The sequence below is a fragment of the Ziziphus jujuba genome, chromosome 11, assembly GCF_031755915.1.
Source record: "Ziziphus jujuba cultivar Dongzao chromosome 11, ASM3175591v1".
NCBI lineage: Eukaryota > Viridiplantae > Streptophyta > Magnoliopsida > Rosales > Rhamnaceae > Ziziphus > Ziziphus jujuba.
In genome coordinates this window covers 4,068,731-4,127,044 of record NC_083389.1, presented here as the reverse complement: position 1 = coordinate 4,127,044, position 58,314 = coordinate 4,068,731, and the positions used below count along the sequence as shown (strand labels likewise).

The 58,314-nt window shown below is 34.9% G+C and overlaps 4 pseudogenes; 1 reads left to right on the top strand and 3 right to left on the bottom strand.

Moving 5' to 3' along the window:
* Window positions 1–25: 25 nt before the first annotated feature.
* Window positions 26–1,087, bottom strand: LOC125419669 (photosystem II protein D1-like; annotated as a pseudogene).
* A 10,514-nt stretch (window positions 1,088–11,601) lies between these two features.
* On the bottom strand, window positions 11,602–14,606 carry LOC125419372 (DNA-directed RNA polymerase subunit beta''-like; annotated as a pseudogene).
* A 16,094-nt stretch (window positions 14,607–30,700) lies between these two features.
* Window positions 30,701–38,078, bottom strand: LOC125419629 (photosystem I P700 chlorophyll a apoprotein A1-like; annotated as a pseudogene).
* Window positions 38,079–48,590: 10,512 nt separating this feature from the next.
* LOC132799940 (protein Ycf2-like) lies at window positions 48,591–52,978 on the top strand (annotated as a pseudogene).
* The last annotated feature ends 5,336 nt before the right edge of the window (window positions 52,979–58,314 follow it).

Genomic DNA, 58,314 nt, shown 5'->3' with positions numbered 1-58,314 from the left:
TTCAACATACACTAATACCAAAGTCTTATCCGTTTATAGACGGAGCTTTGACCGCAGCTAGATCTAGAGAGAAGTTATGAGTGTTAAGTTCATGCATAACTTCCATACCCAAGTTAGCACGGTTGATAATATCAGCCCATGTATTAATTACACAACCTTGACTATCAACTATAGATTAGTTGAAATTGAAACCATTTAAGTTAAAGCCATAGTGCTAATACCTAAAATAGTGAACCAAATACCTGCTACAGGCCCAGTAGCTAGGAAGAAGTGTAAAGAATGAGAGTTGTTGAAAACTAGCATATTGGAAGATTAATCGTCCAAAATAACCATGAGCAGCTATGATATTGTTGGTTTCTTCCTCTTGACCGAATCTGTAACCTTCATTAGCATATTCATTTTATGTGGTTTCCTTGATCAAACTAGAAGTTACCAAAGAACCAGGCATAGCATTGAATAGGGAGCTGCCGAACACACTAGCTACGCCAAACATGTGAAATGGGTGCATAAGGACGTTGTGTTCAGCTTGGAATACAATCATAAAGTTGAAAGTACTAAAGATTCCTAGAGGCATACCATTAGAAAAGCTTCCTTGACCAATTGGATAGATCAAGAAAACAGCAGTAGCAGTTATAGTAGGAGCTGAATATGCAACAGCAATCTAAGGGTGCATACCCAGACGGAAACTTAGTTCCCACTCATGACCCATATAACAAGCTACACCAAGTTAAAAGTGTAGAACAATTAGCTTAGAAGGACCACCATTGTATAACCATTCATCAATGGAAGCCGCTTCCCATATCGGGTAAAAGTGAAAACCCATCACTGCAGAAGTAGGAATAATGTCACCAAAAATAATATTGTTTCCATAAAGTAGAGATCTAGAAACCGGTTTAGGAATATCATCAATATCTACTGGAGGGGCAACAATGAAAGCAATAATAAATATAGAAGTTGCAGTCAATAAAGTAGGGATCATCAAAACACCAAACCATCCAATGTAAAGACAATTTTCAGTGCTGGTTATCCAGTTACATAAGTGACCTCATAGGCTTTTGCTTTCGCGTCCCTTTAAAATTGCAGTCATGGTAAAATCTTTGTTTATTTAATTATTAATCATCAGGAACTCCCGAGCACATGAATTTTCCGTAAATAGATAATCGAGGGCTTGTTATTCAACAGTATAACATGACTTATATACCCATGTCAACCAATATTCAACATCCATAGATATATCAAGGTTTTTATCTATCTAGCTTCATCCATTTTTTTAATAAAATAAATAAATAAATTGAATAAAAATAAAATAAAAGTAAAATAAGTTACAAAATTTGGATTAAAATTTGGATTTAATTTAGATACATGTGATTCCAATAGAATAATTAGAATGGGTTGCTTGGCATTTGAACCGGCAACTAGTCGGATGGAGTGGATAATTTACTTCATATAGTTAGAAAATAAAAAATAGGTAAAAATCAATTCCCACCATTCTTGCATTTTTCATTGCACATGGCATTCCTTATGTATACATCTAAAATCCAGCTCCTTCCGTAGACAAGCCTCTAAGAAAGTTGAATATTCAGTTGATTAACCCTTACTCTTACTACATGAAAATTTCATAATAGATGACTAAATACATTTTTTGTTATCTCTTCAGCATTTATGGATAATTTCCATTTCCATGGTTGAATAGCTAATCATTCATGACTGACCAAATCATTGATGCAAACAATATCCAAATACCAAATTCGCCCTTTATATAACCTTCAAAAAGTCGAATAAATTCTTGGAAAAATCAAAGAAAGAACCCCTTCTTGCTGCATAAAGAACTCTTCCAATAATTCCAAACCTAGTCTTCATACAGTACTTTTGTGTTTACGAGCCAAAGTTTTAAGACAAAAAAGTCAAAGTATATATTTTATTCGATACAAACCTTTTTTAGGATCCACTGAAATAATGAGAAAGATCTGTACATATATGGGGAAATCAGTCGATAATCTCAAAATCTGACGAATCGGCCTAGGTCCACTTACTAAAAGGATGTCTTAATGTGTTACAAAATTTCATTTTAGCCAATGATCCGATCATTGGGCTAATTAGAACTAATTTATCAAGCTTCTTTATAGCATTATGCATTATAAATGAATTTTCTAGCATTTGACTCCGTACCACTAAAAGATGATAGCGTAAAAAGTCTAAAGAATGGTTGGCTAATTGGTTTATATAGCTCATTCGTGATTGGGCCCACATGTAAAAATGAATGGCCACAAAAGGACAAGAAAATATTTCCATTTATTCATTAGAAGAGGTGTATCTTTTGAAACCAAAATTGATTTTCCTTGATATCTAACATAATGCATGAAAGGCTCCATGAAGAACCATAAGACCACCGGAAAATCATTAGAAAAGACTTCTCGTAGAGGATGTTTTATTTTTCCATAGAAATAAATTCGCTTAAAAAATACCCCAAAAAATGTTAATTGTAAATGAGAAGATCAATTACAGAGAAAAAGTAAGATGGATTCATATTCATAAATAGCAGAATTATATAGAAACAAGAAAAATCTTGAATTACTTTTCAAAAAAAAAAGAAATATATTTTTTTGGAGTAATAAAACTATTCCAATTATAATACTCGTGAAGAAAAAGCTGTAATAAATGCCAAGAAGGGGCATCTTTCGCCCAGTAGCGAAGGGTTTAAATCAAGATTTCCAGATGAATGGGTTAGGATATTCATACATCTGATACATAATTTAAATGGTTCTGAGATCTATCTAGTTTGAAATATCTTTGAAATTCTTCCATTTGAAATTTGATTTGAACTGGAGATAAGGGGTCTATTGGGTTATCAAATGATACATAGTACGATACAGTCAAAACAAGGTATTATAGTAAGAAAAAAATAGATACCTCAGAAAAAGGTAAGACCATCGACAGACGCTCTATCCTCTATTTTTTCATCTAAGAGGTTTATGTTCAGTCTAAGATAACAAGATGGTTAGAAATCCTTTATCTTTGCAATCCAATCACTTTTTTGATTTTGAAAAAAATAAATAAATAAATAAAAACTCTTTATCAATATACTGCCTTCTTCTACACATTTATCTCCACCTCATAGTGGAGAATACCTAATAGGTAGGACTCATAAAAAATGGATAATCCCTCATGGAAAAGCCTTTCCCGCATCAAGAACTACTATATTTTTAACATCCAATTAGTTCTGGTAATCATTCAGATAATCATTCAAAAATGAAGACCAAAAGCTCATTACTCTTTGTTTCCCTATAATTGGGGCCATAGTTGGGCTCAATCCATTTATTCACTCGATCCGACTTGAAATTGATTTTCCAATTTCTTTTTCCTGCCACACCAAGAATTCAATCAATTTAATATTCTCAGAATTCTCCATTGATACGACTTGCTACTTTTTCCATTCATTCCTTACAGGATAAGTCATGATCTTACAAACTCTACCGGTTGTATGGACGAATCCATTGCTTCATACAAATGTGTTAAAGATGCTAGCCGCACTTAAAAGCCGAATACTCTACCATTGAGTTAGCAAACTGAATAAAAGAATTAAAATGTGTAGATACAATCAGAATACCAATAAAATAAATAAAAAGGTTGAATTGCATGACGTAATTGAATTTGAAATGGCAAAACAAATTGTATCATACAAAAAAAAAAAAAATCTTGTATTACAAAAAATTCAATGAACGCATTCCTTGAATGAAATCAAATCTATGGCACGAAGAAAAGTAGATCCATTTATCCATATTCGAATTATATTTATTTGATACACTATTGACAATATGAGTATTTGTGAAAACAATACAATGGAGAACTAGAAAAAAATAAAATGTTATAAATTCAAATTAAAAAAACAAGGACTTGTGTTGGATTGGCACTACATAGCTAACTGACATATAGACAAATAAGGTATAAAGATGCAAGAAAAATGTAGTAACGAAACAAAAACAAAGAAGTAGAAAAAAGCTCGGATTTAGTCAATCAATCAATATAAGTAAAAGAAAAAAGCTTAATCCCCCTTTTTATTTGTTCATAGGAATCCAACTAACCCCCATTACCATTAATGGTAATACCCAAAATCAAAAGTAGGAATAACAAATTAAAAGAGACTAGTAGAGAAAAGACTATACAAAGCTCTCTACAAGTGATCTCCACCTTTTTTATTTATATATTTCATTTTGATATATTTCATTAATTTTTCATTAATTGACTATTGTTTCGTGATTAAGGGTAAGTTTCGTAAAAACCCCCGCTTTCTTTGAAATATCATGAACAGTTCCTGTAGGTTGAGCGCCTTTTTCAAGGAAATATAGAATAGCAGGAACATTTAAATAGGTATGATTCTTGATCGGGGTCCTAAAAATCCATTTTCCAAAGATCTCTTCCTTCTCTTCTAGATTGAACATCACTTGCAATGATTCGATAAATGGTTCATTGGGATAGATGAACAATCCCCCCTAGAAACGTATAAGAAGTTTTCTCCTCGTAGGGCTCAAGAAAATTGGAAATTATATCTATGTATACAATGATAAGGTCAAATATATCCATAAAATAATCAAATCACCTAGACTATGACTTAAATACTTATTCTTTCCTCCACCAACAAAATTATTCATATTTACAATTTGTACCCTCATAATTCAAGTTGGATCACTCCCAAATAACTCAAGGAAACCTTTTAATCATTTCATTTATTGAGTGGTCCCTAACCCCCCTTTTGACTGTCTCTTTTAGAATCTCTTTGATTCTGCACTCTGATCTAGTTATTGGGACAATTGAAAATGGTATTTCCTTGTTCCAAGATCCTTTATCTTTGCCTTGAATCATTGGGTTTATTGCAGCCTGTGCTATTGAATTTGCTACTTTATTTTTGGTACCAACAATTAAGAATTGTTTTCCCCTACTTGCAACATCAAAAACTAAATCACAAGCTTCTGCCAAAAATGTAGCAGTTCTGGTAAGATTTATAATATGAATACCTTTACACTTTGCAGAGATATAAGGTGCCATTCAAAGATTCCATTTCCTAGTACCATGACCAAAATGAACTCCTCCTCCCATCATCTCTTCCAAATTGATGTTCCAATATCTTCTTGTCATTTCTCCCCACACTTCTTCTGTTTTTCAGTTTTTTGTTGGAAAAAAAAAAGAGAAGCTAAAATAGAAATAAATAATTGTTTTCAAGGAACCTTCTTTTCTACCGAAGATTGGCCATTGATACACGATCCAGACCATTAATTTCTTTCTATTCGTTATTATCATTATTTCTATTACCAAATTAAATGACCACAACACAAATAGAAAAGAGGATGAATCTGCTTTTAGGAATCATTAAATACTAAAAACGATTTTTTTGATATATCATATTGTTGGGGTGAGAAGGTTATGACCAAGAGCAAGCTAGCTTGAAGTGTTAGCAACAAGCAAGCTTTTGGTGATGCTCTTGGGAATGGTTGTGTGTGAGTTGTGTTTTTAGGTTTTGGTTATGGTGTTTTCTGGTTTTTAGGGTTCCTAAAGTGTTCTAAGGTGTTGAAGAAGAGATAAGAAGAAGAGGAACACGTTGGCTTTTGAAACTAAGGCTTGGATGTGTAGCCATTTCATTCATTTTACAATATAAGCTTGAAATTACAACTAGTTCACACATGCCAAGCATGTGAGCTTACAAAATGAGTAAAGTATTTGAAATTTAAAAAGTAAAATGGTCAACGCCTAACTTTTCATACACAAAAGAGGTAAAAACCAGCTGCAACATGTCTATTCCAAATATAGTAAAAAGTGGCACATGGTTTGAACTAAGTTCCTATTGTTTAACTAGTTTGGGTAAACAACCAAACTAGCTTCACCTACTTAGTTCCCCTTTGTATCTACTTATAAAACTTGGTTTGAAGAATCCTTGGTCATCAATAAATATTGTTCCAAGAGCTAGGAAAGTTCTGGAACTGGATCATGGGCCAAACAGCTCCAAAACTGGCCCATACTCTGCATACTGGGCCCATCAGATACAGCAATCTGTTTGGAATAGAAAATAGACTTTCCCATGTCATTGTGACCTCAAATTTGAACCCTAGTCTTCTATATATGTCTGTAGAAATCCCTCCAAATTTCAGCCCAAAAATCCATTTGCAACCTGAGATATAATATAAATAGTGGAGCTATGTTGCTGGAAATTATGAATCCAGCACCATAGGCATTTCAAGCATAACATTCCTACTCTTTTGTGCATAATTTTGCCTATAATTTTGCATACATAACTTAGGCACAAAACATTATCAAAATATACCTTGCATCAATTAAAAAACATACAAAAAAATATAAACTCATAAAAGGAAAGGATTTGATACCAAGGTGTGCATGCTAGCCGATGACATGCACCATCAAGTGGCAAAATTGTCACACTTCAACACTCCTCCTTGGCAATTTTGTATGAGACATTGAGAAGTCCTCTCAATATCTCAAATATCTTCTTTCCCAATGGCTTGGTGAAGATATCCGCCAAGTTCTCCTCGGAAGTCACATACTCCAACTTCACTTCACCACTTGCTTCAAATTCCCTTAAGGAATGATACTTGACCGGTATATGCTTGGTCCTCCCATGTTGTACTGTGCAATTGATATTGCTGAAGTATTGTCACACAATATTACCGTGGCTTCCTCTGGCTTCAAGCTCAAGTCCTCCAATAATTTCCTAAGCCAAACACCTTGATTAGCACAACTTGAGCAAGCAATATACTCGGCTTCCGCGGTGCTTTATGCAACGGTTTGTTGCTTCTTGGAATTCCATGAGAAAGGACCATTTCCAAGAGTGTAAATGTAGCCCGATGTGCTCTTGCTATCATCCAAAGAACCAGCCCAATCACTATCACTATAACCAAGCAAAGCTTCATTCATGCCATCCTTGTACCATATACCAAAATCACTAGTACCTTTCAAATACCTTAGGATTCTTTTTGCACAACTAAGATGATTTTGTGATGGACTATGCATAAATATTAACAAAACAGCCACACTAAACATGATATCCGGTCTAGTAGAGCATACATATAAAAGGCTACCAATTAAACTTCTATAGATGGAAGGATTTACCTTTGGAGAATCATCATCCTTCACCAACTTGGTGCCTTCATTCATAGGTGTGGCAACGCTATTACAATCTTCCATGTCAAACTTCTTGAGCAACTCCTTCACATAGCTTTCTTGAGATATGAAGATGCCCTTGGATGATTGGACAACTTCAATTCCAAGAAAGTATTTCATCTCTCCAAGGCTAGACATCTCAAAATTCAATTCTAGCTCACTTTTGAAATTGCTCACTTCTTTCTCATTACCACCGGTCACTAGAAGGTCATCAACATAAAGAGACACCAACACCATGCAACCATGAGTCCTAGTATACAATGTAGGCTCATTAGGACTCCTCCTAAATCCATGCTTTGTCAAAAAACCATCTATCTTGGCATACCATGCCCTAGGAGCTTGTTTAAGGCCGTACAAGGCCTTGTGTAGCTTGTATACCTTATCTTCACTTCCTTTCTTCACAAAACCTTTGGGTTGCACAACATAGACCTCCTCCTTCAATATTCCATTCAAGAAGGCTGACTTCACATCAAGGTGATATACTTTCCAAGACTTTTGTGCCAAAATTGCAAGAAGAAGTCATATGGTTTCCATCCTTGCAACCGGTGCAAAAGTCTCTCCATAATCCACACCGGCTTGTTATGCATATCCTTTGACAACAAGCCTTGCCTTGTGCTTATTTATGGACCCATCCGGATTGTACTTGGTCCTAAAGATCCACTTCACCCCAATAGCATTCTTTCCCTTCGGTTTTGTTACCAAGCTCCAAGTGTCATTCTTGTTTATCACATCGATTTCATCTTGCATGGCTTGTCTCCACTCTTTTCTTGCCATAGCCTCATGGACATTGATTGGATCACTCAATGCCACATTACACCTTTCATAAGTCTCATTAAGAGGTCTTGTGCCTCTCACACCATCACCAATCTCCAAATCAGCCCCTATGGAGATTTCTAGCTCATTCTCATCATATTCATCATCATGGGCAGCACTTTCATCATTTCCTTGTTCCTCATCATTATCATGAGCTTCAAGCTGATTGTTTTCATCCATACTAGCCAACTCCTCCTTACTACAAACCCATTTAGCTTCCTCATCAACTTTCACATCTCTACTTATCACAAGTTTCTTGGTTTCCAGGTTATACACTCTATATCCCTTGGTCACATCACTATAGCCAACCAAAACACCAACTTGTGACCTTTCATCAAGCTTTCGTCTCTTCTCTTGTGGTACTAGGATGTAACTAATGCTTCCAAATACCCTTAGATGATCAAGAGAAGGCTTATATCCAAACCAAAGCTCAAATGGGGTTTTACTCCTCAAAGACTTGGAGTAAAGCCTATTTTGGATGTAGATGGATGTATTAACTCCTTCGGCCTAAAACTTTTTTGGCAAGCCACTTTCAAACAACAAACATCTAGCCATCACCATGATGGTACGGTTCTTCCTTTCACATACACCATTTTGTTGTGGTGTGTATGGTGTAGTGAATTGATGAACTATACCGTGATCCTTACAAAGTTGTTTGAAAGCCTCACTTGTGTATTCCCCACCATTGTCCGTCCTTAACACCTTTATAGTGCAACCGGATTGATTTTGCACTAACTTCATAAATTCTACAAACTTCTCCAAAGCTTGTGATTTTCTTTCAAGGAAATACACCCAACACATTCTTGAGTAATCATCAATGAAAGTTATGAAATACTTGCTGCCATTTAAGGATGGAACACTCATAGGACCACAAATATCTAAATGTATAAGTCCTAGCTTCTCCTTTGATCTCCAAGAACAAGATTGAAATGCTAGCCTAGTATGCTTTCCTTTTTGACACACTTCACACACATGTTCTTGCTTCTCCACCAATGGCATGTCTCTAACAAGTTCATGTGTGCCTACCATTGACTTAAAGCTAGCATGGCCTAGTCTTTTATGCCAAAGTTGAGAGGTGTTCTCAACTTTGGTGTTCAATGCAACTGATGCACCATTTTCATCCATATTCAACCTAAAATTCTTGTTCTTCATTCCAACACACATTAATTCATTTCCATGTGGACCAACTATAGTGCATGTCATGTTTGAGAAGTGTAATGCATATTTGTTCTCAAGCATTTGACCTACACTAAGTAAGTTCTCACATAAAGAAGGTACATAGAGAACATCATGGATAGTTTTGATACCTTTGGTGGTGTGTATCACCACATCTCCTTTGCCTTTCACTTCCATCAAGGCTCCATTTCCAATTTTGACTTTGTTGTGGCTACTCCTATCCAAGTTTGTGAACCACTCATGCTTGTGAGACATATGGTGTGTTGCTCCACTATCAATGATCCATCCTTCATCATTCTTGATGCTACTAAAACAAGTAGCAACAAACAACTCTTCGGATTCACTATCACTTGCATTATCTTTAGCAACATTTGCTTGTTGCTTATCTTTCTTGTTTGCCTTGCATACTCTATCCACATGACCCTTTTGTTGGCATTTATGGCAAAATGCATCCGGCCTCCACCAACACCTTCTTGGATGATGATCTCTCTTCTTGCAATGGTGACAAGGTTCATAGGACTTCCTCTCGGGTTTGCTAGTTTCACCTTTATCCTTTATGACCTTAAGCTTGTTCTTCTTTTGATTTTGTGTCTTTTGATGTTGTTTAGACACAAATGCAGCCTCCATTGATTCTTCATGTCTAATCCTCCTCCTTTGCTCCGTAGCTTGCAAGGCATTCACCAACTCGGTCAAGGAAATTTCATTTAGGTTCCTTGACTCCTCCAATGAAGATATCTTAGCTTCAAACCTCTCGGGCAAGGAGACCAACACCTTCTCCACAATCCTTTGGTCACTTAATCTTTCACCTAGCACCCTAATTTGATTCACCACATTAAGAAGCCTTGTGGTGAACTCCTTAACCGTTTCTTTGTCTTTCATCTTGATAGTCTCAAACTCCCTCCTTGGGTTAAGGATTTGCATTTGCCTTGTCCTTGCACTCCCTTGGAACTCATCTTGAAGTTTGTCCCAAGCTTCTTTGGCACTCTCACATGCCATTATCCTTGTGAAAATGGTATCACTAATACAAGAATGAATGGCGATGAGAGCCTTGAAACCTTTAGCCAATTCCTCCTCATGGTGCTTGATTTGGTTGACCGTTGTCCCTTGTCTCAAAGGATCGGGTTCTTAGGGATTTATGGTGAACTACCAAAGACCATAAGCCTTCAAGTAGGCTTGCATCTTGATACTCCAAATGTTGTAGTTCTCCCCATTAAAGATAGGAGGAGAAGGAGTTGAAAAACTTGAAGAAGCCATGTGAATGTTGCTTTCTAGTATGAAGGAATATGAAAATATATTTGTGCTTTCAAGTATCTCTTCACTCTCAAGGAACGAACCAGCCCAAAAACCTCAAAAATCTCACAAAAATGTGCCTAGCTCTGATACCACTCTGTTGGGGTGAGAAGGTTATGACCAAGAGCAAGCTAGCTTGAAGTGTTAGCAACAAGCAAGCTTTTGGTGATGCTCTTGGGAATGGTTGTGTGTGACTTGTGTTTCTAGGTTTTGGTTATGGTGTTTTCTGGTTTTTAGGGTTCCTAAAGTGTTCTAAGGTGTTGAAGAAGAGATAAGAAGAAGAGGAACACGTTGGCTTTTGAAAATAAGGCTTGGATGTGTAGCCATTTCATTCATTTTACAATATAAGCTTGAAATTACAACTAGTTCACACATGCCAAGCATGTGAGCTTACAAAATGAGTAAAGTATTTGAAATTTAAAAAGTAAAATGGTCAACACCTAACTTTTCATAGACAAAAGAGGTAAAAACCAGCTGCAACATGTGTATTCCAAATATAGTAAAAAGTGGCACATGGTTTGAACTAAGTTCCTATTGTTTAACTAGTTTGGGTAAACAACCAAACTAGCTTCACCTACTTAGTTCCCCTTTGTATCTACTTATAAAACTTGGTTTGAAGCATCCTTGGTCATCAATAAATATTGTTCCAAGAGCTAGGAAAGTTCTGGAACCGGATCATGGGCCAAAGAGCTCCAAAACTGGCCCATACTCTGCATACTGGGCCCATCAGATACAGCAATCGGTTTGGAATAGAAAATAGACTTTCCCATGTCATGTTGACCTGAAATTTGAACCATAGTCTTCCATATATGGCTGTAGAAATACCTCAAAATGTCAGCCCAAAATTCCATTTGCAACCTGAGATATAAGATAAATAGTGGAGCTATGTTGCTGGAAATTATGAATCCAGCACCATAGGCATTTCAAGCATAACATTCCTACTCTTTTGTGCATAATTTTGCCTATAATTTTGCATACATAACTTAGGCACAAAACATTATCAAAATATACCTTGCATCAATTAAAAACATACAAAAAAATATAAACTCATAAAAGGAAAGGATTTGATACCAAGGTGTGCATGCTAGCCGATGACATGCACCATCAAGTGGCAAAATTGCCACACTTCAACACATATAAATTCTTTGAAATGTAAAAATCAAATAATTCCTTGTGGTCCAATAAAATGTCTTTCATTTCCCACTCAAATAAATTCTTCTTTGAATTCGGTCCCAATGGTATCATCCCCCCTAGAACAACGTTCTCTTTCAGACCATTAAACCAATCGATACAACCACGTAGAGCAGCTTTGCTAAAATGTTAGCAGTTTCTTGAAAACTCACTTCGTTCGTTCCGCTCGTAACAATCCAATTAGTTCTTTCGGTGAAAAGACATTCGACATTCCATATTTTTAAACCAGCACTTTTGATGTTATTTGACAATAATTTCTATATGTCTATTATGGATCTGGATCCTCGGCCTTGATAAACCTTTTGGATCTTATTAACCAAAGAGATATGAGTTTTCACTATAGTTAGCTCAGCACCAATCAAGAATCCCCAAGGAATTCTAAGAACTCTTGATATATGTTCGTTCCAGCTCTCAACCCTCTTTTCTAGGTTCATCCATATTGAATCAATCGAACGAACTTCTAACACTTGTTCCACTTTTGGAAGACCCTATGCTATATCACCATATCTCGATTTTTCATATATAAATGTAACTAATGTATCTCCTTTGGAAAGTATTTCTCCATAATGGCCATGAACAGTTGCTCCTAGAGTGGCCAAATAAGGCTTTGCTGATCTTATTACTACAGAGTCAATCTGAACAATTATAACTTGGCCTGATTTTAGGTATGGCCCTTTTTTAGCTATACATACATTTTCACAAATAAACTGCCCCAGGATAATTATTGTAGCTGTTTGTACACAGTAATTATGATCATAATTATGATGGAGAAAATGCCAATTTAAGTTGAATGGATTCAAAAGGATGTTATTGCATGGAACGAAATTATAAATTCTCCCCGTTTTCATCCATTAAACAATATTTAAGTGCTTGAAAAGTATGTTTTAAATTGTCAAGTTCTAACTATTTAGTTATCGAGATCTGATTATGAGTTTTTAAGAGGTAATTATCAATTTGAGAGGCTGTTCCTAAAGGGCCTAATGAATTCCTAATTGGAGGATCTCTTTTAATTGATTCTTTTATTACATTGTAATATTTTACATCATTGAATGGACCCATTTGAAAACAATTAAACGATGACAAAATTATCAAAGATTGGGATTCTTTACTTCTATTCAACAACGTACAAATAGTTCCTTGATTTTGGTTAAGTGATTGTTGAATCGTTTCCTTGGAATAAATAGAATAAAATGGAATGGTATAGTTTGACCTGTTATCAAAGATCAATCCTGAACCTAACGGATCATTCCTTTTTCTGATATATGAAACATGGGATTTCACTAAGTCGATTCTTAGGAAACCTCGAATCAGACCATTTGTCCTTACTTCAACAAAGGAAGCGTGGGCCTCTTTGATAGAAGAAGTTTTTTTGTCTTGGTCCTAATTCAACACTAAACAAGTCCGAACTAATTGAATGCTTGTGCCAAAAATTCCCCTAATTGGTTTACTGTTTCCATAAAGAATATAATTTGCACCTCTAAGTTCTAGATTATCACTTTCCTGCAATAGGTCCTGAGGAAAGAGTGTTTCTAAATTTATACCGTCTGCTATTTCATATATGATTATGAGTTGAACTAGAACAAAATATTTTTTCTTGGTAGGTGTGATCCATTGGACATAGATCCAATTTTTCAAATTTTTTTGTTCCTTACATTTTTTTTAACTATTCCTGGCAGTATCAAGATGTCGCTGTATCAAAATATCTTATCCATCTTTACAAGAAAATGGATATCTCCAGACAAGATTTTAAGTTCAATCTTTTTTTTTTCCCTTCTCCACTCGTACCAATCCACCTACTCGACTTCTTATATTTAAAGTGATTCATGCATCTACTCCAATGATACTATTGTTCCATACCATTATGGAAGAATATTCGGGTAAAATATACACTTCCTCAGGAATGAAAAAAAATCGATCTACTCTTATTTAGTATTTTGGCTTAAATTCTTTGACTCCTTGCTACTCAAGAAAATCCTACTTTTTTTAGGATTGAATATAACCCTATCATCCCATATTCAGTAATTCCTAAACTTTTTCTTCTGTATTGAGGATCATCAAAATAAGCAAAAATAATATTTGTATGGAAAATACCATTTATCGGTATTTCAATCGAAATAGTAGGATGAGGCATTTGTTCTTTCTCTCTTTTTTTAATCCACTGGGATGGAATAATGAATCTATTTCATCATCCCTTTGCCAATAAAACTAAATCAGAATTCTCGTGTAGAATAGAAGAAAATATGAAATTACAATGACCTTTATATAGGATTCGATTAATTTTTTAATAATAAAAAATGTTACTTTCTTTTTTACCAGAAAGACCCAAACTAACAAATTTGTGTTTTACTTGGTCATTATTTATTTGATTTCCTAAAAGGCTAGAAAATATTTGATATCTTCATATCTGAGAATCAACAAATCCAACTCTGCATTGTTCACAGAAGTTTGGTTCTACTTTTTCATCTCCTATTACTTGATAATTTCCACAAGCATAAATCCCACTTTTTATATGCCCAAAAATTCTTTCACAAAATTATCCATCTTTTTTCGGTTTATTAGTTTTGTATTGAAAAGTGTAGGATTTTGTCACCTTTCCAATTATCTTTCCATTAGGTAGGATTTTTTTGGCCTAAGCACTTATTTGTTGAGGAGAAACTGATCCGATTCGAAGTTGTTGATGTTTATACCGATCGATCATAGAAGAAAAATTCTAACTCATTCTGATTTAGCATCCTTCCTATTAATCTGGAAGTTTTTCTCAGACACAAGGGAATGATTCAATTCCAGAGCCAAAGATCATAATTCCTGAACGCACAATCAAAAAGATTCTAGAGCATCCTCTAGTTTAGTTATTATTCCTCCAATGATTGTTGTACTTCCTGGCGAGCTCTAATATGATCAGATTTATAAGTAAGCATCTCTTGTAAAATATGAGCAATACCAAATCCCTCCAGAGACCAAACTTCCATTTCTCATATTCGTTCCCCCCCCCCCCCCCCGCGCCCTGCTTGGCCCTTCCTCTAAGTGGTTGTTGTGTAACAAGTGCATAATGTCCGCTAGAACTTCCATGCATTTAATCATCAACTTGATGAATTAATTTCAAGATATAAAGCTTTCCTATTATAAGAGGTTATTCAAAAGGATCCCCCATTCTTCCATAAAATATTATGCTTTTTCATGGATACTCAGGTTCAAATACCCATGGATTCGTTGTTTACTTACTGGCTTCGTATAATTTAGAAAATACTAGTTTTCTTAAAGCCTCTAGTTCATATCTCTCATTAAAACGTGCTATTCGATAATGTCTATCTAGCAGACTTCCCGCCAACCCGAGAGAGCATTCAATATATGGCCTACATTCATTCATGTGGGGTACTCCTAATAGGTTGAAGACCATATCAACAGGTCTTCCATCTTGCGAATAAGGCATATCTTGTCTAAGTAAAACTTTTGAAATGGTACCCTTATTTCCATGTCTTCCAACTACTTTATCCCCCACTTTAATTTCACGCTTTTGTGAAATGTATACACGAATCGTTTATGGATTATAACTAGAGCCCTTTTTTCTGAATTCATTTCACATCAATAACTCGGCCTCTACTACTGATAGGTAACTTTAGACAAGTTTCCTTTGAAGTGGATACCTAAATGCTGAGGATGGCTTGTAATAATCTATCTTCCGGAGCATACAATGATTCTTTTGCCATATGGGGCGTTAATTTACCTACTAAAATATCACCCATATCCACCCAAGACCCTAACATCACAATTCCTTTTTTGTCTAAATTTCGGAGTAAATGGGCTTCTAGATGCGGTATTTCATTAGTGATTCTTTAAGGACCGTGACTTGTTACATGAGTCTGAATTTCATATTTCCATATGTGAAAAGAAGCATAAATATCCTCATATACCAGATGCTCATTAATGAGCACCGCATCCTCAGATTTGTAACCTTCCCATGGCATATAAGCTACTAATATGTTTCTTCCCAAAGTGAGTTCATCGCCAACTATAGCAGTATCATTCGCTAAAATCTAACCCTTTTAATACGTTTACCTCGTGCAACTTGGGTTTTTTTATGCATACAAATATTTTTGTTCGAACTTTTATATATTACTAATGGAATTCTTAGAGTATCCCCATTGCCTGATAAAAGGATCTTGTCAATATTGATATAAATTATCTTTCCCTCGTGTTCGGCTAGAGTGAGAACCTTAGGATATGGAGCTATTTGGCGTTCCAACCCAGTTCCAACAATGTACTTTTCCGATCAAGAAAGAGGAATTGCTTGACGTTGCATATTAGAACTCATTAAAGCTCGATTTGCATCATTATGCTTGATAAAAGGAATGAAGGAAGCTCTAATAGAAATATATTGGAAGGGAAAAATACTTCGAAGATGAACCTCTTCCCATTCAATAGTCAGGAATTATTAACGGTATCAAGCTGGAACAACCTGTGCTTCCTGAATACCTTGATTCAATGCCAAAGAATTCCTTGCCACTACCATATAGTATTCATCTCTACTTAGTGATAAATAAAGCATCCGTATTTTTTTTTATCTCTTAGAGATTTCATAAAATGGGCTTTCTAAAAACCCCTAATGACCACACCTCGCATAAATTGCTAAGGAGCCAATAAGTCAAATATTGATTCCTTCAAACATGTCAATAGGGACAATGCGTTGATAGTGACTAGGATGGATATCTCGTATCCAAAAACTGGCAGTTCACTCTGTCAATCTTGTAGGGCTAGATAACTCAATTTTCTACCATGAACTATTTGTGTGAATGGATTAGTTTGATCGAAAACTTGAGATAACGGGTTTAATCCAAAAAAAGATTCATAAGTATTTGTTAATGGAGTTGAAGTTAGCAAATTTCGAGGAGTCGGTATCAATTTGTGCCTAACTGCTCCACATATAGTTCCTCTAACCATATTTTCTAAATGAACCAAGGCCAATCCAAATCGATCTTGTAAGAGGTCTGCTACCGAATGGATATGTTTATTTTTTAAATGATTCATATCATCAAGCGTACCCATTCCGAATTTCATTCCAATCAAATGATCCGCAGTGACTAATATATCTCGCGGTAATAAAAATGTATTGTTCTGCGGTATATCAAGATTTAGTCTACGGTTCATATTTTGTCGACCAATCATTCCTAACTCACATATTTGTTGAAAGAATTTCTTTTATAACTCCATACATAAGGATTCAGAAAATACCGGATCTCCATCTACACAAGTAAATTGTTGACAAAACTCCAAAATGACATTTTCTTTTGACTTAATTTTTTTTTCTCCTTCTCATTCAAGAAAGACAAGAAAATTTCAGGGTAACAAACATTCTGTAGAATTCCTCTTAGACTCAAACCCATATCTGATGATAGAACTATAATAGATATTTTCTCTTTCTTACACACACAAGCCCATATCCTTGCTTTTCTATCAATCTCCATTTCTAATCTTGCTCCTCAATCTGATATTATGGTGCTAGTATAGACTGAAATTCTGCTATTGTCCAATTCTGACCGGTAATAGATATCAGGGCTTTGTAATGTTTGATTGATCACAATTTTGTATATGCCATTTACTATAGAAGTTCCTAAGGAATTCATTAGAGGAATGTTTCCAATAAAAATTGTTTGTTCTTGCATATCCCTACTAGTTTTCCAAATTAATCCCGCAAATATATATAATTAAGAAGAATAGGTGAGTGATTCATATACAGCATCTTTTTCTTTTATCAACGGTTCTACCAATTGATATGTTTCCACAAATAATTGAAATTCAATTTCTTGATCTGTATATTCAATTTTTTGAAACTTATAAAATTCTTCTGTTAAGCCCCGATCAATGAATTTACAAAACCCTTCAAATTGTATTTGGTTAAATCCAGGTATTGTGGACATTTCCTTAGTTCTACCTCCAAGCATTTTTTTATTTCTCATTTATAGAAAAAAAAAATCCCATTATTTGCTCATTCTTCATCAAATCATATGGATAAATGTAGCAATGATGGAATTGATATTCTGTTTACTAAACCACATGAAATTTGACCTAACTCCATATAATATATGGAATATATGAAATACGTATGAAGGAGGGATAACGAGAATTTTATACTCAAATTGTAATTTGCAACAGATATAAATGAAAATGATAAATTCCACTTTTTCTTATGGAGTTTTACCTATTTTTTTAATCGAATTTGTATAATAGGATTGAAATGTGTAAAAAAGATGATATTTATTAAACACGTGTGGATATAAACAGAACTATCTATCTGCACTCTCCCTCTTTTTTTTATTATATTGTTTTGTTGGGGACAGAAAGAACCTATCATGCTTTATCAAATTTTCGACTTTCAATATTCGATCTATTCGCTGGTAAATTGTAAAAATTGAATTGAAGAATGATAATTTCCTTAAAATTTCCTAAAATTACCTATAGGCATCATATACAGATAAGATACTCGATTTATCTATTTAAAAAATTTATGTTATAGGGTTTACATATACCCCTAATTGTCGTTATAATTGAAACTGAGAAGCATTTTTTTTTTTATTGAAAAGAAAAAGATTAGTTATGTCTCAATTTGGATTTTCTTAGATCATTAGGGAAATAAAATTTCGGATTCAAATTCAAAAACTATTCATGAATTGACAGTCAATAGTTAACGGTTCATAATTGTCTTGAATTTTTGCTTTTGTCACTGAAAATCCACATCCACATTTGGTTTTTCACTCGAAAAGGGAACGGAATGTTTTCATATATTTTGTATCATTTTGGTGGTATGGCTGAGTGGTAAGGTGGGGGACTGCAAATCCTTTTTCCCCAATTCAAATCCCGGTGTCGCCTGATCAACAAAAGAATCAAAATACCTTATTTTGGTTTGCTGATAAAACTTACCTATTTGTTTTTCCAACATAAGCAAGCGGAGGAAAAAGACTTTTGGTATTTGCTTGATTCTAAGCATCCGAAGGTTTTTTTCATTCTTTAAAATGCTGCAAATACTTGCGTCTAAGATTTAAGGAAATATTATAGTATTGAAAAAGAACTAGTAAATATTGATATGATAGCCCTTCCACTACTAATGCAGTGTCTATTGACTGGATCTTGAATTAGATTGGATAGCCGAACGGGGGAATCTATTGAAATTATTAGTTGCGGAAAAGGCTGAAGATACTTTGTATACATACTCATGAAAGTCTTTGAGTACTCCGGGATTCATTCAATATTAATTAGATTGAATGGATAATTGGCTTTAACTTATTTATATATGTATTTAATATATATATATTTATTTGAATATATTATGTATTTATTTATGTATTTATTATAATATATGAAGAATATAGAAATATTTTTCCATATTTTACTTATATTGAACATCTAATTTCTATTTATAATATAAATTTATAACTAGTAATTATAAATAAAATACAAAAAGAAATTCTTACTTTAATCTTTAATATTTTTACTTTAATCTCTAATCAAGAACATGTAATAGGATGTCTTTGATTGTTTCATATAGCCAATCGAAGATGTAAATCAAATGGGCAAGATAGGAAACAAAGACATAAGGGTATGCGGTAGATAGTGATCTATCGTGATTCTATATTTTCACACTTTTGATTTAATAAAAAATAAAATGAAGGGAACCAAAAGAAAGAATAGGTTTTATTATTACTAGACGTTAATAACAGCCCTTTGCTACTTCAATCAAAAGGCTGTCCAACGTATTTTTCTAGTGCTTAATATTTTCTGATTATACCATAAATCTTATAATTATATGAACGTGTTATAATTGGATTTATTGGATTGTTTTATCAATAGTGTTGGGTTAAAACCCCCTGTTGACTTTGCGCCAGTGATTTTTTTATTATTAGTGAACAATAATTGAATAGTTAGTTCATATTCATAGAAATAGAGGACATAATTCACATCGATATGGTAAGTCTCATTTGGACTGCTGCAATGGTAGTCTTTACATTTTCCCTTTCACTTGTAGTATAGGGCAGAAGTGGACTCTAGAAGTACTACTAATTTAATCGAGGAACCAAACTGTATCAATTGTTTTTATAGATCTTCCTGCAAAGCCTTTTTTTAATTTTAATTTCACTGTTTAAATTAAAATTCCATTTTGAAATGGAAACAAAAAACATCTTCATTTCAAAACGGTATTTTATACTAGTGGCGTGAATAATATATGAACTCTTTCAATCAAAGAAATATTGCAATTATTCCCATGTTCTTTCAAAAGGAATACAAATGGTAGGAAATTGATTCCAACCGTATTCTTCATAACTTTTCTATTTCGATGACTCGACTCTTACCAAAGTTATATATGGGCAATCGGAAAGAACAAACCTTTTTTTTTCCAATTTTTTTTTTTACTGTTAAAAGAGAAAAGAAATTTGTTATTACATGGATACACATTTTTTTATGGGAAACAACATAGTGGTTGTCCAATGAGATACTACAACTCCATATAATAAAATATTGCCTTGGGCGAGTGACATATTGCACACTTACCGCTTGTTTTATTATGTGGTTTATTATTTTATAGATTTTATTTATGCTATGCTTGCTTTATTGAACTCATTTCATATCATGATTCAAAGGTTAAGAATCGATGAGGATTACTACTCCTTTTTGAAATTCGAAGAAGTTCCCACGGAAACCCTCGAAACCTCTATCAACTGCTCATTCAATTACTTCTTTGTCGAAATGCTAACAAACATATTACTTGCTTTTATTTTATCCATACCCTTTTTTCCTTCATTGGTTTTTTTTCTTTCTTTCAATGGATATTGGGATTCATATTAAAAATAATCCAAAATACAGGAATTAGAATCGTACGAATAAGAGTTGTCTTTCGATTACTTTCGATTATTAATTGGAATAAACACAAATTAAATAGAACTAGATGAAGAAATATAATTGGGACATGACACTATGTAATTTATATTTGGAATTGATATCTATATATATATATGAAGATAATAATACAGATTGATATATATTAAATTAACCTATATCTTCAGGCAATAAACTTTATTCAGTACAATGACAATACTAGATTGTATGGTAGAAAGAAAAATATGAATCCTTCTTTCTACCATACTATCATCTCTCATAGAATGCTACTTATCCTATTTTGTTCATTTCATTCATTTAATACACGAAATTGGAATCTTTTTCGTTTTATTTATTTTCTTCAATCATTGATAAGAACTAAAAAGTCAAGTTTAATTCAAATTAATTGCTCTGACTTACTGTTTTTACATATATTATAAGTAAAAAAGAAGTAGGAACAAGATGAACAATGCAGTAGCAATAAATGCAAAAATATTGACTTCCATAATTTCATCGTTTCATTTTCTTTAATTAGCAATAACTCAGGATTTAATCCCATAGAGATGATAATCTTTCGTTTGTAAATTCAATGGGATGAATTATGTCTCGATGTAATCGAGTCAGATCAATATCATAAATAAGAATATCTGGGCTATCAAATCGATTCATCATAAAAAATTGAATAGTATAACATAGGAAGATCTTTTATCCATACCGACTTCAAAGGTTGATTCTTGATCCAATTAGAAATTCCTTATATTAATTTAAATTTTGATTTATCATTCTTTTCCATTCTTTTTTTCTATAACTTACCACCTTCCTTGTACAATCATCTGATGAAGTATCATCTAACCGCCTTTACACTTACCTTACCATTGATTTTAACCAAACCTAAACAAACAATCGAAATGAAAAAAATGAGGAATCTGGTTGGGAATGAAATTTGATTATTTATACTCCCTTTCACACAAAAATGGAGAGACGAATTGATGTATTTTTGTTATTTAATTGGATTTAGATCCATCAGGACTAATAGGGATCGAACCCGCAGCTTTCGCCTTGACAGGGTGGTGCTCTAACCAATTGAACTACAATCCCAAGGAAATAACGTAATAAAATAAAGTGTACAATATATCTGTTATTAATGATTTCATTCAAACACTTTCGATTTAGATTTTCAATTAGAATTGTCATGTTGGAACAGAGAAGTGAGTGATATATTTCTATCCATACGGATATGGGCTTTAGGGAAAGCGGCGTGGATTACTAATAATCTTTTTGTTATTTCCAAATCAATTGGATAATCAATCTTTCAATGGAAAAGTTTGTTTTCTTTATTTTACTATTGTCCTTAACCTTCACACTTACCGATCCTGATATGAATCTAGATCATTAGAAAATTCAAAATTTGTTGGAAAAAAAATAAATTAAATAGAGTAACTAAATAGTGGCAGAGATATATAAAAAACTTTTACTATTTTGCTATTGGGATCGAGCATTTGATGAAAACAACAAATGGGTTATATCATGGTAGATTGGCGAATTATTGGGCATAGCTGGATTTGAATTAGCGTAGACATATTGCCAACGAATTTACAGTTCGTCCCCTTTAACTGCTCGACCCAGGACAGGAAGAAGCAATTTCATGCTTATTGATAGTCCACGATCAACTTCCTTTCATAGTACTTACCCCCAGGAGAAGTATAATTCCCACTACCTCCTTGCAAGAAAGATGTCCTGAACCACTAGATGATGGGGGCATACTTGCCCGACCGCCACTATACTATGCCCATAGTATGAATAGTTTTTTGAAATTGTCAATATACAATATAATAGAATGGGAATGGTATGACTTAATATAAAGGATAGCACTTTCCAGTGAGTAATTGGTCTACTAGAAAGGGGAATTAAACCCATTCTTACGCTTTCATTCGATGATTTACTCATTATTAAGATCAGGCGGGCATATTTCTACCTCACACTAAGATAGGGAATTCAAATAAAAAAAATGATAAGTTATTGATTTTTTTTCTCTAATTTTTTTTTTCGTTCAGAGGACAAGTCGAATTTCTTTATCAATGATTGCTTCTATAAAATATTTCAAAGCTATGATAAATTGGTAGGTATATGTATCATTCAAATGAATTTTGCTATAATGGAAAATAATGGAAAGAAATTAGGTTTGGCCATTCTAAAAAATAATTCATTGCATTGATATTTATCAAATCCAATATCAATAGACCTTTTTTTTACCTACACTTACTAGTATATTCTATACTCACTAGGTAAATCAAATTCCAGCCCAAAAATCCATAGTCTTATATATATTTCTGTAGACATTCCTCAAAATTTCAGCCCAAAAATCCATTTGCAACCTGAGATATAAGATAAAGAGTGGAACCATGTTGCTGGAAATTATGAATCCAGCAGCATAGGCATTTCAAGCATAACATTCCTACTCTTTTGTGCATAATTGCCTATACTTTTGCATACATAACTTAGGCACAAAACATTATCAAAATATATCTTACATCAATTAAAAACATACAAAAAAATATAAACTCATAAAAGGAAAGGATTTGATACCAAGGTGTGCATGCTAGCCTGTGACATGCATCATGAAGTGGCAAAATTGCCACACTTCAACACTCCTCCTTGGCAAATTTGTATGAGACATTGAGAAGTCCTCTCAATATCTCAAATCTCTTCTTTCCCAATGGCTTGGTGAAGATATCCGCCAAGTTCTCCTTGGAAGTCACATACTCCAACTTCACTTCACCATTTGCTTCAAATTCCCTTAAGGAATGATACTTGACCGGTATGTCCTTGGTCCTCCCATGTTGGACTGGATTTTGTGCAATTGCTAGTGCTGAAGTATTGTCACACAATATTACCATGGCTTCCTCTTGCTTCAAGCTCAAGTCCTCCAATAATTTCCTAAGCCAAATACCTTGATTAGCACAACTTGAGCAAGCAATATACTCGGCTTCCGCGGTGCTTTGTGCAACGGTTTGTTGCTTCTTGGAATTCCATGAGAAAGGACCATTTCCAAGAGTGTAAATGTAGCCTAATGTGCTCTTGCTATCATCCAAAGAACCAGCCCAATCACTATCACTATAACCAAGCAAAGCTTCATTCATGCCATCCTTGTACCATATACCAAAATCACTTGTACCTTTCAAATACCTTAGGATTCTTTTTGCACAACTAAGATGATTTTGTGATGGACTATGCATAAATCTTGACAAAACAGCCACACTAAACATGATATCTGGTCTAGCAGAGCATACATATAAAAGGCTACCAATTAAACTTCTATAGATGGAAGGATTTACCTTTGGAGAATCATCATCCTTCACCAACTTGGTGCCTTCATTCATAGGTGTGGCAACGCTATTACAATCCTCCATGTCAAACTTCTTGAGCACCTCCTTCACATAGCTTTCTTGAGATATGAAGATGCCCTTGGATGATTGGACAACTTCAATTCTAAGAAAGTATTTCATCTCTCTAAGGCTAGACATCTCAAAGTTCAATTCTAGCTCACTTTTGAAATTGTTCACTTCTTTCTTATTACCACCGGTCACTAGGAGGTCATCAACATAAAGAGACACCAACACCATGCAACCATGAGTCCTAATATACAATGTAGGCTCATTAGGACTCCTCCTAAATCCATGCTTTGTCAAAAAACCATCTATCTTGGCATACCATGCCCTAGGAGCTTGTTTAAGGCCATACAATGCCTTATGTAGCTTGTATACCTTCTCTTCACTTCCTTTCTTCACAAAACCTTCGGGTTGCATAACATAGACCTCCTCCTTCAATATTCCATTCAAGAAGGCTGACTTCACATCAAGGTGATATACTTTCCAAGACTTTTGTGCCGAAATTGTAAGAAGAAGTCTTATGGTTTCCATCCTTGAAACCGGTGCAAAAGTCTCTCCATAATCCACACCAGCTTGTTGTGCATATCCTTTGACAACAAACCTTGCCTTGTGCTTATTTATGGACCCATCCAGATTGTACTTGGTCCTAAAGATCCACTTCACCCCAATAGCATTCTTTCCCTTCGGTTTGGTTACCAAACTCCAAGTGTCATTCTTGTTTATCACATCGATTTCATCTTGCATGGCTTGTCTCCACTCTTTTCTTGCCATAGCCTCATGGACATTGACTGGATCACTCAATGCCACATTACACCTTTCATAAATCTCATTAAGAGGTCTTGTGCCTCTCACACCATCACCAATCTCCAAATCAGCCCCTATGGAGATTTCTAGCTCATTCTCATCATATTCATCATCATAGGTAGCACCTTCATCATTTCCTTATTTCTCATCATTATCATGAGCTTTAAGCTGATTGTCTTCATCCATACTTGCCAACTCCTCCTTACTACAAACCCATTTAGCTTCCTCATCAACTTTCACATCTCTACTTATCACAAGTTTCTTGGTTTCCAAGTTATACACTATATATCCCTTGGTCACATCACTATAGCCAACCAAGACACCAACTTGCGACCTTTCATCAAGCTTTCATCTCTTCTCTTGTGGTACTAGGATGTAACAAATGCTTCCAAATACCCTTAGATGATCAAGAGAAGGCTTATATCCAAATCAAAGCTCAAATGGGGTTTTACTCCTCAAAAGACTTGGAGTAAAGCCTATTTTGGATGTAGATGGATATATTAACTCCTTCGTCCCAAAACTTGATTAAGAAACTTTTGTTCTTTGAGAACACCTAAAACACCATTAGAGAATTGGTTGTTTTAGCTTGACTTATCAATAGGTTTTCCATCCCCTATTGTGGCGTCTACATTATACCAAGGTTTCTAACCACAAGTTGGTTAGGGGTTGAGGTCCATTCCATTAGAACTTGAACTTAATTAAAGATCCGGGCTAATATAATACGGGTTTAGGAGCAGGTCGTCCAAGGTTCGTATCAAGCATGGCCTAGTCTTTTATGCCAAAGTTGAGAGGTGTTCTCAACTTTGGTGTTCAATGCAACCGATGCACCATTTTCATCCATATTCAACCTAAAATTCTTGTTCTTCATTCCAACACACATTAATTCATTTCCATGTGGATCAACTATAATGCATGTCATGTTTGAGAAGTGTAATGCATACTTGTTCTCAAGCATTTGACCTACACTAAGTAAGTTCTCACATAAAGAAGGTACATATAGAACATCATGGATAGTTTTGATACCTTTGGTGGTGTGTATCACCACATCTTCTTTGCCTTTCACTTCCATCAAGGCCCCATTTCCAATTTTAACTTTGTTGTGGCTGCTCCTATCCAAGTTTGTGAACCACTCATGCTTGTGAGACATATGGTGTGTTGCTCCACTATCAATGATCCATCCTTCATCATTCTTAATGCTACTAAAACAAGTAGCAACACGCAACTCTTCGGATTGACTATCACTTGCATTATCTTTAGCAACATTTGCTTGTTGCTTATCTTTCTTGTTAGCCTTGCATACTCTCTCCACATGACCCTTTTGTTGGCATTTATGGCAAAATGCGTCCGGCCTCCATTAACACCTTCTTGGATGATGACCTTTCTTCTTGCAATGGTGACAAGGTTCATAGGACTTCCTCTCGGGTTTGCTAGTTTCCTTTATGACCTTAAGCTTGTTCTTCTTTTAATTTTGTGTCTTTTGATGTTGTTTAGACACTAATGCAGCCTCCATTGATTCTCCATGTCTAATCCTCCTCCTTTACTCCGTAGCTTGCAAGGCATTCACCAACTCAAGCAAGGAAATTTCATTTAGGTTCCTTGACTCCTCCAATGAAGATATCTTAGCTTCAAACCTCTCGGGTAAGGAGACCAACACCTTCTCCACAATCCTTTGGTCACTTAATCTTTCACCTAGCACCCTAATTTGATTCACCACATTAAGAAGCCTTGTGGTGAACTCCTTAACCGTTTCTTTGTCTTTCATCTTGATAGTCTCAAACTCCCTCCTTAGGTTAAGGATTTGCATTTGCCTTGTCCTTGCACTCCCTTGGAACTCATCTTGAAGTTTTTCCTAAGCTTCTTTGGCACTCTCACATGCCATTATCCTTGTGAAAATGGTATGACTAATACAAGAATGAATGGCAGTGAGAGCTTTGAAACCTTTAGCCAATTCCTCCTCATGGTGCTTGATTTGGTTGACCGTTGCCCCTTGTCTCAAAGGCTCGGGTTCTTGGGGATTTATGGTGACCTCCTTAAGACCATAAGCCTTCAAGTAGGCTTGCATCTTGATACTCCAAATGTTGTAGTTCTCCCCATTGAAGATAGGAGGAGAAGGAGTTGAAAAACTTGAAGAAGCCATGTGAATGTTGCTTTCGAGTATGAAGGAATATGAAAATATATTTGTTCTTTCAAGTATCTCTTCGCTCTCAAGGAATGAACCAGCCCAAAAACATCACAAATCTCACAAAAATGTGCCTTACTCTAATACCACTTTGTTGGGGCGAGAAGGTTATGACCAAGAGCAAGCTAGCTTGAAGTGTTAGCAACAAGCAAGCTTTTGGTGATGCTCTTGGGAATGGTTGTGTGTGATTTGTGTTTTTAGGTTTTGGTTATGGTGTTTTCTGGTTTTTAGGGTTCCTAAAGTGTTCTAAGGTGCTGAAGAAGAGATGAGAAGAAGAGGACCAGGTTGGTTTTTGAAAATGAGGCTTAAATGTGTAGCCATTTCATTCATTTTACAATATAAGCTTGAAATTACTACAAAATGAGTAAAGTATTTGAAATTTGAAAAGTAAAATGGTCAACACCTAAATTTTCATACACAAAAGAGGTAAAAATCAGCTGCAACATGTCTAGTCCAAATATAGTAAAAAGTGGCACATGGTTTGAACTAAGTTTCTATTGTTTAACTAGCTTGGGTAAACAACCAAACTAGCTTCACCTACTTAGTTCCCCTTTGTATCAGCTTATGAAACTTGGTTTGAAGCATCCTTGGTCATCAATAAATATTGTTCCAAGAGCTAGGAAGGTTCTGGAACCGGATCATGGGCCAAACAGCTCCAAAACTGACCCATACTCTGCATACTGGGCCCATCAGATACGGCAATCTGTTTGGAATAGAAAATGGACTTTCCCATGTCATTTGGAACTGATATTTGAACCATAGTGTTCTATATATTTCTGTAGACATCCCTCAAAATTTCATCCCAAAGATCCATTTGCAACCTGAGATATAAGATAAATAGTGGAAACATGTTGCTGGAAATTATAAATCCAGCAGCATAGGCATTTCCAGCATAACATTCCTACTCTTTTGTGCATAACTTTGCCTATACTTTTGCATACATAACTTAGGCACAAAACATTATCAAAATATATCTTACATCAATTAAAAACATACAAAAAAATATAAACTCATAAAAGGAAAGGATTTGATACCAAGGTGTGCATGCTAGCCGGTGACATACATTATCAAGTGGCAAAATTGCCACACTTCAACAAAGCAATAGCATGATGAACTAAGAAATCTCCGGGTCCTATTATTAAGAATAGTGAATTACTATTCTCATTAACAGCATTTAACCAACTAGGCAACCATATGTTTCAACCTGTATTGAACGTGGGACCTTCATTGAAGATAAAAGTACATTGAACCCATATGAAGTTTTACCATGAGTCCATTGTATCCATTGGGCAAATACAGTGATGTGATTCCGCCCGAGGCCGCTCAACCGATAACCCGCTGTGGTGTTAACTCGACACGGATGAAGACCAGGCCAATCACAATAGCTCAAATTAAGAGATTTAAGGACAACCTGGGAGTATTTATACAGGGGGTAATCAATCTTAACAGAGCTTGTCCATACTTGAAGATACAAAGCCTATTCTAAGCATCCAAGTGGCGGAAGCCGATACGGACCCGGGTGACTGTTTTGGTACATTTTTGGAGTCCGGGAAGCATGAAATGGTTCCAATGCTTTATGGGTTCAATACATATGCCTAAGAGGTCATGGAATCAAGTTAAAGCAGCCTCAAATGCAATCAAAAAGGACTTGTACGGACAGCCTCAACAATTTGGCCGAATTTGCTGTATTGCTTGCTGGCTTTACTGTATTATACTGTATTAGCCTTTTCTTATTTTTCCAAGCATGGGCAACGTGTGGGACTTCATATTCAGCTTATTTGGCATCCTACAAATCATCTAGAAGCTGATTTGAAGCTCAAAGAGGTCAAAGATTGATCAAAGTCAACTTGATCAAAAAGGCTAGCATTTTTAGTTTCCTAATTTGTTTTTACTTTTTGTTTTAGGAAACTACCATTACTTTTTGGCTTTTATTTATTTATTTTCTGGCAAAATAACTTTAGGAAGGTTTTTATTTTATTCTTTTCATTGTAAATTAATTAATTCCTAATTTAATATAAAGGAATTAATTAATCAAACTTAGATTAGGAAAGGAAGTATAGTTTCAGCCAACTAGGTTTCTTTATGTGTGGTGGCTGGTTTTGTTTATGTTCTAGGGTTTTATTTCATGGCTTTGTAGCCTATTTAAAAGGCTTATTTTTCAATAAGAATACAACTTTGATTTGATTAAGAAAATACTTGTGAGATTAATTATCTCTTTGTTCTTTGAGAACATCTAAAACACCATTAGAGAATTGGTTGTTTTAGCTTCACTTATCATTAGGTTTTCCATCTCCTATTGTGGCGTCTACATTATACCAAGGTTTCTAACCACAGGTTGGTTAGGGGTTGAGGTCCATTCCATTAGAACTTGAACTTAATTAAAGATCCGGGCTAATATAATACGGGTTTAGGGGTAGGTCATCCTAGGTTCGTATGATACAGGTTCAATCAAGATTTGTTTATTCGAAGCACCAAAAGCAAGTATGACATCATTATGAACATAAAGTCCTAAAGTACGGAACCCTAGAAAGAGGATGGCCCACCTTAAACGGGAAGTAATGGCTTCTTTGTGGTCTAACATTCTTGCCAATACATTATCGTCATTCTGTTCTGGATTGTTATCTCTAATAAAAAATACAGCTCCATGAGCAAAAGCCCCTGTCATGATGAATCCTACAAAGTATTGGTGATGAGTATATAAAGCAGCTTGAATAGTAAAGATATGTGCTATGAATGCATAAGCGGGCAAATAGTACATGTGTTGAGCAACCAAGGAAGTAATAACCCCTAAAGAGGCTAGAGCAAGGCTTGATTGAAAATGAATCGAATTATTTATTGTGTAATAAAAACCTTTATGTCCATGCCCCAGTTGTCCCCCTAGAGGAATATGTTCTTCTAAAAGGTTTTTTATACTATGCCCAATCCTGAAATTAGTTCTATAAATGTGACCAGCAATAAGGAAAGTAAATGCAATAGCTAAATGATGATGAGCAATATCAGTCAGCCATAAACTTTGCGTTTATGGCTGACTGATATTCCAGCCCTTTGGGAGGTACCAAATAAATGACTACTGGAATTGGAGTTTTAAGCATAAAGATTCCACTGACCTGTAAAAAGGGGGCCTAATCCTTGGTAGTGCGGCAATACATCTAAGAAATTATTCCAACGAATGTATTCCCCTCTGGCTCTCGGAATAGCAGCATGAACTAAATGTTCTTGTCCAAGCCAAGGAACTTACTACAAATAGTCCTGATAAATGATGAATGAGGTGTGATTCGACATTTTTAAACCAAAAAAAATGCTCGGTTTCCATTTCAGTTGTAGGTGTAACCAACCGGCTATTAAATATATGGTAGAAAGAAATAATAAAAAAAGAGTTCCATTATGAAGATCTCCATTGGTACTTAAACTGATTGTATACCACCACTGATAAACACCAAAATAAGTGATATTCACTGGGCCAAGAGCACCCCCCTCCTCGGCGTGAGGAAAAGCTTCCACAGCCGATTGACTAAAATGAGGATCCCAATTTGCATGAGCAGTAGGTTTTACCCATAAAGGGTTCTGTATCCATGCCTCAAAGTTTCCTTGCCAAGCTGCATGAAATAGATTTCCAAAAGTCCACAGAAAAATTATTGTTAATTGCCCAAAATGGGAAGCAAAAATATTCTGATAAAGATGTTCCTCATTAATATCATCATGACTTTCGAAGTCATGTGCAGTAGCAATACTAAACCAGATACGATGAGTAGTGGGGTCTTGAGATAAGCCTTAGCTAAACCTTGGAAATCTTAATGCCATAATGCCTTTCAAATCCTTCTAGCCATTATCCTACTGCAATCATTCTTGCGAAGAAAAATGCCCACGTTGTGGTAATTCCACCCAGAAGGTAATGGGTTACTCCTACAGCATGTCCTTGGACAATGCTCAAGGCTCTAGGCTGAGTAGTAGGAACAACTTTTTGATGCGAATCTGCCGGAACCCGCTCAATCGACAATCTGCAGGGGTACCAATTTGATACAGCTGAAGACGGGGCCGATCACTAGTGCTCAAGCTAAGAAGTTTAAGGAAAATCTTGATGCCTTTATCCAGGGATTAATTCATATTCAAAATGGCTTGTCAATACCCGAAGATCCAAGAACTATCTTGAGCATACAAGTGGTGGAAGCCGGTACGAACCCGGGTAATGGTTTTTGTGCAATTATGGAGGCCGGGAAGCATGAAATGGTTCCACTATTTCATGGATTCAATACATATGTCTAATAGGACATGGAATCAAGTCAAATCAACTTCAAAGTCATCCAAAAAGGGGTTGTACGGACAGTTAGTAAATTTGGCTTGTTTTCGCTGTGTTTTGTGCTGGCTTTACTGTATTATGCTGAGTTGGCTTTTTCTCTTTCTTCCAAGCAAGGGAAACGTGTGGAACTTCATGATAAGCTTATTTGGCATCCTAAAAAGCATATTGAAGCTGATTTGGAGCTCAAATTGGTCAAATATTGGTCAAAGTCAACTTAGTCAAAAAGCTAGTATGTTAGTTTTTGATACGAACCTAGGACGACCTGCTCCTAAACCCGTATTATATTAACCCTGATCTTTAATTAAGTTCAAGTTATAATGGACTGGACCTCAACCCCTAACCAACCTATGGTTAGAAACCTTGGTATAATGTAGATGCCACAATAGGGGATGGAAAACCTATTGATAAGTCAAACTAAAACAACAAATTCTGTAATGGTGTTTTAGATGTTCTCTAAGAACAAAGAGATAATTAATCTCACAAGTATTTTCTTTAGTCAAATCAAAGTTTTATTCTTATTGATAAATAAGCCTTTAAATAGGCTTTGAAATAAACAAAATAAACCCTAAAAACCTTATGTAAAACTGGCGACACACATAAAGAAACCTAGTTGGCCGAAACTATACTTCCTTTCATAATCTAAGTTTGATTAATTAATTCCTTTATATTAAATTAGGAATTAATTAATTTGTAATGGAAAGAATAAAATAAAAACCTTCCTAAAGTTATTTGTCCAGAAAATAAATAAATAAAAGCCAAAAAGTAATGGTAGTTTCCTAAAACAAAAAGTAAAAACAAATTAGGAAACTAAAAATGCTTGCAAGGTTTCGGGTTCATCCTCCAAGTCCTCCTCCTCTTGCTTGGCTTCATCCTCACTTTCTTCACTTTCTGATTCTAGCTCATCATTGCCCTTTAACGCTATGATTCTTCTATTTGAGCATTGGCTAGCGATGTGTCCTTGTCCCTGGCACTTAAAACACACAACATCATGAGTTCTAGAATGTTTAGGATCTAATTTTACCTCATTCTTTGGTGCTTGGACAGATTTGGTTCTAGTTTCCTTTCTTGGCCGGTTTGAACTTTCTTCTTTGACTTTTGGCTTTGGCTTGTTTTCATAGATGGGATTGTTCCTCCAGCCACTTGAATTGGACCTTCCACTGTTGGAAACACCTCCAAACCATGATCTTACACCCCTCCTCTTGAATTGATGCTCTAATTTAATAGCCACATGCAACATCTCCTTTAATTCCACATATTGTTGCAATTCTAGTTGATTAGCTATGTCATGATTCAAACCACCAAGAAACCTTGCCATGGTTGCTTCCCTATCTTCATTCAAGTTCAATCTCATCACAAGCATCTCCATCTCCTTGTAATAATCCTCCACAGATCCATGTCCTTGAGATAAAGATTGAAGTCTTTGATGCAGCGACCTATGATAGTGTGATGGTACGAATCGCTTCCTCATTGCTCCTTTCATTTGTCGCCATGTAGTAATCAAGTCATCACCAACTCTCCTTTAGGTGTTTTGCTCATTGGTCCATCATTGGAGTGCATAATGGCCAAACTCCATTGCTGCCAATTTCACCTTCTTAGCCTCTGAACAATTATGGCGGTCAAATATCATCTCCATCTTTTCTTCCCACTCCAAATATGCTTCGGGGTCTTTTTTTCCCATGAATGGTGGGATGTTGATCTTGATATTGCTAAGATTGCCATCTATTTCTTCCCTCCTATATCTTCAATGGTTAGCTCTATCTTGGACAGCAAAAGTTTCGTCCATACCTTCCTCAAAGTCTCCACCGAATGGCTCCTCATCAAATTCCTCTCTCGGTCTCTGGCGACCTCTTCGTCCTCCATGGAATTCTTGCCTATTACTTGTGTTTGAAATTCCTTGGGAAACTTCTAGCCTTCCCATCCTTTGATTCACATGCTCAACTTGAGCACTAACCCGCTGTATTGACTCCAAAACAGCTCTCATGTCCACTTGATCTCTGCTCCAGATAGCTCGGACATTGCCATGGAATGCTACGAACTCTTCCTCATTGATCCTCAAGGGTGGATCTCCTCTTCTTATTCTAGAATCTGACATGTTAGTAAAATACTGCAAAAATAAAATAAATCCTCACATTATTCACTCCCTCATGTGTTTCACTCAAACAAGGTCTTGACACTCGTGTTTGCACACTAGGCAATACCGAAAGAATCCAACAAATCCTAATTTTTTGGCTTTCTAGACTAGAAAACACAAAATAATGGGAAAACGTTGGAATTTTTGAAAACTGCACCAGATGGTAGTAGATTATGAGTTCAAGAATAAAATTCCAGAAAAAGAAATTCAAATACGAACAAGAATCAAATTGAACAAAACTATAGAATAGTTGTTGGTTGTTGTTCTTTGTAATTCAAGTTTTGTATCAAATCCTTTAACTGATTTTAATCCAAATAATTTAGGCATCCAAAATCAAAATATCCAGCAGCAAAAATAATTCCCCAGCAACTCAAATATTGGATAACTAATCAAAAAGCCAGCAACTCCAACAAATTTCCAGCAAACAAATCAAACTCCAACAAACCGAAATATTTTTATTTTTATTTTTATTTTTTTATTCGGCTTTCCCTTTTTTCTTTTTTTTCACTCGCAGAACATAAACAACTGCAGTAGCAAGAATAATTACCAAAATTGCAATTCAAACTCGTAATAATCACCAAACCCGTGACAAGAACAAAAGTGCAGTTTTTTTTTTTTTTTTTAAAGTTGTTGCCGCAAGTCACCTTTTGTTTTTTTTATTTTTTTTGGTTTAAATATATGAATGCAAATATTTAAGACTAAAACAGCAAAGAAAAAATCCACAAAAAAAAAAATTACCAAGAACAAATATGAAAATCAACCAACAAACAATGAAACAAAGAAAGAAACCTAATTCAACTAGGAATGAGTTTTTGTTTTGTTTTTTTTTTTTTTTTTAAAGAGATGCTGAGCGTGTATGGGATAGATGCAACCTTAACCTAATGCTAAAATTTCAGAATAACACAAAAACAAATAAAGCAAATAAAGATAGATCAAAGCTGAACAAAATTTAGCTCTGATACCAAATGATACGAACTTACGATGATCTGCTCCTAAACCCGTATTATATTAGCCCAGATCTTTAATTAAGTTCAACTTCTAATGGAATGGAACTCAACCCCTAACCAACCTGTGGTTAGAAACCTTGGTATGATGTAGACGCCACAATAGGGGATGGAAAACCTATTGATAAGTCAAGCTAAAACAACTAATTCTCTAATGGTGTTTTAGGTGTTCTCTAAGAACAAAGAGATAATTAATCTCACAAGTATTTTTTTTAGTAAAATCAAAGTTTTATTCTTATTGATAAATAAGCCTTTAAATAGGCTTTGAAATAAACAAAATAAACCCTAAAAACCCTAGTTAAAACCGGCCACGCACATAAAGAAACCTAGTTGGCCGAAAGTATACTTCCTTTCCTAAACTAAGTTTGATTAATTAATTCCTTTATATTAAATTAGGAATTAATTAATTTACAATGGAAAGAATAAAATAAAAACCTTCCTAAATTTATTTGTGCAGAAAATAAATAAATAAAAGCCAAAAAGTAATGGTAGTTTCCTAAAACAAAAAGTAAAAACAAATTAGGAAACTAAAAATGCTAGCCTTTTTGATTAAGTTGACTTTGATCAATCTTTGACCTCTTTGAGCTCCAAATCAGCTTCTAGATGCGTTTTAGGATGCCAAATAAGCTGAATATGAAGGTCCACAGATTGCCCATGATTGGAAAAATAAGAAAAGGCTAATATAGTAAAATACAATAAATCCAGCAAGCAATACAGCAAATTCGGCCAAATTGTTGATGCTGTCCATACAAGCCCTTTTTGTTTGCATTTGAGGCTGCTTTAACTTGATTCCATGACCTCTTAGGCATATGTATTGAACCCATAAATCATTGGAACCATTTCATGCTTCCCAGACTCAAAAAATGTACCAAAACTGTGACCTGGGTCCGTATCAGCTTCCACCACTTGGATGCTTAGAATAGGCTTTGTATCTTCAAGTATGGACAAGATCTATTGAGATTGATTACCCCCTGTATAAATACTCCCAGTTTGTCCTTAAATCTCTTAATTTGAGCTTTTGTGATTGGCCTAGTCTTCATCCGTGTCGAGTCAGCACCCCAACGGGTTATCGGTTGAGCGGGCTTGGGCAGAATTACATCAGTTTCCTAATTTGATTCTACTTTTGGTTTTAGGAAATTATCATTGCTTTTTGGTTTTAATTTATTTATTCAGTGGAAAAATAAGTTTAGGAAAGTTAATATTTTATTATTTTCATTTTAAATTAATTAATTCCTAATTCAAAATAAATGAATTAATTAATGCAAATTAGATTAGGAAAGGAGTGAGAATTTTGGCCACCATAGGAAACTACTTTGTGTGGCCGATTTTCCCTTTGTTTTTAGGGTTTTATTTTATGACCTTGTAGCCTATTTAAAGGTTTATTTTTAAATAATAATTAAGCTTGAATTATACATAGAAAATTATTTTGTAAGATCTAATTCTCTTTGTTCACTTTGAACACCTAAAACACCATTAGTGAATGAGTATTATAGTTTGACTTATCAATAGGCCTTCCATCACCTATTGTGGCATCTTCATTATATACCAAGGTTTCTAATCACAGGTTGGTTAGGGGTCAAGGTGACCATTAGAACTTGAACATAATTAGGTCTGAGCTGATATAATACGGGTTAAGGAGCAGGTTGTCCTAGGTTCGTATCAATTTTAATTTATTATGAGCCCAAAGATGCATTCAAAAAGTTCTTGCCAATAACCATGCCTGCTAAATAGAAACATTAGACTAAAAGCCCATACAAAATGATTACCTCAGAAAAAAATGCCATATGAAGATAACGACGAACGATAGGACTGAATTACCTGGGATGCCTGTGCCCATAAGAAATCGCAGAGCCACCCATTAATCGTAATGGAACTTTGTAGAAAGTTGCCTCTTGTGATATGAGTTACCACTATCACTTATACTACCTAAACATCTGACTGCATTTTCTAACTAAAATGGAATATTACTATTGAAATTGAATTATACATCTAGAACAGCCTTAAGAAGACATGATCCCAAGCGGATACTTGACATGTCTCAACCCCCCCTTCTAGGCCCATCACAAGGGAAACAAAAACAAAGATTTGCTTTATTTGGTATTAAACGTGGACTACAAGCTAATAGAACACCTTTCAGAAGTATCAATAGCCTCACATTAATTGTAAATGCATGAATGTGATGTACCAAAAAATCAATGGTTCCTAATGGAATAGGTAGCAAAGAAACCTTGCCACCAACGGCCACTAAATCACCACCCCCCAAGTTAAACTGGTACTTGTTGTTGAACCAGGGGCCGTTGCGCTAGGTGCTAAAGCATGGGTGTTTTGTATCCATTCAGTAAAGACGAGTTGTAATTGTGTAGCAGTATCTGAAAACATATCTTGGGGATGCCCTAAAACGCTTATAGTATCATTATGAATATACTAACCAAAACTGTGAAAGCCTAAAAATATAAATACCCAGTTGAGATGTGATATGATTCCATCGCGATGTTTAAGGACACGATCTAATAGACCATTGTATTGAGTAGTTGGATCGTAGTCTCTTACCATAGAAATGGGTACATGCATAGCAGCACCAACTATGAGAAATTCACCAATCCACACGTGATATGTGAGCAATGAAAGTTGTGTACCATAGTTGGTAGCTAGATATGGATAAGGAGGCATCGAATACACATGGTTAGCTACAACAATGGTTATAGAGCCCAACATAGCTAGGTTAATAGATAGTTAAGTGTGCCATGATGTTGTTAAGATCTCATATAGACCTTTATGACCCTAGCTGGTAAATGGGCCTTTATGAGCCTCTAAAATATCTTTTATGCCATGACCAATGCCCCAGTTGGTCCTATACATGTGACCTACTATTAGGAAAGAATTGCAATAGCTAAATGATGGTGTGCTATATCGGTCAGCCATAGACCCTTGGTTATTGGATCTAATCCTCCATGAAAGGTAAGAAATTTTGCATATTTTAACCAATTTAAGGTGAAAAAAATGGTTGCTCCGCCAGCAAAACTGGGATAAAGTTGAGCCAAAAGATCCTGATTTAAGATAAATTCATGAGGAAGTGGAATCTCTTTAGGATCCACTCCAGGATTAATTGATTAATTGGTAAAGATACATGTACTTAATGCCCTGCCCAAGAAAGAGACCCAAGTCCTAGTAGCCTTGCCAAATGATGATTCAACATAGATTCTACATCTTGGAACCAAGCCAAGTTTGGAGCCGCTTTGTGATAATGGAACTAACTAGCAAAAACCAATAAGCCTGCAAAAACCAATGCACCAATTGTAGTACAATAGAGCTATAATTCACTACTTATTCCAGATGCTTGCCAAAGCTAAAAAAACTAGAGGTTATTTGTATTCCTCAGAAACCACCGCCTACATCACCATTCAATATTTCTTGACCCACTATTGGCCAAACCACCATGGCACTAGGCCCAATGTGAGTAGGATCGCTTAGTCATGCTTCATAATTGGAAAAACAAGCACCGTGGAAATACATACCACTCAGCCAAAGAAAAATGATGGAAAGTTGGCTTAAATGGGCACTAAATACTTTTCGAGAGATCTCCTCCAAATCATTGGTATGGCTATCAAAATCACAAGCATCAGCATGTAGGTTCCAGATCCAAGTGATAGTATCTGGTCCTTTAGCTATTGTTCTTGAGAAATGACCTAGCCTGGCCCATTCCTCGAAAGAAGTTTTGATGATCCCTATCTACCAAAATTTTAACTTCTGGTTCCGGTGAACGAATAATCATTAAGTCCTCCCCTTTTTGGACAACACATACAAGGAGACCCACCAATAGTTATGTAATTAGTGAACCTATGAAAGATGTTTAGACTTAGTTTTTAATCTTCTATCTCCCATCTATCTATTTTCTTTAGTTATTCATCATCTGGAAATCGATATGGGGTAAGTGTTCGGATCTATTATGACATAGCTGGGGGGCACTTAATGGACCTTTTTAATCTTATAAAATCTTTTTGAGGGGCTTTGAATTGATGCAATTCTTTTTTCTACAACCTAATGTATTCATATCTTAATTAGAAGTTCCTAAACGAAGACATTTTACATCTTACATAGAATATATTACTATTACTCTATTCCAAACCATGTGACCAGTCATTAGTCATTACTATGAGACTTGCTAGTATTTATATTTAGTCATCCGAAGGTCTCTTTTACTTTTATTAGTTATTATTATTAATAGTAGAAAAGAAATATATTTTCTAACTTATTTGTATATCGTTTATCCCTATGAAATAATAGACGAAATAGAACAATCTTAGAAAGAGAAGGGATATGATGAAATTTTTTCATTGGGTTCTTCCCAGAGGAATGATCCATTTTATTTGACTGATAGAGACAACAAAAAATTCATAAACAATTCATTATAATAAATAAAAAATAGTTAGAATAAAATGTGTTCTCATTTGAAACGCCTTGTGATCTTCAACCAATTTTACGCTTCAATATAGCTCCAAGGAGTAAGCACTATACCTTGTTTCCAATACTTCGTAGTTTGGACAAACCATGCCTCTGCAATTTCAAAATCTCCTTGTCGAATGGCCTGTTCTCCCTGGTTGGAGTAAGCAGGTAAATTCCTTCCCTTAGAACCGTACTTGAGAGTTTCCGACCTCATATCTCTCAGCAGTCAAATTCTTTTAGTATCTCCTTTTTTTAATCTACCATATATAATTGAATAAGATTTCTAATGGATCTATCCCATTTTTTTCTCTCGAGTTAGCCAAAAGAGGTTATGAGTTTCAAACTTTAATTTTGCTTAATGATTTAATCAGTTTTATCTTTTCTTCCACCTTCATAAAGCATAAGTATTTCCACTATCATTAGAATTTTCTAAAAGGTAATTATCTCGGTTTCATATATAAATTTATATAGAATCTTTGAAAAAGAATTTCTTCATAAGAAGGAAAAGACTTACTATCGTTGGGATCTGATGCTACACCGTTGCTCAATACCTTAGGGGATCAACTATATCACATAAATGGATTCCTAACTTTTATCTCATATCATGACATACGTAAGCAGTTGTTATTGTATTGGCCAGAATCTCACGAATTGATCTTTGTAGCACTTCCTTTTCAATTAGACCCTTTATCCATAGAATAAAGTATCTAGGCATACAAATTTAGTCATATTTCCACTTCTATGAAGTGCATTTCTTTACTGCAACTGATATACATATGTAGAAAGCCTTTTTTTTCTAGTATTTGTTAATGGATTGGCTCTTTCTTTCCTTTTCTATAGTGGTGATAGTCACGTGTAATGATAGATCACGGCCATATTATTAAAAGCTTGTGGTAAGAATGGGTTCCGATCTAGTGCCCAAAAATAATATTCCAAAGCTTTCTTATGTTCTCCGTTCCTTGTGTGGATAAGGCCTATGTTATAGAGTATATAACTTTGATTATAGGGATTGATTTCTAATAGCATAGCTTCATAATAATTCTATAAAGCTTTTCCATAATTTCCTTTGGATTTGATGCGAATCCGTCCGTGCCCGCATAACCGACAGCCCGCTGGGTTGCTGACTCGATACTGATGAAGACCGGGCCGATCACTAGGGCTCAAGCTAAAAGGTTAGGGACCAATTTGCTGCCTTTATCTAAGGGATAATTCATTCTCAATAGCACTTGTCCATATCCAAAGATCCAAGACCTATTTTGGGCATACAAGTGATGGAAGCCAATAAGGACACGGGTAGCAATTTTTGTGCATTCATGGAGTTCGAGCAGCAAGAAATGGTTCCAAATCTTTATGGATTCAAAAAAAAATCATTAATACATCATGGGAACAAGTTAAGGTAGAAGTAAAACCAACTTTTACAGACTTGTATGAACAACTTCAAAAAGTTGATCGAAATTTGTTGTATTGCTTGCTGACTTTACTGTATTTTGTTGAGTTGGCTTTTTCTCTTTCTTCCAAGCAAGGGCAACGTGTGGGACTCCATAATAAGCTTATTTTCATCCTAAAAGGCCTGTTGAAGCTGATTTGGAGCTCAAATTGGTCAAAGATTGATCAAAGTCAACTTAGTCAAAAAGCTAGTATTTTAGTTTCCTAATTTGATTCTACTTTTTATTTTAGGAAATTACCATCACTTTTTTATTTTTATTTATTTATTTTCTGGAAAAATAAGTTTAGGAAATTTATGATTTTATTATTTTCATTGTAAATTAGTTAATTCCTAATTCAAAATAAAGGAATTAATTATCCAAATTAGATTAGGAAAGGAGGAAACTTTCTGCCATATTAGGATTCTTCATTGCATGGCTTATTTTTCCTTTTTCATTAGCCTGTAAAAGGGCTTGTTTTATACGAAGAACACACCATGAATAATATTCAGAATTTATTTTATGAGATTGAATTTCTCTTTGTTCTTTTGAGGACCTAAAACACCATTAGTGAATGAGTGTTTTAGTTTGACTTATCAATAAGAATTCCATCACCTATTGTGATGTCTTTTATATACCAAGGTTTCTAATCATAGGTTGATTAGGGGTTGAGGTGACCATTAGAACTTGAACATAATTAGATCTGGGCTAATATAATACGGGTTTAGGCATAGGTCATCCTAGGTTCGTATCAGGATTGAGCCAACATCCATTACGACCGTCATTCGATTCAAAGAATCTTCATTTCAGAATCGTACATGAGATTTTTATCTCATGCAGCTCCTCCTTTATATGCATAATGAGAATAATACATGGAATCTACAAAGATTGAAATGAAACAGTCTCATTTTTAACTTGTAACCAAGAGGGGCTTTTTCTTTCATGTTTTAAGAAAGATGAGTTTTGGCCTGTTTTAATTTATATATAAATAAAAAACCTATAAATAAATAAAAATTCACTAAACTTATCGGATGGACTAACTTCTCATTGATGTATTGTTTCATCGGGATCCAATCCAAATCACGATATAATTTTCTTGTTCCTGAACGGTCTTCTTCAACCTTTTTTAGGTTTAGGCTTTACTCCAAGTAAATATCTGCTCGATTTGTATTTGCACATATAGGAAAAATGCCTCAATACCACATCCTTTCGCTACAACTTCCTTTTTTTCTTTTTATTCCATGTCTCCCGCTAAATAGTAAATATTTAATGCATTCTTCACATTACTCGATTGATTAACATTTTGAGATCATTATTATATATCATCATTATATATTATAAGTGGAAAATCTCTATAAATAGAATATGATATAAGTGGTAATCACAGATATATTACCAATTGGTTTTTTTTTTCTAAACAGAGCCAGTATATTAATATTATATTTCATTTTTTTGGTCTAACCAAGCCAACCATGAATTATAAATTATAATAATTAAGAAGCTTAATCAGTATACCCCCCTAAAAAATAGATTGAATTGCACTTCATTATATTTCATGCTCCAAATTTTTGATGATTCAATCAACCTTTCTTGGGCTAAATAGAGGATATCTCGATCAGGTAAGAGAATGGGGAAATACCATATGACCAAATATATCTGACAAGTCGCACTATGCGTCAATCCACAATGTATCTTCCTCTCCAGGGTTTTAAAAAGGAACTTTTGAAGCATCAATAAGCATTAAATGAGATAAAAATTAATAACCATAGCTCACTTTGATGTGAAAATGTAACAATGTATTTATTGTCTTAATAATATTGTTCTTTGTCCTATTTTATCCATAGATGTAATAAGTTTATAAAAAAGGAAGACAGAAATACTAAAGGAAAATTCTTTTAAATAGGTCCTTTGAATGATTAAAAAAAATAAATAAATGCAGTCACTCATATAAAAGGTATCAACCTCTTACCATTGCATATTGGTACTTATCGGGTGTAGAATAGATATGCTTCATTTTGTTCCTACAAACAAAATTGTTCCATAATTACTAAAATAATAGAACAAATATTAATCCTTTCCCCGAGATAATCCACTCAAAAGGGAAGATCTATAGTATAGTTTTTTTTAAGTGCAATAAAGCTACATAGTGTTTATTTTTCGTTGATAGAGAGGTACTTCCATGGGTTGCCTTGGTATCATGTTCATACCGTCGTATTGAACGATCTTGGTCATTTGCTTGCTCTCCATATAATGCATACATCTCTAGTTGTTGGTTGGGCCGATTCAATGACTCTATACGAATTAGCGGTTATTGGTCCCTCTGACCTTGTTCTGGATCCAACGTGGAGAACAAGGGATGTTTATTATACCCTTCATGGGGCGGTTGGAGTACCATAGGAAGGATTATAACGAATCTGGGTATTTGGAGTTACGAAGGCATGGCCGGTGCACATATTGTGTTTTCTGGCTTACGCTTTTGGCAGCTATCTGCCACTGGGTGTATTGGGATCTAGAAATATTTTATGATGAACATACAGGAAAACCCTCTTTGGATTTGTCCAAAATCTTTGGAATTCATTTATTTCTTTAAGGGATGGCTTGCTTTGGTTTTGGTGCATTTCATGTAACAGGATTGTATGGTCCGGGAATATGAGTACCCAATCCTTATGGACTAACCGTAAAGGTACAATCTGTAAATCTAGCATAGGGTGTGGAAGGTTTTGATCCTTTTGTTTCGGGAGGAATAGCCTCTCATCATATTGTAGCAGGGACCTTGGGCATATTGGCGGGTCTATTCCATCTATACAAAGGATTACGTATGGGAAATATTGAAACGATCCTTTCTAGTAGTATCACTGCTGTCTTTTTTGCAGCTTTTGTTGTTGTTGGAACTCTGTGGTATGGTTCGGCGACTACCTCAATACAATTGTTTGGTCTCTTTTGTTATCAAGGATACTTTCAATAAGAAATATATCGACTAGTTGGTGCTGGGCTAGCCAAAAATCAAAGTTTATCCGAAGCTTGGCCTAAAATTCCTAAAAAATTAGCTTTTTATGATTACATCAGTAATAATCGAACAAAAGGGGATGAAATTGCTATTGGGTGGTTAGGACACCCTATTTATAGAGATAAAGAGGGTCGTGAACTTTTTGTACGTTGTATGCCTACTTTTTTTGAAACATTTTCGGTTATTTTGGTAGATGGAGATAGAATTGTTAGAGCCTATGTTTCTTTTAGAAGGGTAGAATCGAAATACAGTGTCAAGCAAGTAGGTGTAACTATTGAGTTCTATGGCGGCGAACTCAATGGAGCTAGTTATAGTGATCCCGCTACTGTGAAAAAATATGCTAACTGTGCTCAGTTGGGTAAAATATTTGAATTTGATCGTGCTACTTTGAAATATGACGGTGTTTTTCGTAGCAGTCCGAGGGGTTGGTTTACTTTTTGACATGCTTCATTTGCTTTGCTCTTTTTCTTTTGCCACATTTGGCATGGTGCTAGAACCTTGTTCGGAGATGTTTTTGCTGGTATTGACCCCGATTTGGATGCTCAAGTAGAATTTGGAGCATTCCAAAAACTTGGAGATCCAACTACAAGAAGACAAGTAATCTTATAGAATGTTGTTTTGTTATTTTTCATTTTTAGTTTTTTGAGTAGGATACCAGACAAATACTGATTTGAATCGGTACCTTTTCTTTGACTCTTACTCTTTCTTTATATGGGAGACAATCCCAAATAAATAGGTATGGAATCTATAATAGTATGTAAAACAGGATCGAATCTATGGAAGCATTGGTTTATACATTCCTCTTGGTCTCAACTTTAGGAATCATTTTTTTCGCTATCTTTTTTTGTGAACCACCTAAAGTTCCAACTAAAAGGTGAAATGATTTTTCATTATCTCAATTGAAAGTAATAAGCCTCCTAATATTGAGAGGCTCATTACTTCAACTAGTCTCTGTGCTCCTTGAATGGATCTCTTAGTTGTTGAGAGGGTTGCCCAAAATCAGTATATAAGGCGTACCCAGTAAAACTTACAAGTAAACCCGATATAAAGATGGCAACTAGGGTTTCTATTTCCATTATTATATAGTTTCAATACCACAATGGGTCTATGATAAGATCATTTATTTACAAATGGTATACAAAGTCAACAAATCTCAATGAATATAAAATACGATTTATGGCTACACAAACCGTTGAGAGTATTTCTAGATTTGGTCCAAGACGAACTGCTATAGGGAGTTTATTGAAACCATTGAATTCAAAATACGGTAAAGTAGCTCCTGGGTGGGGAACTACTCCTTTGATAAGTATCATAATGGCCTTTTTTGTGGTATTCCTATCTATTATTTTGGAGATTTATAATTCTTCCATTTTATTTGATGGAATTAGAATGAATTAGATTCACAAGAACTAGTAACTAGCTTTTCAATACAAAGTGAATCATTAAGGTCTCTGATTTTTATCCCATTCTATTTTGGTAGTTCGATTGTGAAATTTCTTTGTTTCTATAGTCTCGAAATATGAGTGGGTGGCTTATTATAATTGATCCTGTGGATAGTACAGAGAATGCATCTATCATCTTGATAGAGATGGTTTTACTTTGTCAGATATTCATTCTAGTATTTGAACCACAGAATATAGGAAATAGATTCCAAAGTATTATTACCACTATGATTCATCCTTAATATTCAAACCACGAGTCTAGACTTCCTTTTTTTTTTTTTTTTTCAAAAAGTTAGATTTAACAATTATAAACTGAAATATTTTTATTATTTCAAACTTCTTTACGCTTATTTTGATCAAAGGACAAAGGTGTCGTTGGATTTTTATTCATTCTAGTTAGTCATTGAATAAGTGATAATCGAATAGTTCTTACTCAAGGAGTTTTTAGAATTAATTTCTAAAGAAAGGGTTTTATTGAATCATTGTGGTTCTGGTATGAATCTGGGGTTTTAACCGATTCATAGGGTCTTAGCAAGAGAATTCCTATCAATATCAATAATAAAGAAAACCGTAGTTAAAGGTGCATTACACACAATAAAAAAAACTATAAAATAGGTAAAAAGAAGATTCAAGAGGCCTGTAATCATCACCACAAAGACAAATGAGCTGACTTGAATAAGAGGATTAAGAAGTTTCGAACTTAACTTTCTATTACACATATCTGGTAGAACTAGTATTTTGGTGTTTCTGTTTGAGCCATACTAGATTAAATTCTCATATACGATTCTTTGGGGGGGGGGGGTGTCTGCTCTGTTCACCTATCCCAATAAAATCTGTGATTGGTTTGAAGAACATCCTAAGATTAAGGCAATTGCAGATGATATAACTAGTATAAATGTTCTTCCTCATGTCAACATTTTTTATTGTCTAAGTAGAATTACACTTTTTATTACCGTCCGACCGTTACGGAGGCCTTTGCTTTTATTCAATATATAATGACTGAAGCTAACATTGGTTGGTTAAATCGATCAGGTTATTGATGGTCGGCTAGTGTGATGGTCCTCATGATGATCCCACACGTATTTCGTGTGTATCTCACCGGCGGCTTTAAAAAGCCCCATGAATTTACTTGGGTTACAAGTGTGATTTTGGGTGTATTGACCGCGTCTTTTAGTGTAACTGGTTATTCCTTACCTTGGGACCAAATTGGTTATTGGGTAGTAAAAATTCTAACAGGTGTGCTAAAAGTTATTCCTATAATAGGATCACCCTTGGTAGAGTTATTATGCTGAAGTACTAGTGTGGGACAATCCACTTTGACTCGGTTTTATAGTTTACACACTTTTGTATTACCTCTTCTTACTGCTGTATTCATGTTAATGCACTTCCTCATGATATGTAAGCAAGGGATTTTTGGCCCTTTATAATATAATGTAATGTAATTTATAATGTAAATAATATAAAAATTATATTATATTATAGCTATTTTAAATCAATCATTTATCAATTAGGGTAGGACCAATAGTATTTCATTGCTGCAAATATGTCTTATTTAAACAAATAAGACATGTGCTTGGATATTTCTCTTCAACTCCGTAAAGATGTAATAATGTATTATTTTAATTTTTTTGACACTCATAGTTGAAGTGAATTTTTCGAAGATAAAATGGATTATGGGAGTATGCGACTTGAACTATTGATTGGGCCATGCAGAATATAAGCCCTATACAGAGGTATAGGCTAGTTTGTTTGAAGAGAATCTTTTCTACGATCAGATTCGATCATGTCTTGTATGAATAGGCTCCGTGAGGTCCAGTAGAAAGAATAAGTGGAGTGATGTGACATAATCCCGAAGTATGGAAATGTATTCATTTCCTTTGCATTGACTCGATTTATTATACTATCGGAGTGAAACAAGGGATCTAAAGAAGAATAAGAAGAATAGGGGCTAAACTAGATTGGTAACAAGTAAATCCTTTGTATGTAAAAAGTTTTAATATTCTTGGGGATAAAATCCAATTGCAAGATCTTAGACGACCCAAAAAGCACTTGATCATGATTTGTAAGCCCACTTGGGTTTTGAACATTTATCTCCAAGAACTGAATTCCTTATAATGGATGGTTGTTGAAACTCTAAAAAAGGAAATTTGGTAAATTTTTTCTTACTCTTACATAGAATCGTTCATATAGGTGTGGCTACAATATCAATTTTTTTTTTTTTTTATATGGATCTATTTGGTTTGTTTGATTCTAGCTCGAGCCGGATGATTAAAAATTATCATGTCCAGTTCTTTTGGGGGATGGACCTAGAATAATTTATCTATCCTAATAACAAAAAAAAAAAAAAAAAAAAAGAAACTTACTTGAACGGTCTATGCCAAAATGTTTCATTTTCATAAGGTCTTCTTCACTGTTATTCAAAAGGTCTAATAATGTATATATATTGGACCTTTTAAGGCAATTGTAGATCTTCGGGTGCAATTCTAATTGGTCAATAAAAATAGATTTCAATGCTATTACGCTTTGATTTTTATGTGGTTTAGCCAATCTATCATGAAAAGTAAAAGGGGCAAAGTAACTTTGTGTTGGTTTTTTTCTAAATCAAATTTTTCTTCTTCTGCATATAAAAAGGAAAAAATAAATCAATCAAATTTCGGGAAGCCTCATGAAGTGCTTCCTTAGGAGTTAAACTTCCATTTTGTCCATATTTCAAGAAAAATTATCTCTTGTTTTTCATTCCCATTTGCATAAGAATGAATACTATGATTGGCATTTCGAACAGGCATGAATACAACATCTATAGGATAACCTCCATCTTGAAAGTTATTTGGCATTTTTATATGATACCCGTGATGCCTTTCAAGTTGTAATTCAATGCACAAATTAATTGGTTCCATTAAGTTCGCTATAGCTTGTGTATTATCAACGATTTCCACCGAAAGGTGGTGAGATGATGTGTTGAGTAGTTACATATCGGGGACCTTTGACACAAATAGATGCATCATGAATTCCAGAAAGGTTACGTCTCTATACAATTTCTTTCAACTCACTAAAATTTCATGTACAGATTCTTGAATACCCACTATGGCATTCAAGAATCTGTATATACCTTGATCCACTACTATTTGAATAGCATTTCCCACTGTGGTTTGAGTGGCAAATGGTGACCCTTGTCTTGTACCCCTGAATATACAAGTACCGGTAGAAGACCATGAATTACTCGATCCCTTACATCCGTAATAGTCACAATAGAATTGTTGACACTTGCTTGAACATGAATAACTCCCTTCCGTATTCTACGCTCATCTTTATGTGAACCAACATGTCTATGCTTATGTGAGCCAGTTCTTGTTATAGGTTTTTCCATATTTTATCATCTCATAAACAGAAGTCAGAGATATATGGATATATCCATTTCATGTCAAAATGGATCCTTTATTTTTATTTCTGTATTTATACAACGGTTCCTTTAGACTTATAGAGTCCTTTTTTGTTTAGAAAGATTATCATTGTCTTTGTCTATGTCTCGGGTTGGAACAAATTACTATAATTCATCCCCGTCTATGGATCAGTCGACATTTTTCATAAATTTTATGCGTAAAGGCTATTATTTTCATATTTATCATTCCTTAACTTAATTATAACTTTCTTTATTAGAAGAAAATAAGTTGCTTCAAATTTTTAACATCGAATTGTATACCCCAAAAATGAATGTTGAAATTGAAAAAACCATCTAATCATTGGAATCTTTTTTCGGAGTCTATAAACTATACGTCTGCTGGTTGAATCAAAACGACTTGCTTCATTTTTTCTTTGATTTCCTCATCGTATACGTATAAAAAACCTACTTATAATAATTTTTGAAACATAATCTAGAATTAGATTTTTTTGATTTATTTCATCTATTCCATGACCGAAATAGGGGGGGATACACATTACACCATGATTTTGAATCAAAAGTTCAAGAAATGGCAAATCTATTCACTCTACCAATAACCGAACCGGATCTGGTGGATTATAAAGGATATGCCTTTTCTATTGATTCCTACAGATTGGATCAAAAATCATTCTTGAATGAGGTATTCAACTTTAGGTTTTTTATTGAATTTATAGGAACATTCGAAACATTTCATTTATGAGCAGAAGAGCCATTTTCATTTTCAAGTAGTGTTCGATTGATTACATATTAATCAACATTCGATTGAATGGTCAGAGGTTATCGACAAAAAATATTTGTCTAAGTCACTTCCTTTCTATTTGTCCAAGTTGCTTCTTTTTTTTGTTCAAGTTTCTTATCTGTTTGTCTAACTTACTTCCTTTTTTTCTTTATGAGTTTTGGGAATATCCCCATTCATAGGTCTGAGATCCACATCTATGAATTGAAAGGTCCAAATGATCAACTCTACAATCAGTTGCTAGAGTCAAGAGGCCTTCAAATCGTTCATTTGAAAAAATGGAAACCCTTCTTATTGGATGATCATGATACTTCCCAAAAAGTGAAATTCTTGATCAATGGAGGAACAATATCACCATTTTTGTTCAATAAGAAACCAAAGTGGATGATTGACTCATTCCATACTAGAAATAATTGCAGGAAATCTTTTGATAACATGGATTCCTATTTCTCAATGATATCCCACGATCAAGCCAATTGTCTGAATCCCGTGAAACCATTTCATAGAAATTCATTGATATCTTCTTTTTATAAAGCAAATCGACTTCAATTCTTGAATTATCCACATCACTTCTACTTCTATTGTAACAAAGGATTTCTTTTTTATGTGGAAAAGGCCCGTATCAATAATTATGATTTTACATATTGACAATTCCTCAATATATTGTTCATTCACAACAAAATATTTTCTTTATGCGGCGGTAAAAAGAAATATGGTTTTTTTTAGAGAGATACTAGTTCACCAATCAAGTTATAGGTGTCTAACATATTCATACCTAACGATTTTCCATAAAATGCTGATGAAAAGTATAACTTGTACAAATCTTTCCATTTTCCAATTTGATCCAATCCATTCATTTGTAAAGCTATTTACTCGATCGTAGATATTGCTGAAACACTTCGAATAGAGGGACAAAAATCAATTTTGAAAGAACTTATTGTCAACCTCTTTCATATATGAATCTATGTAATTCAGAAGGGAAGAAATTGCATCAGTATCTTAATTTCAATTAAACATGGGTTTGATTCACACTCCATGTTCTGGGAAATATTTATCATCCGAAAAGAGGAAAAAATGGGGTCTTTGTCTAAAGAAATGCTTTAAGAAAGGGCAGATGTATAGAACCTTTCAACAAGATAGTGTTTTTTCAACTCTCTCAAACTGGAATATATTCCAAACATATATGCCATGGTTCCATACTTCGACAGGATACAAATATCTAAATTTGATATTTTTAGATAGTTTTTCAGACCTATTGCCGATACTAAGTAGCAGCCCAAAATTTGTATCCATTTTACATGATATTATGCGTGAATCAGATATATCATGGTGAATTCTTCAGAAAAACTATGTCTTCCATAGTGGAATCTGATAAGTGAGATTTCGAGTAAGTGTTTACATATCAACACATCTGAGATCGCCAAACGTTCGAGAGTTCCTCTATTCAATCCTTTTCCTTCTTCTTGTTGCTAGATATCTCATTGGGACACACCTTCTATTTGTTTCTTGAGTCTATAGTGAGTTACAGACGAAGTCCAAAAGGGTCAAATCTTTGATGATTCCATCATACATGATTGAGTTGCAAAAACTTCTGTATATATATCCTACATCTGAATTGAATTCATTCTAGTTAAATAATCCCTTTCTAATTGTTCTGAAAGAATTAAGAGATTCTTTAGAAGAAATACACGATTCTGTTTCTGGCGGCAACATGCTATGAGGTGGTGGTCCCGCCTATAGGGTCAAATTAATACGTTCTAAGAAGAAATATTTGAATATCAATCTCATCGATATTGTTAATTTCATAATTATCATACGAAATCCTATCAATCGAATCACTTTTTCAATAAATACAAGACATCTAAGTCACACAAGTAAAGAGATCTATTCATTGATAAGAAAAAGAAAAAAATGTGAACGGTGATTGGATTGATGATAAAATAGAAGCTTAGGTCTCGAACAATGATTCGATTGATGATAGAGAAAGAGAATTCTTGGTTCAGTTCTCCACCTTAATGACAGAAAAAAGGATTGATCAAATTTTATTGAGTTTAACTCATGGTGATCACTTATCAAAGAATGACTCTGGTTATCAAATGATTGAACAACCGGAAGCAATTTACTTACGATGCGTAGTTGACATCCATAAAAAGTATCTAATGAGTTATAAGTTTAATACATCCTATTTAGCAGAAAGACGGATATTCCTTGCTCATTATTAGACAATCACTTATTCACAAACCTCATGCCGGGCTAATAGTTCTCATTTCCCATCTCATGGAAAACCTTATCCCTCTCTTGGAGTCTTTTAATGATAGGTTCTATAGGAACTGGATGATCCTATTTGGTCAAATACCTAGTATTTCTGAACAAGTTCCTGGATAAAAAAAGATTTTCTTATTGATGATAGTGACAATATTGACCGTGACCTTGATACGGAGCTGGAGCTTCTAACTATAATGAATGTGTTAACTATGGATATGATGTAAAAAATAGACCGATTTTATATCACCCTTCAATTCAAATTATCAAAAGCAATGTCTCCTGGGATAATATGGGTTCCAAACGTTCATGATCCAGATGTGAATGAGCTTAATTACTTATCCCTCGATCTAGTAGTGAACTATCTCTCAAAGGATTGTGAAAGATGTTCCACTAGAAATATTCTTATTATTGCTTCAACTCATATTCCCTAAAATGTGGATCCCGCTCTAATAGCTTTGAATAAATTAAATACATGCATTAAGATACAAAGGCTTCTTATTCCACAACAACGAAAGCACTTTTTCACTCTTTCATATACTAGGGGATTTCACTTGGAAAAGGAAATGTTCCATACTAATGGATTCGGGTCCATAACCATGGTACGAGATCTTGTAGCACTTACCAATGAAGGCCTATCGATTAGTATTATGAAGAAGAAATCAATTATAAGTACTAATATAATTAGATATGCTCTTCATAGACAAACTTGGGATTTGCGATCCCAGGTAAGATCGATTCATGATCATGGGAACCTTTTATATCATATAGGAAGGGCTGTTGCACAAAATGTACTTCTAAGTAGTTGCTTCATAGATCTTATATCTATCTATATAAAGAAATCATGTAACAAAGGGGATTGTTATTCGTACAAATGGTACTTCGAACTTGGAACAAGCATGAAGAAATTAACGATACTTCTTTATCTTTTGAGTTGTTCTACCGGATCGGTCACTAAAGACCTTTGGTCTCTACCTAAGCACGATGAAAAAATTAAGATCACTTCTTATGGACTCGTTGAGAATGATTCTGATCTAGTTCATGGCCTATTAGAAGAGGAAGGCACTTTGGTGGGATCCTCATGGATAGAAAAAGATTGTAGCCAGTTCGATAATGATCGAGTGACATTGCTCCTTCGGCCCAAACCAAGCAATCCCTTAGATATGATGGAAAATGGATCTTGTTCTATCATTGAGCACAGATTTATCTATGAACAATATGAGTTGAAATGTGAAGAAGGAGAAGGAGAAGGAGTCCTCGACCCATAATGGATAAAGGAGGATTTATTCAATCAAATAGTTTGGCCTCCTAGAATATGGCACCCTTGGGGCTCTCTATTTGATTGTATCGAAAGGCCCAATGAATTGGGATTTCCATATTGGGCCAGGTCATTTCAGGGCAAGTTGATCATTTATGATGAAAAGGATGGACTTTAAGAGAGTGATTCAGAGTTCTTGCAGAGTGGAACCATGCGGTACCAGACACGAGATCAACATTCCAAAGAACAAGGCTTTCTTCGAATAAGCCAATTCATTTAGGACCCTACAGATCCACTTTTTTTCCTATTCAAAAATCTGCCTGTTGTCTCTGTGTTTTCACATCGAGAATTCTTTACAAATGAAGAGATGTCAAAGTGGCTTCTTACTTCCCAAACAGATCTTCCTACATCTATATATAAATGTTGGTTTATCAAGAATACGCAAGAAAAGTACTTTGAATTGTTGATTGATTGCCATAGATAACTTTGAACCAATAGTTCATTATCTAAAGGATTTTTCCATTCTAATACTCCATCCGAGAGTTATCAGTATTTATCAAAGCTGTTCCTATCTAACGGAAAGCTGTTGGATCAAATGACAAAGACATTGCTGCGAAAAATATGACTTTTTCCATATGAAATGAAAATTGGATTCATGTAACAAAAGAAAGTTTTCCCATTCCTTAGCTGGAAAGATATGTGGCCATGAAAGAGGGATTAAATGGAACAGAATTGACCGGGTGGTAGAGTCATGGAAACACTTGTTTCTTCCATATTTTGGATCCCAGCTCCATGGAACAATATACTACTGCTGAAACATGGAAGAATTGAAATCTTAGATCAAAACATTAGGGATGGATGGTATGAACTGGCTAAACAAGAATTCTTGAACAGCGAACAACCAGAGCTATTACTCATTACATCAAAAAATTTTCATTAATGAAAGATCTAAATCCATTGAAAAATAAAAAATACGCATGTTGGATGAAAGATCTTCTGTCTCATGGTAGCCTGCTCCGGTTCCCTTATGAAACTTTCGTTATTGGGTTAGCCATACACTTCACATGGCATCATTAAATGATACAAGTCTTGGATAAGAATCTACAATGCACTAGAATCTCCTTGTTGATGATCCTTTACTACGACAGCATCTAGGTTCCTCAAACAATGTGATATCTCACATCGGGTAAATCTTTAACCTTTCCACTTCTTATTAAGACTACAGAATGTTCTTGTAAATTATGGCCGTTACCAGGGATATAAGCAGTGATTTCAAATCCAGAGGTTAAGTATACTCTAGCAACTTATGTAAGGTAGAGTTTGGTTTTCTGGGGGTGATAGTGGAAATGTTGACAGACAAGTCACCTTTACTGCCACTCGATAGAACGGGACATGAGATTTTCATCTCATACGGCTCCTCATTCAATTATTTTGAAGTCATTGGATCCTTTTCCTTGTTTGAGAATCTCTTCCCTTCTTCCATGCCATTCCGAAGAGTAACTAGGACCAATTCAGTCACGTTTTCATTCATTTGGAATCCGGGCTCTTCTACTTTACTTATTTTTTTTTATTACTTTTCCCTGTCTTTTCTTTTTTTATTTTATTCCTTTGCATCATTGCTTAAGTGCCATAGGTTTGATCCTGTAGAATCTGACTCATTTTCTCATTAAGCGAAAGGCATGAAATAAATTAAATTGATTTTCCGATCAAAAGTACTATGTTATGTGAAATCTTCGATTTTCTTCTCTTTCTCTGTCCTTATCTGGTAGGTACAGTGTTTGAGTCAACAAAGAACCTTTTCTTCTGTATAAATGTATTTGTATAAATTGATATTATTACATTCCAATTCCTTCCCGATACCTCCCAAGGAAAATCCCGAATCGGATCCCAAATTAATGGGTTAGTATGAGTTTATCCGTGTGGTTATGCACTATTCGAATAGGATTCCATCTTCTGAAAGATCCTGGATTTTATGCTTTGATGGGTCTCCAAGATCCTTTTGATGACCTATGTTGTGTTGAAGGGATATCCATGTGAATTGATCGATTGTGTAAAGCACGCGATAGCAACGGAACCAGGGAAAGTATACAGAAAATACAATTATTTTCTATTATATTAGCATTTTCTATTATATTAGTATTAGTTAGTGATCTCAGCTTAGTTAGTCCTTTCTTCCATGATGAACTATTGGCACCAGTCCTACATTTTGTCTTTGTGGACCGAGGAGAAAGGGGGTTCAACAGGAAGAGGATTGTAACATGAGAGAAGCAAAGGGGTAAACCTCTTTCAAATATACAACATGGATTCAAGGAATGCAGTGTAGTTGGACTCTCATGTCAATCCAAATGAATCATTCTTTCCACGGAGGGAAATCTATGCTTGCTAGGTAAGAGGATAGCAAGTTACAAATTCTAGCTCGGTAGGACATGTATTTCTATTACTATGAAATTTATAAACGAAGTAGTTAATGGTGGGGTTACCATTATCCTTTTTATAGTGACAAATCTTGGAATGCGTTCCTAAGAAAAGGAATTTGTACATTTTTTGGGGTCTTGAAAGGGCATGGAAACACATAAAAACTCCTAAATGGAAATGGAAAAGAGATGTAACTGCAGTTCCTTCGGAAATGGTAAGATCTTTGGCACAAGAAGGAGTTGATCTGTATCATCTTGACTTGGTTCTAATTTTTGCATATTTTTTTAAGAATACTGAGTCGGGCTCTTCTCCTACTCGTATCGAATAGAACATGCTATGGCTCAAATCCATAGTCAATCTTATTTTCAATAGGAACAAATGACAATTGAATCCATTTTTTACCATTATTTTTGTATCCGTAATAGTGCGAAAAGAAGGCCCAGCCCCAAGTTGAATCCATTGAGTTTTTTGGCCCTTTGCTTTAAGATTAGTCAGTTCTATTTGCCTTAGGATTAGTCAGTTCTATTTCTCTTGATGGGGGGCAAGGCAAGGGAACCTCGATGTCAGCTTTTCGCCACCTTGGGCTGTAGTATGTTCCAAGGGTTAGGCTATTTGCCCATTAAAGTGGTATGTGAGCTGGGTTCAGAACATCATGAGACAGTTCGGTCCATACCTGGCATGGGCATTAAAGCATTGAGAGGACCTTTCCCTAGTACAAGAGAATCAGGAAGAATGCACCTCTAGTGTACAGTTATTGTGCCCACGGTAAACACTAGGTAGCCAAGTGCGGAGCGAATAACTGCTAAAAGCATCTAAGTAGTAAGCCCACCCCAAGATGAGTGCTCTCCTATTCCAACTTCCCCAGAGCTTCTGGTAGCACAGCTAAGATAGTGACTGGTTTTCTACCCTTACGAGGGTGGAGCAACAGAAGTTTTAAGAATTTAAGAGAAGGTCACGGTGAGACGAGCTGTTTATCATTACGATAGGTGTCAAATGGAAGTGCAGTGATGTATGCAGCTGAGGCATCCTAACAAACTGGTAGACTTGAACCTTGTTCCTACATGACCCGATCAATTAGATCAAATGCTCGCCATCTATTTTCATTGTTCAACTCTTTGACAACACGAAAAAACCATTGTTCAACTCTTTAAGACACATGAAAAAACCAAAAGCTCTGCCCTCCCTCTCTATCTATCCAAGGGATGGAAGGGTAGAGGCCTTTGTTGTCCCCTCCAATCAAGAATTGGGGCTTCATAATCACTAGCCAATATGCTTTTCTCTCATGCCTTTGTTCGTTCGTGGTTCGATATTCTGGTGTCCTAGGCATAGAGGAACCACATCAATCCATCCCAAACTTGGTGTTTAAACTCTACTACTGTGATGATACTATAGAGGACGTCCTGCAGGAAAAATAGCTCGATGCCAGGATGATAAAAAGCTTAACACCTCTCATTCTTACTACTTTATTTTTTCAATATGAAAAAAAAAATGAAAAATGCAAAGGTCATCTTATTCAAAACCCTAATTATGAAATCCCTTCTCTCCCACTTCGTACCTTGGAATGCACCATTCTTATATACAGAGAGGTGCTTTCACATCTTCTTAACCTAGAACGAATGGGAGAGGAAAGGTTCCTTCTTTTTTTTGGGCACTCCCGAGAACAGATCTAGTCAAGATGGGGTGGGGCCTGTAACTCAGAGGATTAGAGCACGTGGCTATGAACCACGATGTCAGGGGTTTGAATACCTCCTCGCCCACAACTGCCAAAGAGGTAAGAACCTTTCCCTCTGGGGGTAGGAAAATCATGATTGGGATTGCGAACCCCGAGCTATGGAATTTGGGCATGGGTCTTTTGTTGAAATGGAATGGCCTTACTATTTCTTTTTTCTTTCTTTTTATTTATCATTAATGGTCGATAAATTAAATATAGGATGCCCAGCCTGAAGGCCGAATTGGCATATTTTTTTGTTTTATGCCATGTAATTCTTCCTCAGCCAGTCTGGGGCAGAATAGTGGAGAAAGTACAAGTATTAGTAGCATAGGCAAAATGCATTCCTCGTCATTAATATGTTTGCTTGTGGTAATTGTGGCCTTTCGGGTGAATCGATGACTACATCTTTGATGCACTTGCTAGTACATCTGACCAATATGAGGTTGAAGTTTCCTTTATAACTCCCGAAACTTCTTCGTAGTGTCTCTATTCCATGCCTCATTTCATAGGGAACCCAAAAGTGGCTTTATTTCATTATATTCCATCCATATCCCAATTCCATTCATTTAATATCCCTTTGGTGTCATTGAGTTAAGAGATGTCATTTCCAGTCCAGCTCTTTCTCTTTCTATATATATATATATGGAAAGTTTAAAAATCATCATATAATAATCTAGAAATTGCAATGGAAAAGAAAAAAGGGAGGTTTGTGATGATTTTTAAATCTTTTATACTAGGTAATCTAGTATCCTTATGCATGAAGATAATCAATTCGGTCATTGTGGTTTGACTCTATTATGGATTTTTGACCACATTCTCCATAGGGCCCTCTTATCTCTTCATTCTCTGAGCTCGCATTATAGAAAAGGAGAAGAAAGAATTGAGAAGAAAGTATCAGCAATAACCAATTTTATTATGGGACAGCTCATGATGTTCATTCGATCTATTATGTGCCTCTACATCTAGCATAAGGTAGAGCTCATACAATAATTGTCCTAGCTCTACCGTATCTTTTGTTTCATTTCTTATGGAACAATCACAAACACTTTTTTGATTATGGATCTACTAATACGAATTCAATGCGTAATCTTAGCATTCAATGTGCATTCCTGAATAATCTCATTTTTAATTACTCAACCATTTCATTTTACCAAGTTCAATGTTAGTCAGATTAGTCAACATTTATATGTTTTGATGCAACAACAAGATGTTATTTGTAACAAGTAGTTTTATTGGTTGGTTAATTGGCCACATTTTATTCATGAAATGGGTTGGATTGGTATTAGCTTGGATACAGCAAAATAATTCTATTAGATCTAATGTACTTATTAGATCTAATAAGTAGATTGTATTAGATCTAGTGAGAAATTCCATGGCTTGAATCTTTAGTACTCTCTTATTTATTACGTGTATCTACTATTTAGGCAGAATATTTGTCACCCATTGTTACAAACAAACTGAAAGAAACCTAAAAAATGGAAGAAAAGGGGGAAAGTGAGGAAGAAACAGATGTAGAAATAGAAACAACTCCAAAAACGAAGGGGACTCACCAGGAACAAGAGAGATCCACCAAAAAAGATCTTTCTCCTTCCCTTTTTTGGGAAGAAAAGGAGGATCCGGACAAAATTGATGAAACAAAAGAGATACGAGTGAATGGAAAGGAAAAAAGAAAGGATGAATTCCACTTTAAAGAGACACGCTATAAAAATAGACCCATTTATGAAACATATTATACGGATGTGGATGAAAATGAAGAAAATTCAAAGTTAGAAATATTTACAGAAAAAATACTATGGATTGAAAAACCTCTTGTTAATATTCTTTTTGACTATAAACGATGGAATAGGCCATTCCGATATATAAAAAACAAT